Source organism: Triticum urartu, chromosome 7A, assembly GCF_056163025.1.
Source record: "Triticum urartu cultivar PI428250 chromosome 7A, HENAU_Tu73, whole genome shotgun sequence".
Lineage (NCBI taxonomy): Eukaryota > Viridiplantae > Streptophyta > Magnoliopsida > Poales > Poaceae > Triticum > Triticum urartu.
In genome coordinates, this window is record NC_141879.1 from 596,854,901 (window position 1) to 596,926,989 (window position 72,089).

The window sequence follows — 72,089 nt, forward strand, 5'->3', positions numbered from 1 at the left end:
CAAGATAAAGCACATAAGGTGTGAAAATGGCACTGAATTCAAGAACACTGGCCTTGACACATATCTTGATACCTTGGGCATCACACATGAATTCTCAGCTCCGTACACGCCACAGCAGAATGGCGTCGTCGAACGCAAGAACAGAACACTCATTGAGATGGCCAGAACAATGCTAGATGAATACAAGACTCCAAGAAAATTCTGGACTGAAGCCATTGACACTGCATGCCATACAATCAATCGTGTTTATCTTCACAAGCTTCTGAACAAGACATCTTATGAACTCCTAACTGGCAAGAAGCCAAATGTCAGTTACTTCAGAGTATTTGGTGCAAAGTGCTGGATCAAGGACCCACATCACACCTCAAAGTTTGCACCAAAAGCACATGAGGGCTTTATGCTAGGATATGGAAAGGATTCACACTCCTACAGAGTCTTCAATCTCTTCCATTACAAAGTGGTTGAAATAGTGGATGTGCGGTTTGATGAGACAAATGGTTCACAAAGAGAGCAACTGCCAAATGTGCTAGATGAAGTTCCAGCTAGTGAATCAATCAAGCTTATGGGAACTAGAGAGATTATGCCTTCTGAAGCTCATCCTGAAGAAGAACTTATCATCTCAGCACCTGATCAACATGAAGACAATGCTCAGCCTGAAGACATTCCTCCCAACAACAACGCAGATCAGCAAGAGCAAAGTCTTCGCCCTGTACATCCTCGTGTTGCAAATGAAGTGCAAATTGACAGAATAATTGACAGCATCAATGCACCTGGTCCACTCACTCGTTCAAGGGCAACTCAACTGGCAAATTTCTATGGGCACTTCGCATTCGTATCAATATCAGAACCCAAGAAAGTTGAAGAAGCCTTCATGGAACCTGAATGGATTCAAGCTATGCAAGAAGAGCTTCAACAGTTCAAACTAAATAATGTATGGGAACTGGTTAAGCGTCCTGATCCACGGAAGCACAACATTATAGGCACTAAATGGATATACCGCAACAAACAAGATGAGCATGGTCAAGTTGTAAGAAACAAAGCTCGTCTCGTTGCTCAAGGATATACTCAAGTGGAGGGCATTGACTTCGATGAAACATTTGCTCCTGTGGCTAGGCTTGAAGCCATACGCATACTGCTGGCATATGCAAATCATCATAACATACTTCTATATCAAATGGATGTGAAAAGTGCCTTTCTCAATGGCAAGATTGAAGAAGAAGTGTATGTTGCACAACTGCCTGGCTTTGAAAATCCAAAACATCCTGACATGGTATACAAACTCAACAAGGCACTGTATGGCCTCAAACAAGCCCCTATGGCCTGGTATGACACACTCAAATACTTCCTGAAAAGCAAAGGCTTCATACCTGGTTCCCTCGATCCCACTCTCTTCACGAAGACATATGATGGTGAACTGTTTGTATGCCAAATATATGTGGATGACATTATCTTCGGCTGCACCAATCAGAAGTACAGTGAAGAGTTTGGATATATGATGCAAGAGCAATATCAGATGTCCATGATGGGGGAGCTGAAGTTCTTTCTTGGCCTTCAAATACGACAACAGCGCAACGGAATCTTCATATCTCAAGAGAAGTATCTCAAAGATTGCCTGAAGAAGTTTGGTATGCAAGACTGCAAAGGCTTCACAACACCAATGCCAGCCAAACATCATCTGGGTCCTGACGACAATGGTAAAGAGTTCGATCAAAAGGTATACCACTCCATGATTGGTTCTTTGCTTTATTTATGTGCATCTAGGCCAGATATTATGCTTAGTGTTTGCATGTGTGCTCGATTTCAAGCGGCACCAAAGGAGTCGCATCACTTAGCTGTGAAGCGAATTCTTCGATATTTGGCTCACACCCCAACTCTAGGATTGTGGTATCCAAAGGGCTCAGAGTTTGATTTGGTTGGATTTTTGGATGCTGATTATGCTGGTGACAAAGTTGATCGAAAGTCTACATCAGGCACATGTCACTTCCTGGGACGATCACTTGTATGTTGGTCTTCAAAGAAGCAGAACTGTGTATCTCTCTCCACTGCTGAATCTGAATACATTGCTGCTGGATCTTGCTGCGCTTAGCTTCTGTGGATGAAGCAAACACTCAAGGACTATGGCATTCATCTGAAGCAAGTGCCACTATACTGCGACAACGAAAGCGCCATCAAGATTGCTAACAACCCAGTTCAGCACTCGAAGACAAAGCACATTGAAATTCGTCATCACTTTCTCAGAGATCATGTTGTGAAAGAAGACATTGATATCATACACGTCAACACTGAAGAGCAATTGGCGGATATCTTCACAAAGCCCTTGGATGAGAAGAGATTTTGCAAGTTACGGTGTGAGCTAAATATCTTGGAATCCTCAAATGTCCTGTGATCAGGCTCAAATCCTAACACTTATGCATATTGATGACTTAGATGTGCAACACACAAAGTAAAGTATATCTTCAATCAATGAAGACATACCTTCTAAGTGTGAATACATTAATGTGGAATTTGACTTCGGAGCACCACGATAATTGTGCGCCGTGTCTGGGTCTAATACTTCCTATACGGTGGGTAACGCCACCACCAAACGTTCCATTTTGAAGTGTTTCACTCACGGCGTTACCTTGCAATATCTTCACATTTGGTTTGGCTTCAAACTCAACATATCTTCACTACATTGATTATATAGATATATACAAACTAGTGTTCTGTCCTCTACAGCATTCACTTATAGCTATGTCTTCTTGGTTGAATCTTTTGAACTAAGTGAATGTGATTGGACCCTAATCTCTCTATGCTGTCTATCTCAAATTCTATCTCTCCAAGTCATATGCATTCTATTGAAACTGTCGAATGTCTTCACTGTGTCCTTGTCAGCTGAAGATATAGAGACAACCATAAAGTCCGTTTTTAATGCTCATCCCTTCACATAAAATCCAGAGGAGCAGGAACGACCGCCCGACAATTTAGGCGTGCGTGGGTCGTGGAACAAACCCCAAACATCCGCTGACTGGCCACGTGTTTCTCAAATACGAACCGCCAGGGGCACCTGTGTAATAGCACAGCGCCGCCCCTGAGCCTATAAATTCACACTTACCGCGGTCATTGTCTCCTTCTTCCACCTCGAATGAACCCTAGCGCCACCGCTAGCACTCGACGACCCCGGAGACGAAGCGCTTCGCTGTCGCGACCTCTCCAACGCCGTCCTCACGCCGACCGCGGACATCGTCCTCTCCGCCGTCACCGTAGGTGTTTTCCGTCGCCAAGTTAGGGCACGGAGGACCGAACTGCTCGGCATCAACTCACTTCCGTCTAGCAGTTCCAGTGTGGTAAATAAAACCTCTTTTTACAGCCTCTTTTGATCTCATGGTTCTGTTACTTCCTACCATAAGAAGTTTCTCTTCACAATAGTTAGATCTCTAGCTGCATCTCATAACATGCCTAGTATATTCACTTGTGCTTCATCAAGTAGTTAGATTCCTCACTTGTACTAATCTGTGGGTTCGTACAAATCTGGAACCAACTTCTTATCTATGAGTGAATGTCTTCGCTCGATGAGGTCAATGTCTTCTAAACTGATTAATCTTCAAAACCTTCTGAGAATGCATATGACCTCTTCCCCTTCCCTCACACCTTAATGCTGTCACAGGTACATGTCCGTGGGAGAATCCTTCGGTTCTCATAGTCTGCATTCATTTGCAGAATTCCTACAGCATCACATAAACTCTCCTGAAGCCAGTTCCTGTTGGCCGAGAAAAAGAAAGCCTTTGAAGCCTTTGAAAGTTTTGAAGCCTTTCAAGTTAGAGTTTATGGCTTCAGAGGCAGTAGCAAGAAAGGGGGCAGACGGAGACGTGAGGGAACTTCCAAAGATCTGCCTGAAGACTTGGCAGAAATGTACAAAACAGATCCAGAAGAGAGCTATGGGCAGCGCAAGACCCGAATCCAATGGATTCGATGCTATTGGGCAGAACAGTGGTTCAAATACCGCTTCGTCACCCAGGAGTATGCTGAAAAGAATGCTATCAAGAGTCCATGGGGGGGATATCTTATACAAGAACCTTGTACCCAAGACCAAAGATGAAGCCATTGCTCAAGGCTTCTACCCATGCATGGTCCGAGGACCACAGCCTGATGATGCACATTCGTCGTCACTTCTCTGGTGTCGTGACGACAATCTCTTCAAGCGCAACTTTCAGTTTGCCCAACAGTCAGCAAAGCTAAACAAGAAGAAATTTGGCTTGACTTCAACCCTGGTCCCTCCTCACCAAGGGCAGATGGCACACGCGACGCCGAACCCAATATCATCGGTCCGTTTGCCAATCTTGAGGGCCTGATCACTCACATCTTAGTCCAAGGGGCTGCCGTAAATGACCCCCCAGCTGACTCTGAGTCTGACGAAGCTCCTGTTGTGCCGAAGCCAAAGCAGACAAAGAAAACAAAAGCTTCGAAGCCGGCCCCTGCCTCAAAAATCTCAAGGGCGAAGCCATTGAAAACTGCACCTCCTGAAGTCAGTGTGCAGTCTGAAGACGTATCCCGCGTCTCCAAGCCCCAGAAAGAAAAGGAGCCCCAGCAACAAACCGGCAAAGAGCTCACTGCTGCTGCCATTCTGCGCAGTGAAGCCATTGATCTATCAAGCGATGAAGATCTGGGAGATGACGCTCTAGAGCAGCTCATCAAAAGCAAAGAAGAAGCTGAAATCTTCAACAATCTGCCTCTCTTTGATGTCGCCATCATCCACAGCTTCATCGATGAATGGTTTGACTCACCAGACATAAGCTTCAATGATCTGCAGCTGCCTGTTGGACTCAGCGTCGCCTTTCAAGGCGCAATTGCTTCAGAACTGGCCATTGCTCAGCGCATTGGTAAGCTGAAGCAGAAAATTGATCATGAAAAGGCTCTGTTCAAGAAGCACATGGCCAGCCTCAGCGTGCAGGAAGTGAGAAGCTTCAAAATCATGCTGCATGAGCTCAAAGAAAACTTTCTGAAGAAGCGTGCTGAAGCTCAAGGCTCACGTGAAAGGATGAAGTCTTTGGCAGAAAGATGTGTACAAGCCTACAACGAAGCTGAAAAGCGCAAGGCACTTGGGCGTCCAGGCATCGACCCCAAGATGGCCGTAAAGAAGAAGAAGTAGCCTGTTGTGAATGAACCAGAGGTCCCAAGGCAAGAAGCTATTCCGATTGTCTTCCCAACCGCCACGACTGGCTCGAAGCCAAAGAGCCGGTCAACCGCTTCAGAACATAAGAAGACACGGAATGCAGAGGCTGAAGCCCGGAAAAGGAAAAGCTCTGAAGCCTCTCCTACTGCCCCCAGCAAAAAGAAGCGCAAGACCAAGAAATCTAGGGCTGCTCCCACAGAGCCCTTGATGGTTGAACCCCTTTCTGTCATTCACCCCAATGCAGAAAGAAGACTGACAGTTCATGAGCCTGCTCCCACAGAGGCTCCTGACGCTGAAGATATTCCAGCAGCCGACCCCATAGCTGCTGAAGACATTGGTCATCAAGACAATGTACAAAATGATGCAGTCCTTCCTCAGCTTGAAACAAGTGAACTCATCAGTATTGGTCGTCCTCTGACGCCAATGGCACAAGATGAGTCATGGGCGGATCGCCCTCAGGAGGAAGAAGACTTTGAGGATCAGCCCACTCCGACTCCACAAGCGTCGTCTACATTCCGTAGGCTTCGCAAAGGTCCACGGCCTCAAGTCCATACTGCAAAAATTCCGGCTGTGTCAGCCGAAGACAATGAAGAAGCTCCACCAGAACCCACTCCCCCGCTCCAACAAGATGCAGTTCTTCAGGAGAACGTGCCTGAAGTTGTCCCTCCAACTACACAAGCGGAGGAAGAAAATGTTGCGACTGCCACCACAAACACTGAAGCCAATGTGGAGCCCGCCCCACCAAATGCTTCAGCGGACAGCGAAGCCACTGAGCTAGACACTTCAGTTCCTGAGTCTGCTGCAGGTCCACAGTTTGATTATCACATAGAGCACAGGCCTCATGTCCAGAAGCCATTCCCAAGGCTTCCAAGGTTTCCGGGTCCTGCATCAGCACCTGGTTCCTTTGATATAAACAGCTTCAAGGCAGACAATACATTCTTCAATAGCTCCAAGAACCCCTATTCAAGGGAAAGGATTGTATCAGACAGGTTCTGGAGCTATTCTCAGCGCAGTTATTATTCCTGCATCTTATACAACCAAGGCCGCATCTTTCCGCACAAGCGCCTTGAGGTTGAAGCCATTGCTGGTCTGCCCTGCTTAGAGGAAGCACTGGATTGCTTCAGGCAAGTGGGTCTGCTGCCGTTTGTGACGGATGAAGAGCACTGGAATGAAGAGCTTCTGCTTCAGTTCTATGCCACCCTTCATATAAGAGGATACAACAGAGATCCGAAGACTTGGATCCTAGAGTGGATGACCGGCAATGTCCATCATGAAGCCAATGCGTTTGATATCATTGAGCTCACCGGCCTGCCCACTCCAGGCGAATTCTTCGAGGAAGGCTGTCAATCACATTCTGAAGCTATTGAGAGTATCTTCCAGAGGCCTGAACCCAATATGAGTCAGATGCTCTCAATGATGAAGCCATTGCCTCATGATGCACCTTATCCTACTGAGTTCTTCGTTGAAGACCTAGAGTACCTGCCCAGGACCATATATCACATCATCCGGCGGACTCTCTGGCCCATTAAGGGGCACTCTCCACATGCAAAGATTGAAGGTGCAATGAAGACTCTCATATTCTATATCCTGCATGGCAAATGCTTCAACGCACAGGATCTCTTCATACGCCAACTTGCAGCGTCAGGCTCGGAATTATTTGGTTTGAAGTTCTATGCCCCTTGGGTGATGAGGCTGATCAAACTGCACTCTACAATCTCGTATCAGCCCTCTGCCCGAAACCATAGGATCTTTCTGCCAGATGTGGATACCTCTACTGAAGCAATATATCCTGAGCCAGACAAGCAACCAATAAATCTTCAGAATGCAGAACACCAGAGCTTCACGCAGAATGTTGAAGGTGTTGAAGCCATATCCAGGGTATATCCGTTGGCTGGCACTACACGTGCACCAGCATCTACTAAAGCCACAGACAGCACAAATGCTCCAAGACCCAAGAAGCGTGCTCGTGTCCTCACTGATCGAGAGCTTCTTGTGGCCCTTCACCAAAAGCAAGATAGGCATCACGACTGGCTCAAACGTCAGATGAAGAGCCTCTTGGTGGATGTCAATCGACTTCGAAACCTTGCCACCAAGAATGCCTTCGTTACACATGAGACTTGCCGTCGGACATGGAAAGGACTCTCAATGATATGCACTGAAGCTGAACTTGAAGAGGATGGCTTCACAGAGCGTTTCAATTTTGACACCACACCTCCTAGAAGGGCTGTGATGCGCAACACACCGTCACTTGAAGACTGAGTTTTCTTCATCTGCTGCCACAGTCACTGCAAGAATCATTGATGAAGACGATGATGCTACTTCACCACCACCTGCTTCTGCACCTCAAAGCTCTGCACCGCCAAACAACACCACCGACCCTGCTGCGCCTGGGAACGCGTAGAAAACTCTATGTCTTCAAACCTTTTTGGTCATTACTGACAAAAGGGGGAGAAGCATATGATGTTTATAGTCTTCAAGCGGGTCAATATGGGGTAAACACTAAAACTTGATGGTCGTCTGCTACTTGATGGTTGTCTGCTACTTGTTTGCCACTCTATTTGCGAAGATAAATTCCGCATGTGCGACGATAAATTCCGCACTTATCTCATTCTGCAGACGTCCATTTTCCATTATGCATGTCATTATCTTCATATACTTTCACATGCATAGTGGATTGTCATCATAAGCTGAAGTGGATCTCCACAAGTACAACCTGCCATGTGCATTTGCATTACAAAAGCAAATTAACTTATATGCACATCTTCAGGGGGAGCCCTTGCAACTTATGAAGACAATTCCCTGTCCTTTACAAACTTCACACTTTATATTCCCCGTTGAGAACTTCAACTAGTTTGTCATCAATCACCAAAAAGGGGGAGATTGTAAGTGCATCTAGTGCCACCCCTAGTTGGTTTTGGAGTATTGAAGACAAACCTAGTTGAGGGACTAATGTGTTTGTGAGAATTGCAGGAAAACACAAGTAGAAGTCCCTCATTGATTCGGTTTCACTACCAGAGATGACCCCTAAAAATGTATGAAGACATTGAAGACAAAGGTGGTATATGAAGATATTCACATTGAAGACTATGACAAAAGAAGACACGTTATGAAGCCTATGGAGCTCGAAGACTTAGATCTTTCGTAGTTCTTTTTATTTTGTGTTGAGTCATAGGAACCACCGTACTGTTAAGTGGGGTCCAGGAGAACCAGTCAGAATGACTGAAGTGATGCCTAAATCAAAAACCTATGTCTTCGAGTGAAGACAATGAGAGCGAATCTTGTCCAGAGCCGGACAAGTCAGCTTTGCTTGCAGCCCAAGTAAAGTTGCCATGAGAGTTCGAAATCTGACCGTTGAGACACGTGTCAGTTCCTTAGTGACCCAGGGTCATTTTGGACAAATCAGGTCGGGTTGCCAAGTGGCTATAAATAGCCCACCCCCACAACCATAAACGGTTGGCTGCTCAGATTTCAGTGCACGGCTTTTGTCGTTTAAGAGCAACCCACCTCGAAGCCTTTGAGAGAAAATTCCTAGTGAGGAGAAAAGCCCTAACCACCCAGAGCCAGAGCAAATTGGGCATCACTTAGGTCTTCTTGTCTGTGATCTGAAGACTTATTACACTTGAGGACTGTGAATCCTCCAGACGGTTAGGCGTCGCATTCTGAGCATCCAAGAGAAATTGTGGATTGCCAGTGAACGAAGTCTGTGAAGGTTTGGGAGTCTACCTTGAAGACTTACCAGAATGATTGGGAGAGGACTAAGTGACCTTAGCTCAAGGAGAATACGGTGAGGACTTGGTGTCCTGAACTGTGTGTTCAGGACTGGGTGTCCAGGATTGTGTGTCCTAAGGTTTAAATACCTAGCCGCTCCAACCAGACGTACAGTTGTCACAGCAACTGGAACTGGTCCAACAAATCATTGTCTTCAACGAGTCACTGGTTTCATCTTCACTTCCCTTTTTCTTATTGTTATTCGTTGTGAAGCCATTGCATGCTTGCTCTATCTTTTGTCTTCACAACATGAATGTATGATCTGTTTGGCTTCATAACTTCTTCCTACCTGATCCTTATTACATCTCAGCTATTTGTCACTGTACTTTCACTCTATTGAATATTTGACCATGGCTGGCCTAGTGTAATCTAACTTCCGCTGCATAGTGATAGGCATAATTTTCACTGTGTGTCTTCATAACTTCCACGTTTTGAAGACTCTCATAAAAATCGCCTATTCACCCCTCCTCTAGTCGATATAACGCACTTTCAATTGTAGCATGCAATTGCAAAAAAATTCCTACAATCACGCAAGATCTATCTAGGAGATGCATAGCAACGAGACGGGGAGAGTGTGTCCATGTACCCTTTAGACCGAAAATGGAAGTGTTAGGTTAACGCGTTTGATGTAGTTGAACGTCTTCACGATCTGACCGATCCATGTACGGGACGTACGGCACCTCCGTGTTCAGCACACGTTCAGCTTGATGACGTCTGTCGGTGTCAAAACCGGCGGATCTCGGGTAGGGGGTCCCGAACTGTGCGTCTAGGCCGGATGGTAACAGGAGGCAGGGGACACGATGTTTTACCCAGGTTCGGGCCCTCTTGATGGAGGTAAAACCCTACGTCCTGCTTGATTGATATTGATGATATGGGTACTATAAGAGTAGATCTACCACGAGATCAGAGAGGCTAAACCCTAGAAGCTAGCCTACGGACTAAAACTCTCCGGTTTATATAGACATCGGAGAGGGCTAGGGTTACACAAAGTCGGTTACAATGGTAGGAGATCTACATATCCGTATCGCCAAGCTTGCCTTCCACGCTAAGGAAAGTCCCTTTCGGACACGGGACGAAGTCTTCCATCTTGTATCTTCATAGTACAGGAGTCCGGCTGAAGGTATAGTCCGGCTATCCGGACACCCCCTAATCCAGGATTCCCTCAGTAGCCCCCGAACCAGGCTTCAATGACGACGAGTCCGGCGCGCAAATTGTCTTTGGCATTGCAAGGCGGGTTCTTCTCCAAATTCCGTGTACCCATTGAACAGTGTCCGGTTTCTTGTAAATGTAGTGCTCCTGGGCTTCTACGCCCAATAATGGCCATTTTCCATGTGTCAAACGAATACGAAGAGTCAGGGTGTTTTTTATATTTACACCCCTAGCCGCGTGAATGAGCCGCCTATTTAAGGGGACGAGGATTTAGATCCAAACCACACCTTCTCCCTTCCGCGAGTATTCATCAGAGCGTATCCGATGGAGGTCCATTCCATCATGGCCGGCCGCCGCAGCTCCTCCTCTCGCCCTTCCAGCCCTCAGCCTGGAGATTGGAAGAGGTGCTCCATCCTGCACAGCGAGCTAGTGACGCTCCAGACCAAGGGATTTCTCCCCCGGGCCTATATGGTCCCGGTTCAAGCCGGACTTGCCACCTATAATTTCGGAGAGCAAGCGGAGAGCGCCCCCAATCCCTCCAAAGGAGAGCGGGTATGCATTACCCCTTACTTAATAAGAGGGCTCGGATTTCCAATTAATCCGTTTCTCTGGGGGCTTCTGGAGTTCTATGGCCTCCAGCTGCACAACCTCACGCCTGCCTCCATATTGCATATCGCGGGCTTCATAGCCCTTTGCGAGCTGTTCTTGGGCTGCGAGGCTCATTTCGCGCTGTGGAAAAGGCTATTCAGCCTTGTGCCCTGCTCCAAGGAGGGGTCAATATATCAAGTGGGCGGAGCCGAAGTGTGGTGCATCGCCGGGACCGGATATCTACCCGGAACCCAGAAGAAGGCGTCCGAAGACTGGCCTTTGGAATGGTTTTATATAGAGGACGTCCCGCTGCCGGATCCTGTCCGGATCAGCCTCCCTGAGTTCGAAAGTGCTCCCCTAAAGAAGCGCCTAAGCTGGCGTCCACGGAGCCCTTAGAGGGAAAGTGACAGGGACGTTATTTACCTGATGGACCGGATAAGATTGTTAGCTCATTCCGGACTGACCATGATCGGGGTCATGGCTGCATGCATCATGCGAGGGGTGCAGCCGCTTCAGTATAGAGGCCGCCCCATGTGGGACTTCAACGGGGAGGACGACGCCACCCGCTACAGCCGTAAGGGGCCGGATTCGGCTGCTGCTCTAATAAAGACCTTGTCCGCTTTGTACAAGGGAGAAGAGGAGGAATTTCTCCACGTAAACCCACGGGGTGGATTTTCTGTGTACAATCCCCAAAGTTGGGTAAGTGGACACTTTTACCTGCCCATCCGTTTTATATTCCCATTCCTAAATTTTCAGTCTGACGACTTCAATGCAGGAACTGCGCCAGGCTGTTAAAGAAATAAACAGCCCTCCTCCACAACCCGAGGATCCGGGACGGTCCCTCGACCCGGTCTCTCAAGAGGATCCGGACTTATCTGTGGAGCTGATTGATGGAGTGTTTCATCAATTGAGCAAGGAGAATGCCTTGGTGGCCATTACGGCCGATTATCCAGGGCTACTCCCAGCCTCACAGGTAACTGAGACCGGAGTCCCAGCACTTTGAAAAGGGATCTGTCCTTGCGTGTTTTCGATTGCCGTATGACAATCATGTTTTGCAGGGGAGGTCCTTGAGACAGGAGGCCGAGCCTGCGGCGACTAGCCAACGAGGGGCGGCAAGGCCCCGCGAGCTGAAAAGAAGTGTGGTCCAGACTAAGGCACCGGCGCAAAGGTATAGCGCGCCACCTTATTCCCAGGTGTTATTCCTTCGAGGCATATTAACGCTCGTGCTCTCTTCAGGACGAAGAGACCTCACCGGACTATATCCGGAGAGGCTGCCAATCACGCCTCCACCAGCCAGGCTCCAAAGCCTGGTCCGGAAGCGGAGGCGAACACGAGGCGTGCACCGGACGCTCCTCCGACGAAGGATGCGGACAGGCTGTCTGCCACCAATTCCGAGGTGGAGAGTTCCATGAACAACAGGCGTCGCCGGACAGTTCTTCGCGACGCTTGTTTCTCCCAAGAGGCATTGGATGCCTTCAATTCGGGAGACGCGTACCTCCGTGCCGCTCAAAATGGTTTAGCCAGAGCCATGGAGCAGTATGTGAAAGACATACAGGTAAGAAATTTTTGGTAATTATATATATATACCAGTAGCCCCCGAGACTTGAAACAGTTAGAATAACTGTTTTAAGGATCATTTGTTGTGCATGTTCTTACAGAAAAGAATACCCTACTGTCCCAGGAGCTGGAAGAGTGCAAAGCCCAACTTGAGGCCGCACTAGCCGCGACAGGGGAGCCCAAGGAGACCCCCTCTGGTAATATACGCTTCGAAAGATAAGTATTTTGCGAAGTGCGGGTGCAAATCTGACAAATGAAATTGCAGATGGCGCCGGATTAAATCCGGAAGTGCAACAAATTCGACGCCAGCTAAAGGCTGGTGAGAGCGTGCTGACAAAGGTGAGGCGGGAGAAGAAGGATCTCCAAGATGCCAACACCAAGTTGGGCGTTGAACTGAAGGACGTTCGTGCCCAGCTGTTGGACTCCGTGAAGGAGAATCAGCGGCTTCGACGCGGCATATATAGTAAGTGCTTAAAAGAACTTTGAAAAAAGAGTTCGGCGAGGAAGTCGACTAACAAAGTAATGTCTGTAGGTATGCTGGCAGGTCGTCCTGCAGAGGAAATGCCCGGTTCTACGGGTGACCTTCTTCCCGAGCTCTCACAACTGCACGAGCGAGTTCGGCAGGTGATGCAAGGCGTCGCCCAGGCCTTGTGGCCATCCGTCTCCATGCCCGAAGGCCTTGGAGAGCTTGTAGAGAAGCTAAAGGGAGCGCGGCGGCGCTTCCGATTGTGGAAGATGTCAGCCTGCCGTCAAGGCACTAGGGAGGCCTGGGCCATGGTGAAGATGCGGTACACGAAGGCTGACCCAAACCACATGGACGAGGTCGGACCCGTAGGGCCCGATGGGAAGGAGATCCCTGTAAGCTTAATATACGGCCAAGTAGAGTTGGCCGCAAAGTATTCCCAACAAGACTGTAAACTAGACAGCTTGTTAGATGGTATTGAAGAGGAATACAATCAGTCAGATTGACTATGTAATTTTAATTGACATGTGTAATGCCTTCTAGCCGGATTGTAGATCGTTTGTCATGGCCGACCTTTTCGCTTCAACCTCGGGACCTGACAGTCCGGAGTGTGTCCGAATACCCTCGCGGTTATATAAGAACCGGGGTATGCATGGAGACCAGGCGTAGGGGTCATTAGTGCTTGAACAGACAAGTGCCCAACTAGTTATGTTATATTACATGGTTAGTAAGAAACATCTTCCAGGGAGAATAGTTCCGTTAGGGGTTCCTTTCCCTGGGAGGCATGCCCTAAAGTGCATGTCCATTCTGCGAAAAGGGACGCAGGAAAAACATCTGGGGGCGTATAGATAATTAAGTGGAAGAAAAGATCATCTTTAGTTCACCGACCGAATATTCCCTTAAGAACGCTAGCTTTCGGCTTCACCCAGTTTGAGGTACACATCCGGCTGACCCGGCAGTAACAATCGCAGAGGTGCTCCCTTTACCACCTAGCCGAACAATCGGGAACGTAGGGGTAAGCACAGGAGCTAGGCAACCCAGCTTAGCCAAAACTTAAGTCATATCGATGCAAATAATGGCGAATAAAAGGTACATGCGGAAGTATGACACATGTGTTGGGCATGAAGCCCGTATAAATAAGCTTCTGTTTAAAGAAGCCCCCAGGTTTAATGAGCACGGATAGCGCGTCACTTTATGAGCCTTTAAAGGCTATAAGAGAGAGAGAGAGAGAGAGAAAAGGAGAGAAATGTAAGACAGAAAGTATATAAAAAATGGATAGAGGAAGGAGACGAACACAGAGTCCGGCGCTAGGCATAGAATCTTCGTAGATGGGCTGCGTTCCATGGGTTCGGCTCGAGTCGGTTATCTGATGCATCTCGCAGGCGGTACGCTCCACCAGTTAGGACTTGGTCGATTATGAAGGGACCTTCCCACTTGGGCTTGAGTTTGTCCTTTTTCTTGTCTGGCAGGCGTAGAACTAATTCGCCAATGTTGTAATTTTTGGCATGTACTTCTGTGCTTTGGTATCTTCGAGCCTGATGTTGATAGAATGCGGAACGGGCTTTTGCCACGTCATGCTCTTCCTCCAAGGCGTCCAAACTGTCTTGCCGATCGAGCTCGGCTTCTCTTTCTTCGTACATGCGCACTCGAGGTGAGTCATGAATTATGTCGCAGGGCAAAACTGCCTCTGCGCCGTACACCATGAAGAATGGTGTGTATCCGGTGGTGCGATTCGGCGTGGTCCGTAGCCCCCAGAGTACGGAGTCGAGCTCCTCTACCTAGTGCGTATTAGATTCCTTAAGGGACCGCACTAATCTGGGTTTGATGCCGCTCATGATAAGACCATTTGCACGTTCGACCTGGCCGTTGGTTTGTGGGTGATAGACGGAAGCATAATCGAGCTTGATGCCCATGTTTTTGCACCAGAGTTTTACCTCATCGGCCGTGAAGTTCGTGCCGTTATCAGTGATGATGTTGTGGGGGACGCCGTAACGGTGTACAACCCCGGATATAAAGTCTATCACCGGTCCAGATTCAGCCGTCTTAATAGGCTTGGCTTCTATCCATTTTGTGAACTTATCCACCATGACCAGTAAGTATTTTTTCTTGTGGGTTCCACCTTTAAGGGGTCTGGGGGCCAAGTGATGGGGATAGTTTGGAGGGCGATGGGTGGCATATGGCTTTGGTTTGCAAAAAGCTGGCAACCGACGCATCGTTGGACTAAGTCCTGGGCGTCTGCCCGGGCCGTCGGCCAATAAAAGCCTGTACGAAAGGCCTTGCTTACAAGGGACCGAGCTGCAGCGTGATGTCCGCTGAGTCCGGCATGAATTTCTGCCAGGAGGTTCCGCTATTCCTCTTCAGAGATGCACCTTTGAAGGACTCCGGTAGTGCTTTTCTTATAAAGCTCTCCCTCATGGACTTTATAGGCTTTAGATCGCCGCACTATGCAGCGTGCCTCATTTTGGTCCTCAGGGAGTTCCTGCCTGGTAAGGTAGGCAAGGAATGGTTCTGTCCACAAGGCGATGACGACCATTATTACGTGGGCTGAAGGTGTTATTTCATTGGCAGAGCCTCCAATTATGTCAGAGTGTTCGGTGTCGGGCAGTGCGGTTGGGTCCGGGCTGTTATTGCCAGGTTCCCCTTCCCATACTACGGACGGCTTGAACAGCCTTTCCAAGAAGATGTTGGGGGGACTACATCGCGTTTTGCACCGATGCGTGCCAGGACATCTGCCGCCTGATTATTTTCCCGGGCTATATGGTGAAATTCGAGCCCTTCGAACCGAGCTGACATTTTTAGGACGGCGTCGTGATAAGCTACCATTTTTGGATCCTTGGCATCAAAGTCTCCATTTATTTGGGATATTGCGAGGTTCGAGTCCCCGCGCACCTCTAGGCGTTGAATGCCCATGTATACTGCCATCCGGACACCGTGTAAAAGGGCCTCATATTCGGCTGCGTTGTTGGAGTCTGTGTACATTATCTGGAGTACATATTGAACTGTGTCTCCTGTGGGGGACGTCAAAACGACGCCAGCCCCTAGACCGGCCAACATTTTGGAGCCGTCGAAGTGCATGACCCAGTTTGAATATGTGTCGTACTCTTTAGGGAGTTCGGCCTCCGTCCATTCTGCGACGAAGTCGGCCAAAACTTGCGACTTGATAGCTCGCCGTGGCTTGTAAGTTATGTCAAACGGGAGAAGCTCAATGGCCCATTTTGCAATCCGGCCCGTCGCGTCGCGGTTGTTTATAATATCGTTAAGTGGCACTTCCGAGGCTACTGTTATTGAACACTCTTGAAAGTAGTGTCGTAGCTTCCGGGATGCCATAAATACCGCGTACGCAATCTTTTGATAATGCGGGTACCGTGACTTGCACGGAGTAAGGACAGTGGACACGTAATAGACCGGCTTTTGAAGGGGGAATTTGTGTCCGTCCGTTTCTCGTTCGATGACGAGCACTGCACTTACAACCTGATGGGTTGCTGCAATGTATAATAGCATTGGTTCGCCAATGTTTGGCGTGGCCAGGAGTGGGTTTGTTGCCAAGATGGCTTTTATTTCGTCGAGTCCGGCCGTGGCTGCATCCGTCCACTCGAAGTGTTTGGTGCACCGAAGGAGGCGGTAAAGGGGTAGGGCCTTTTCTCCTAGGAGGGAGATAAAGCGGCTTAGAGCCGCCACGCATCCGGTTAATTTTTGTATTTGTTTGAGGTCCTTCGGGATATCCAATTGTGACAGAGCTCGGATCTTGGCTGGATTTTCTTCAATTCCTCTACCGGATACAATGAAGCCCAAGAGCTTTCCGGCTGGAACACCGAAAACGCATTTTTCCGGGTTGAGCTTGATGTCGTATGTTCGGAGGTTATCGAATGTTAGCCTCAAGTCGTCCACTAGAGATTCGACATGTCTTGTTTTAACGACCACATCATCTACGTATGCCTCCACTATTTTGCCGATCTGGTTTGCCAGACATGTCTGAATCATGCGCTGATATGTTGCGCCGGCGTTTTTGAGCCCGAAGGGCATTGTGTTGAAGCAGAATGGGCCGTATGGTGTGATGAATGCCGTTGCGGCTTGGTCTGACTCTGCCATCTTTATTTGATGGTAGCCGGAGTATGCGTCGAGGAAACACAACGAATCGTGTCCTACGGTAGTGTCGATAATTTGATCGATGCGGGGGAGAGGGAAGGGATCCTTTGGGCAAGCCTTGTTAAGGTCTTTGAAATCAATGCACAGGTGCCAGGATTTGTCCTTCTTTGGTACCATCACCAGGTTTGCTAGCCAGTCCGGATGTTTTATATCTTTGATGAATCCGACCTCCAATAGCTTGCCTAGTTCCTCTCCCATGGCTTGTCTCTTAGGTTCAGAAAAACTCCGAAGAGCATGTTTGACTGGCTTGAATCCTTTTAGGATATTTAAGCTGTGTTCGGCCAGCCTGCGTGGGATTCCTAGCATGTCTGAAGGGTGCCAGGCGAAAATGTCCCAGTTCTCTCGTAGGAACTCTCGCAGTGCGGCGTCTACATCAGGGTTTAACTGTGCCCCGATGGAAGCTGTTTTATTGGGGTCCGTTGGATGGACCTAGAATTTGACTATTTCGTCCGCCGGTTTAAAGGAGGTGGACTTGGATCTTTTATCGAGTATCACATCATCCCTATTTACCGTGGAGCGCAGCGCAGTCAGTTCCTCAGCTGCTAGGGCTTCGGATAGCGCCTCGAGGGCCAGTGCGGTTGTCTTGTTTTTGGCGCGAAGTGCTATGTTCGGATCACTAACGAGAGTGATGATTCCGTTAGGCCCGGGCATCTTGAGCTTCATGTACCCGTAATGGGGTATTGCTTGGAAGACTGTAAACGCTTCCCGCCCTAGCAGAGTGTGATATCCACTACTGAACGGGGCCACCTGGAACATGACCTCTTCGGACCTGTAATTATCCGGCGTGCCGAACACCACATCTAGTGTGATTTTTCCTGTACAGCGCGCTTCCCGACGGGGGATTATTCCTCTAAAGGTTGTGCTGCTTCGCTCAATGCGGTTCCAGTCTATTTCCATTTTTGAAGGGTTTCCTCATAAATGAGGTTCAATCCGCTGCCGCCATCCATGAGTACCTTGGTAAGACAAAAGCCGTCCACTATTGGACTGAGGACCAATGCGGCTGGTGCTCGAGCTATTCGGAATTTAGGTTCATCACTGGCGTTAAAAGTAATAGCTGTGTCACTCCATGGGTTTATTGTTGCTACTTGGTAGACTTCGGCAAGGCCACGGACTGTTATTTTTCGCATATTGTTTGATGCGAAAGTATCGAAGACTGTTAATACCATACTGGTTTCTCTGGGGTGGCTTTCTGTGGCTTCTGGAATTAGAAGATCTTCACCAATTTTTGCCACCTGCCGGAGTATCCAACATGCTCTAAGGCTGTGAGTTGGTGTGGCGCCCTCTGCACTGTGGATTTTACAGGGTACATTAAGCCATCCTTCAGTACGGTTCCGTGCCCTGTAGAGGGCTTTTGCTTTTTGGTATTGAACCCGGGTGTCTAGCGATGATGCACCCTTTTGTTTCGGACTGGGTTTGTATTCAGGGCCGGATTGTCCCAAAATTTTATTTCGGTTTTCCAGGCGCTTTCCATCGCACAGTACTTTTGTACTATGGACGCCAAGTCAGCGAAGCGTGTAATATTACGGCGACTTATGGCATTGAGGATTCCCTTGTCCGTGCAATTATTGCAGAATAATAAAATTGCGTCTTCCTCGCGGCAGTCCTTTATCCTGTTCATAACCAGGAGGAATCTGGCCCAGTAATGATGTACTGTTTCTTCGGGCTCTTGCCTAATTTGGGATAGATCGCTTATGTACGGGTGGGTGGGTGGAATCAAATCCGAAACCTCACCCAATCTGAGACCCAGGGGCCAAGGAGTTTCCGAACTCGGAAGTTTGGATTCTTGGATGCTGTCCAATGAATCTAGCCCGTCACCTGACTTTAAGTTCAGGTCTTGAGTGATGTCCTCCCCTCCGTGGGTATCCGACTTGGAGGGATAGGGAATCCGGACATATCTAGTCCTTAAGATAGATGAAGGGTCGTCGCACTGTCCCTCTACCACGGCAACGTGATGGGTGACCTGGGGGGAGTTAATCTCTCTCAGATCGGGTTTAGACCCAATCTGGTCGTAATCCGTAGCGACTCACAGGGCGGCGAAGCGATCCAAGAGCTCGTTTAGGGAAGAGAGCTCCATTGGATCTAGCTGCTCGGCGAATTCCGAGATGACGTGAAGATTGCTTTCGATGACCCGAGAGGTCATCGTCGGTGCAGCAGCCGAACGGCTGGTCATAAGGAAACCACCTAGCCTGAGAGTCTGGCCGACAGCCAAAGCTACCTTAGCAACGGTGCCGTCTTTAAAGACGGGATGAGGCATCCTTCCTGATGGTGACGGCACAGAGGAACTCTCAATGAAAGCACCAATATCAGTGTCAAAACCGGCGGATCTCGGGTAGGGGGTCCCGAACTGTGCGTCTAGGCCGGATGGTAACAGTAGGCAGGGGACACGATGTTTTACCCAGGTTTGGGCCCTCTTGATGGAGGTAAAACCCTACGTCCTGCTTGATTGATATTGATGATATGGGTAGTACAAGAGTAGATCTACCACGAGATCAGAGAGGCTAAACCCTAGAAGCTAGCCTATGGTATGATTGTTGTTCATCCTACGGACTAAAACTCTCCGGTTTATATAGACACCGGAGAGGGCTAGGGTTACACAGGGTCGGTTACAATGGTAGGAGATCTACATATCCGTATCGCCAAGCTTGCCTTCCACGCCAAGGAAAGTCCCTTCCGGACACGGGACGAACTCTTCAATCTTGTATCTTCATAGTCCAGGAGTCCGGCCGAAGGTATAGTCTGGCTATCCGGACACCCCCTAATCCAGGACTCCCTCAACGTCCCTCGAACTCTTGATCTAGTAGAGGGTCTAGGGAGAGTTTCGTCAGCACGACGGTGTGGCAACGATGATGGTGATGTGATCCAAGCAGGGCTTCGCCTAAGCACTACGACGCTATGACCGGAGGAGTAAACTATGGAGGGGGGCATCGCACACGGCTAAGAAACAACTGTTGTGCCTTTGGGGTGCCCCCTGCCCACGTATATAAAGGAGGGGGAGGAGGAGCTAGGCCCAAGGGGGGCGCGCCAAGAGGGGGGAGTCCTACTAGGACTCCGTTCCTAGTAGGATTCCCCCCCTTCCTTCCATTGAAGAGGGAAAAGGGGAAAGGGGGAGAGGGAGAAGGAAAAGGGGGCCGCGCCCCCACCCCTTGTCCAATTCGGATTGGGCTTGGGGGGCACGCGCCACCTCCTGTGGCAGCCTCCCTCTCTCCTCTATGGCCCAATAGGCCCATTAACTTTCCCGGGGGGGGGGGGTCCGGTAACCTCCCGGTACTCCGAAAAAACTCTGCTCTTCTTCGGAACCATTCTGGTGTCTGTATATAACCTTCCAATATATCAATCTTTACCTCTCGACTATTTCGAGACTCCTCTTCATGTACATGATCTCATCCGGGACTCCGAACAAACTTCGGTCACCAAAACACATAACTCATAATACAAATCGTCATCGAACGTTAAGCGTGCGGACCCTACGGAGAACTATGCAGACATGATCGAGACACATCCCTGGTCAATAACCAATAGCGGAACCTGGATGCTCATATTGGCTCCTACATATTCTATGAAGATCTTTATCGGTCAAACCGCATAACAACATACGTCATTCCCTTTGTCATTGGTATGTTACTTGCCCGAGATTCGATCGTCGGTATCATCATACCTAGTTCAGTCTCGTTACCGGCAAGTCTCTTTACTCGTTCCGTAATGCATCATCCCGCAACTAGCGCATTAGTCACATTGCTTGCAAGGCTTATAGCGATGTGCATTACCGAGAGGGCCCAGAGATACCTCACCAATACATGGAGTGAAAAATCCTAATCTCGATCTATGCCAGCTCAACAAACACCTTCGGAAACACCTGTAGAGCATCTATCTATCTATACCTATACTAATTACAGACTCCCAAGAAATTTTCACGTTAATCAGAAATTACGAGCCGTTAATCTCGTGGGACCGAATTATTACGGTCTAGATCTTCCGAAATTTTCCTGCGCTCATTAGATAAAAACCAAAAAAAGGATTCGAACCTTTAAAAAAACAGCTCATGTGTTTTTTCCGGGTGTTATGGTCATACAGGTCGTACCCACCTCTCCATGTTTCCCTCAGGAAAAACGAACAATGGGAATCTTTCAAAAAAAACGGGAAATATCTGAGCGTTGTCTCCCAAAAGGACTTCTAAACTCTCCCAGGTTGTTTTGTTTTTGAGGGAAACTCTCCCACGTTGTTGGATACTCGATCCCTACATGGTCTCTCTTTCCCCACACGTGCCTTCTAGAACAACCATCAGACAAATCCCATGATGCCGCCGCCGCTGAATCCTTCCTCATGCTAAGGGTTGTTCAGTAATACTGCCCTTGGCTGCACCATGCGTTCCTACCTCCGCCGCCTTCAATCGGCTGTTGCAGGCCATGGCCGTGAGGCCCCCCTGTGTGTACGTCGACGCACAGCGCCGAGGACATGCACAGAACCGTGGAAGAAGCTGCTCAACCGGCAAGTGTCGTCATAATCTCTTCCCGACAGCTCTTCTTCATCCACGTCCGCCCTAACACCACCGTTGTCAACTTCATAAGCTGCCGCCACAGTCCAGTGCTGCAACTTTCTTTTCCTCTCTTGCCAGACCCACGTCCTTGATACTACGGTGGAGAATCAGATGGGCAGATGGCACCCAATCCTATTCTATTTTATTTGGGGGATGAAGAAGACAAGAACAACCACGCCTTACTGCTAGAGAAGAAATATTCAGTATGTGGCTGTTGTTAGCACTCATGCATGCCCTCTTGCCGGAAAAACAACAGCAGCATTCAACTCGGGTAATTGCTCTTATTCAGTATATTTTACAGCTGTGTCTCCGAAATCTATTTATGGGTCAAATTCAGGGTAAGGCGAGGCATGCAAACCTCAGAAACATGTATGATTTTCTGTACCAATGTTGTGTTGAAGTCTTATTTATGAATGAATTTGATTGCTATGCAGTACTAATAATTATCCATTTATTATGGTGCCTTCTGCGTGGAAGAAACATGTGGGTAACCCTTTTCTAATTTTAGTCTGCAGGTATGGCGTGCAAGCTAGGTAAGGAGCAACGCCGTAATCACTAATAATGGACCAACACGTGATAACTTTCCAGTTCAACCTCATATTTGATTGATCATTTTTTTTATTTTGCCTACTAAAAGGTACGAACTTAATTTTACGCTCTTCCTATACTATATCAGCTGATAATTATAGCAACCCTACACATGGTGAATTAATTTCGGAAGGTAACTCAGAGCTTTCAGTCCAGTGATTCCTTAAGGCCCAATAAGCATGGGACTATATACATTGCAATTTTTTCCCTCTTTACAGGTGTGCATGATTTTCTTAATTAATATTTCTATAATATGCCTAGGTTCTATGATAATCCATAACTTAGGTTTTTTTGTCTGATAGATGAACATGTCAATGATGGCATTCAGGAGGAGATATAAATTGTTGAACAGATCTGTACCTCCTATACACATGCTATTAGTCAAGTCAAATGTACCATATGCGGCTCAACTCTCATGTCCGTAAATCATTGGTCCATGCTTATTTGCAAGTAAAATAAAATGTGGGATGCACTTTATAGTAAATGTGCTTTTATGTAAATCATGTTTCATGTCATTGCATGCCAGATCTTTCAGAAATTTCTTTGTATGTGATATTACTTTTCTTAACATATGCTATGCTTTGATGAATAGTACATATGTTGCTCTATCGGTCCCTTCTAATTTGATAATCTCTGGAAAAAAATAAATATCTCAGTTTACGTGTTTATGATGTCTCTTCAAAATATTGAGGCACCAACTACTGAGGATGCACTTCTATATGTAGCACGAAATCCAAGGAATGATTTTAGAGATCACCCAATTTTACTTTCCTATTTTATTATAAGGTGCATTATTCTTCTCAAAAGTCAAACTTTCCTATCTTTTACCAAGTTTATAAAAAAAATCTACATCTATGGTATTTTGAGGTGTAATATCACCATGCGTTGAGAAGGATAACACTATTTATTAGTATAAACTATTTATTTCATGAATTGTGATATATTACAATTCTATGTTCCGGTCACAAGCAATAACACATCAATCTTACATCCCCTCCTGCACATCAAACGATACACAGCTAATTAATGCTTTTATTTGCACACGTTCTATACTAGCTAAGAGGCAAGAATCCTCTACTCCTTGCCATGCATGATTGTTATCGTTGATCTAATTTGCTACAGGGATCGAGTCCAGCTCTGGAAGAGTCGAAGCGAATAAAGGGTTTGCAGCATAAATGTTTGAACACGCAAGTGATGCATTGCTATGTCATTTACCTCATATGTCTGCCATGATTAGATTCTTTCTTTCTAGGTTGTAGTTGGATACGTCTTTCTGATATATTGCAACTTTGTCGGTCATATGTTCGTTCATGTTGCCATAAAACTAAAAGGCCTCGATAATGATACAACCTGCTATCTTACTTTTTGTTAATGTGTTTCTCTGTATATGCCCTAAAGAAATATTGGGTTTGGTTTGTTTATAAGTTTAGTCAGATTCATCTACTGTTTTAGAATCCTCGATGCCCATCAACACTGGCGGAAAGATATATGTACTGGCTCAACACTATAGTTGAAAGCACCCTAACTCATCGTGCTTTAGACTAAGTTTTTCAGATTCTTTAAAATTAGTTACTTAATTTTAATTATGCAGTTGGCACCTAAAAAATAATAAACATGCAAAGAAATTGTGTATACTACAAATACCGGTAGTGCTTTTTTTGCATAACTTGCAAGTCCTTTTTGCATTACGAAAACTACTTTTGAGTTCTTTTTACTAAATGAAGCAGCGAATAGCACACTGATAAATAACTTGCTCTTCCTTTACCAAAGTAGAACTAGAAAAGAAGGTAACAACCTGTTTTTTGATTAATCCCAAAGTTGAAGTAAAATTAATCAGATTGTTTTTCTTAAAGAAGGATGTTGTAGCCCTGGCGCCTTGATTGATTGACGAACATGGCCATTTTACCATGATAGGTCAAATAGATGGATGATATATTCTTAATTACATACTTAATAAATTTTCATGATCAATGAAAAAAATATAAAAGATATGTCCATCCATCTCATCCAGTTATTTCTTGCATACTATGCTATGATGGCATTGGGGGAAAGTTAACTATGCTATCACTATTTAATCCGGTTCTGCAATCTATCTTTTGCGGTTCTTTTTTTGTGTTTGCACAACAAAAACATAATTATTGAATAGTTATTTAGGTGAAATGGTTGAACTCTATTTGTGGTAACATGTTCAAAAATGGCAAGAAGGCATTTCACCATGATATATGAATAGTATCAAGAATATTTAAAAAAGAGTAAACCACTAGCCCATGCAACTGCATGGGTTCACGACTAGTCTTTATAATCACCCAGTTATGTTGTGACGTTTGATAGCATACAAGGTGTTCCTCCGGTATTCGGGAGTTGCATAATCTCATAGTCCGAGGAATATGTATAAGTCATGAATTTAAGCAATAGCAATAAAACTAAACGATCATTATGCTAAGCTAACAGATGGGTCTTGTCCATCACATCATTCCCTAATGATGTGATCCCGTTCATCAAATGAGAATACATGTCTATGGTTAGGAAACTTAATCATCTTTGATTAACGAGCTAATCAAGTAGAGGCATACTAGGGACACTCTGTTTGTCTATGTATTCACACATGTACTAAGTTTCTGGTTAATACAATTTTAGCATGAATAATAAACATTTATCATGATATAAGAAAATATAAATAACAACTTTATTATTGCCTCTAGGGCATATTTCCTTCAACTCCTTCTCTAGAAAGGATCCATTCTTAGCAACAAAGGTCTTGCCTTTGGATCTATGGTAGAAGGTGTACCCAATGGTTTCTTTAGGGTATCCTATAAAGACGCACTTCTCTGATTTAGGTTTGAGCTTATCAGGTTGAAGCCTTTAGACATAAGCATAGCATCCCCAAACTTTAAGAAATGACAACTTAGGTTTCTTGCAAAACCATAGTTCATACGGTGTCATCTCAACGGATTTAGACGGTGCCCTATTTAACGTGAATGCGGTTGTCTCTAATGAGTGGTAAATCGGTAAGAGACATCATAGATCGCACCATATCTAATAAAGTACGGTTACAACTTTCAGACACACCATTACGGTATGGTGTTCCAGTTGGCGTGAGTTGTGAAACTATTCCACATTGTTTTAAATGATGGCCAAACTCGCAAGTCAAATATTTGCCTCCACAATCAGATCGTAGGAACTTTATTTTCTTGTTACGATGATTCTCCACTTCACTCTGAAATTCTTTGATCTTTTCAAATGTTTCAGACTTGTGTTTCATCAATTAGATATGCCCATACCTACTCAAATCATCTGTGAAGTTCAGAAAATAACAATACCCACCACGTGCTTCAACACTCATCGGACCGCATACATCGGTATGTATTATTTCCAATAAGTCATTAACTTGCTACATTGTTCCGGAGAACGGAGTTTTAGTCATCTTTCCCATGAGCCATGGTTCGCAAGTATCAAATGATTCATAATCAAGTGATTCCAAAATCCCATCTACATGGAGTTTCCTCATGCGCTTTACACCAATATGACCTAAACGACAGTGCCACAAGTATATATGTTGCACTATCATTATTAATTTTGCATCTTTTGGCATCAATATTATGAATATGTGTATCACTACGATTGAGATTTAATAAACCATTCACATTGGGTGTATGACCATAGAAGGTTTTATTCATGCAAATAGAACAACAGTTATTCTTTGACTTAACTGAATAACTGTATTGCAATAAACATGATCAAATCACATTCATGCTCAAAGCAAACACCAAATAACATTTATTGAGGTTCAACACTAATCCCGAATGTAGAGGGAGTGTGCGATGGTGATCGTATCAACCTTGGAATCACTTCCAACACACATCGTCACCTCGCCCTTAACTAGTCTCTGTTTATTCTGCAGCTCCTGTTTCAAGTTACTAATCTTAGCAACTGAACCAGTATCAAATACCCAGGGGCTAATACGAATACTAGTAAGGTACACATCAATAAAATGTATATCAAATATACCTTTGTTCATTTTGCCATCCTTCTTATCCGACAAGTATTTGGGGCAGTTCCACTTCCAGTGACTATTTTCTTCGCAGTAGAAGCACTCAGTTTCAGGCTTGGGTCCAGCTTTGGGCTTCTTCACGGGAGTGGCAACTTGCTTGCCATTCTTCTTGAAGTTCCCTTTCTTTCCCTCGCCCTTTTTCTTGAAACTAGTGGTCTTGTTAACCATCAACACTTGATGCTCTTTCTTGATTCTACCTTCGCTGATTTCAGCATCGCGAAGAGCTTGGGAATCGTTTTTGTCATCCATTGCATATTATAGTTCATCACGAAGTTCTAATAGCTTGGTGATAGTGACTAGAGAGCTCTGTCAATCACTATCTTATCTGGAAGATTAACTCCCACTTGATTCAAGCTATTGTAGTACCCATACATTCTGAGTACATGCTCACTGGCTGACCTATTCTCCTCCATCTTGTAGGGAAAGTACTTGTTAGAGGTCTCATACCTCTTGACACGAGCATGAATCTGAAATACCAATTTTCAGCTCTTGAAACATCTCATATGCTACGTGGCATTCAAAATGTTTTTGAAGTCCCGGTTCTAAGCCGTAAAGCATGGCACACTAAACTATCAAGTAGTCATCATATCGAGCTTGCAAAACGTTCATAACGTCTACATCTGCTCCTGCAACAGGTTTGTTACCTAGCGGTTCATCAAGGACATAATTCTTCTGTGGAGCAATGAGGATAATCGTCAGATCACGGACCCAGTCCGCATCATTGCTACTATCATCTTTCAACTTATTTTTCTCCAGGAACATATAAAAAATAGGGGTGCTATATCATGAGTTATTGGTCTACAACATAGATCTACAAATACTATCGGGACTAAGTTCATGATAAATTAAGTTCAATCAATCAAATTACTTAAGAACTCCCACTTAAATAGACACCCCTCAAGTCATCTAAGTGATACGTGATCCAAATCAACAAACCCATGTCCGATCATCATGTGAGATGGGGTAGTCATGAATGGTGAACATCTCTATGTTGATCATATCTACTATATGATTCACGTTCGACCTTTCGGTGTCCAGTGTTCCGAGGCCATTTTGTACATGCTAGGCTCTTCAAGTTTAACCCAAGTATTCTACATGTGTAAAACCATCTTAGACCCATTGTATGTGAACGTAGAGTCTATCACACCCGATCATCACGTGGTGTCTCGAAATGACGAACTTTCGCAACGGTGCATACTCAGGGAGAACACTTTTACCTTGAAATTTATTGAAGGGGTCATCTTATAATGCTACCATGGTTCTAAGCAAAATAAGATGCATATAAGATGAACATCACATGCAATCAAAATATGTGCCATGATATGACCATCATCATCTTGTGCTTTTGATCTCCATCTCCAAAGCATCGTCATGATTTCCATCATCACCGGCTCGACACCTTGATATCCATAGTTGTGTCATGGTCGTCTCGCCAACTATTGCTTCTACAACTATTGCTAACTCATAGCGATAAAGTAAAGCAATTACATGGCGTTTGCATTTCATACAATAAATAGACAACCATAATGCTCCTGCCGGTTGCCTGATATCATACAAAACATGATCATCTCATACAATAACGTATATCGCATCATGCCTTGACCATACCACATCACATCATACCCTGCAAAAACAAGTTAGATGTCCTCTACTTTGTTGTTGCAAATTTTACATGGCTGCTATAGGTTTCTAGCAAGAACCGTTCTTACCTACGGCAAAAATTACAATGGTGATTCGTCAAGTTTGCTATTTTAACCCTCTTCAAGGACCAGCAGTAGTCAAATTCGATTCAACTAAAGTAGGAGAAACAGACACCCACCAGCCACCTTTATGCAAAACTAGTTGCATGTCAGTCGTTGGAACCGGTCTCATGTGTGTGGACATGTAAGGTTGGTCCGGGCCGCTTCATCCCACAATACCGCCAAATCAAAAATAAGACATTGGTGGTAAGCAGTATGACTATCACCGCCCACAACTCTTTGTGTTCTACTCGTGCATATCATCTACGCATAGACCTGACTCTGATGTCACTGTTGGGAAACTATGCATGGAAAACGAAAAAATCTACGCACACTCAATAATCTATCCATGAAGATGCATAGCAACGAGGGGGAGAGTGCGTCCACGTACCCTCATAGATCGTAAGCGGAAGCGTTTCACAACGCGGTTGATGTAGTCAAACTTTCTTCGCGATCCGACCGGTCTAGTACCGAACGTATGGCACCTCCGCGTTCAGCTCGGTGATGTCCCTCACCTTCTTGATCCGGGAAGACGTCGAGGTAGTAGATTAGTTCCGTCAGCACGACGGTGTGGTGACGGTGATAGTGAAGTGATCTCCGCAGGGCTTCGCCTAAGCACTAAGAAAATATGACCGGGGTGTAAACGGTGGAGGGGGGAGCCTAGCACACCCAGGTGGGAGGGAGGAGCAGCCATAGGAGGCACCCAAGTAGGAAGAATCCTACTTGGAGTCCCTCCCAAGGCGCCCCCTGCCATATATAACCGAGGGGGGAGGAAAGAGGGGAGAGGGAAGGAAGTGGGAATCCTAATCCACACTTTCCTCTCCCTTCCCCCCTTTCCTTCTCCTCCTAGGCCGGCCCATATGGGGGGTGCACCAGCCCCTTGTGTCTGGTGTGTTTCCCCTCTTGGCCCATAAGGCCCATATCTTTTGCCAAGGGTGCCCGGAACCCCTTCCGGTGACCCGATAAGTACCGGTACCCCCCGAAACACTTTCAGTGTCCGAATACCATCATCCTATATATATATATCAATCTTTACCTCTTGAACTTTTCGATACTCCTCGTCATGTCTGTGAGCTCACCCAGGACACCAAAAAACATTCGGTCACCGAATCACATAACTCATATAATACTATATCATCATCGAACGTTAAGCGTGCGGACCCTACGGGTTCGAGAGCTATGTAGACATGACCGAGACACCTCTTCGGTCAATAACCAATAGAGGAACCTGGATGCCCATATTGGCTCCTACATATTCTACGAAGATCTTTATCGGTCGAACCGTTATGACAACATACATAATTCCCTTTGTCCATAGGTATGTTACTCGCCCGAGATTCGATCGTCGGTATCTTCATACCTAGTTCAATCTTGTTACCGGCAAGTCTCTTTACTCGTTCCGTAATACATCACCTCGTGACTAACTCCTTAGTCGTTTGCTTGCAAGCTTATGATGTGTATTACCGAGAGGGCCTAGAGATACCTCTCCGATACTCGAAGTGACAAATCATAATCTCGATCTATGCCAACTCAACAAACACCTTCGGAGATACCTGTAGACTATCTTTATGATCACCCAATTACGTTGTGACGTTTGATAGCACACAAGGTATTCAACCGGTATCTGGGAGTTGCATAATCTCATAGTCGAAGGAATAAGTATTTGACATGAAGAAAGCAATAGCAATAAACTGAAAGATCATTATGCTAAGCTAACGGATGGGTCTTGTCCATCACATCATTCTCCTAATGATGTGATCCCGTTATCCTATGACAACACATGTCTATGGTTAGGAAACCCTAACCATCTTTGATCAACGAGCCAGTCCAGTAGAGGCATACTAGGGACACAGTGTTTGTTTATGTACTCACACATATATTTAAGTTTCCGATCAATACAATTCTAGCATGAATAATAAACCTTTATCATTAATAAGGAAACATAAAATAAAAACTTTATTATTGCTTCTAGGGCATATTTCCTTCATGTAGAGCATCGGAACATGCCTCTATTGGATCTCCTCAGAACAGAAACTGGCGGTGACGAAAAAATGGATAAAATATCTCGTATGTTTTCTCTATTTAGAAGAATTTATGGCAGTGGGATGGATGAAAGACGATGGAAGTGGGGCCCACATGGCCAGGGGCGCACCCTAGGCCCTAGGCGTGCCAGGTGGTCTTGTGGGGCCCCTTGGCTCCTCTCGTTCTCCCCAGATGCTTCCTGGAACCTTCGTGCTACGAAAAAAGTACTAAATTGGCATGGTATTTTGACCTCGATAGATATAGATTTCTGAAAAACAAAAAACATGCAGAAAACATGAACTGACACTAGACACTAGATTAATAGGTTAGTCCAGCAAAATAATATAAAATGCTACAAAAAGTATTCAAAAGTGATAATATAACAATCAAAAATTATAAATGTGTGTGAGACGTATCAAAGGTAAAGCAGAGTAGATGTGCTTTGGGTCAGAGAACAATTGCTTATTTGGGACATGTTATTAGTCATGAAGGAGTGAGTACAAATCCATGTAAATTTACAGATATAGCTGAATGGCGTGTGCCTACTTTAATGCAAAAGAAATTAGAGGTTTTCAGGGATTTACCGGCTATTACAGGAAAGTTATTAAGCTAAAGCTCTCAGTCAATTACTTACAAAAAGAGTTCAATTCTTGTGGACCTCTCACACTAAAGTAGTTTTCCACACATTAAAGCAAGCTCTTATGTCAACTCCAGTTTTGGCTCTCCCAGATTTCAGTAAACATTTTGTCATTGAAACTGATGCCCATGACATAATATTGGAGTTGTGTTAATGCAATCTGGGAACCTTCTTGCTTATGACCTAAAGCTTTAGTCCATAAGAATCAATATCTCGTGGTGTATGAAAAAGAATATTTGGCCATTCTGCTAGCAGTTGAACACTGGAGACCATGTCTTCATGTTCATGAGTTTACAATTAGAGGTGATCGAAAGATTTTAGCTCACATAAAAACTCAAAGATTGCAAACAACATGGCTAACACAAGGATTTAGCAAAATGATGGGGCTACAATATAAGACTATCTACAATATAAGAATATCTTCATGCATTATTTTGTCGGATTGGCCTGAGAAAATTTATCAGAGACACATTCAAGTCATGTATCATTTGTCAGCATGCAAAACCTGAAAGAGTAGCATATCATGGGTTACTCTGTCCCTTACCCATTTTAGGACAATATTGGGAGATGGTTACAAAGCATTTTATTAGTGGATTACTAGTTTCAGGCTAATACAATTGTATTTTAGTGGTGATTGACAAATTTACTAAATATGTCCATTTTGTTCTCTCCAACCTCCTTTTAATGCTCTGAAAGTAGCAGATGTGCTCGTTGACAATGTTTACAAGCTACACAACATGCCCAAATTCATTGTATTAGATAGAGATCCTATTTTCAATAGTACATTCTAGAAACTTGTGATGAAAGCTACTAGTAGTGAGTTGAAAATGAGCACTCCCAATCACCTTGAAACTGATGCACAAAGAGAAAGAGTTAATCAACTGGTGGAATGCTCTTTGAGATGCTTTATCAGTGCTCATGCTCACAAATAGTCTAAATGGTTATGTGAGTTCTGGCATAGTACAAATTGGCATTCTTCCTTAGCAAAACCCCATTTGAAATCTTATATGGCCATGCTCCCGGATATTTGGTATTTCTGCCATGATGTTGTTGCTTACATTGACATTACTCACTGGTTGGAAGTTGGCATAAAGGACTCTTGTTATTGATTTAATTAGACAAAGTTGCTCATACCTCAAGAGAGAATGAAATCTCAGGTTGATAAAGAAGAGAACTGAAAGTCATTTTCAAGTGGGTAGTCAAGTGTTCCTGAAGTTATAGCCAGATGTGCAATTCTCTGTGGTTACGAGAGCCAATCATAAAATTCTCTTTTAAATACTGTGGGGCCTATGTCATCACTGAAAAGATTGAAGAGCTAGCTTGTTGTTTGAATCTTCCACCTTCGAGTGGAATTCACCCAATTATCCATGTATCTCAACTAAAGCATGTGTACTTTCCCACCATCAGGTACAATCAGCTCTTCCTCCTCCTGACACTCTTCTTGAGGTTCATGTCAAAATTCTGCAGCACCGTGTTCCTCAACGAGGACATCGTACCATTCTGCAAGTGATTGCTCAATGGAGAGGCACGAATGCTTCCGTTGCTACCTGGGAAGATTTAAATTATCTTCGCCAGCAGCTCCCTCGTCAGTGGCTTGGGGACAAGATGGTTCTGAAGGAGGGGGGGTTGTCAAGGGCGCCAGGGTTAGCGGGAATCCAAATTCAAGCAATGGGCCAGCGGCCCGACCCAGAAAAGAGACGCGACTTCCAGCCGGCTTGCAGGTCGTCAATTGGTCTTTGACCTAGTAACGTTTTTCCACATATATGGTTACCTAGCCGTAGCGTTTGAATGACGTAAAAAAAAGCTGCAGCAATTGAAACTTGGCGAGGAAGAAGTGGCCATTTGGCCGGCTTGTAATTTTGAATTGTAACGAGGTGAGGAAGGTTTGGTGGAATTCCTGTGCAATAAACCCTACTTCGGCCATGGAATTCGAACTTCGTGGTCTAGTTCGTGCTCCAAATGAGGATTTTGCCCTCCTCCTCTTCCTTTTTTCCATCCGACAGTGAGCTTGAAAATACTTGAAAGCTTTGTCTGGTGCCAGACCAGTAACAGTGCCCCACGAGGCACCCATGCAGTGCACGGCTTAAGTTTCACTATCTGCCGACTGCCGTGTTAAAAAAATAGTTTCACCATCTGCTTAGCCACGCACTGACGCACCCATCTCGCCCTCAGCTCTCATGGCACCCCAGCAACAGCTCCTCCTCCTGCTCCTCCTCCTGACCACGCCGTTGCCGCGGCCGGCCGCCGCCGCCGACGGGGCCGCTGGGCAACCGCCAATGGTGCATCCATTCTTCTACTACTCTCCTCCGCCGCCGTCGGCGCTTCCTCTCACCGTCCCGCCGCCGACGCCGACACCGTGCAGCTGCGGGCAGATGCAGCCGCCCACCGCTGCTTGCAACTGCGGGAGGATGCCGCCGCCTGGGATCGACCGCCGCAGCCCGCCGGCCGGGCGCCACGGGCTCCATTCTGGGTCCCACTCGCAGACCGGAGTGCAGCTCCATTCCCGGATGCTCTGCGCTGTCGTCGCCGCACTTCTCCTATGGTGGTGCTAGTCAGCCGCTGCTGTGCCACTCAGATCTGTATGTGCGTACTACTGTGCTATGCCATTACTACTTGCATGCTTGTTTAGGACAGGGGAATTTCATAGATTTCTGTGAGGATTATATTGTAAGTTGTTGCAGTACACACTCAGTAATTCCGCAGGGTTCGATTAATCTGGCCATATGTATGGATTCGGTTGTTGCAATCCGCATTTGATGGAAGTTGATGACTGAAGAGGGTGTTGATGGCATGTATGCTCTGTGTCAACTTTGTGTTTGTAAAAGGTGGCCTGCATTTTCGCATGCAAATGCATGGTTACAACTTGTTTGCCTACTTTTCCTTTGTATGAAGAACACCACTAGACCACCCGGCCACGCCGGCATCCGCACGGATCTTAGAGACAGAGAGATTGTTTGGCGGAAGCTTGGGGCTTCAATGGTGTTAAAAGCTTGGGGTCTTGTTCTGGTTGTAATTTTACTGCTGTATTTCCGTCTCGATGTGTTCTTGCTGTGCCTGTAAAATGCACTGTTAAGAGTATCTTTTAAGATTGTAATTCATGTTAAGTCTTCCCCGAAGGTGGTGGGAGTACCTTGCTAAACCGTGACACTGTGTGCCTTGCGGAGTGAATGAATGAAATATCTGATCTGATGTGCCATATGCAGGCCAGGCACTGCTTGAACGTGCGGCTGCCATCGGTCGATCTCGTACCGATAAGGTGTCTACAAGGAAGCGGCTAGAAGCTGGTCCTCTCCTCCTCCTCCTCCTCCCTTCCCCACCTCACCGACTCCCACCCATCCATCCATGGCTCAGCGCCTCCCTCTCTCCTCCGCTGCTCCCAGCTTCCGTCTCGCCGCGACGCCAGGTAGCCATGCTCAGTCGCCTCTCTCTTTCTCTGCTCTCGCTTGCCAGGGCAGATTCCCGGCAAAAAAAAATCCTTTTATCCGCGTGCAGGAAATTGAAGTAGCGTCGTAAAACCTCGTGCCCTCTTGAGCTAGCTCCCTCTCCCTGACTAGCTTCGCGTCCTCTCCGTGCAGGCAATGGCGTCCCCCGCTTGTCCGTGACGTCGGCCCGCTCTGCTGCTCGTGGTAGTAATTTAAGCTAGATCTTCCATTATTCTCTTCGGCAATTTTCTGTTCCCTTCAGTTTATTCTTACACGGCCGTCTCAAAGTGTAGCAATTTTCACCAGTTCGTATTGCCCAGAGCTGGCGTTTTGTCAAATTTCCGCTTACTACTCACCTTTGTACTTGGTAGTGAGCAGGAGGAGCGTGAGGCTCAAATCCCTGAGCGTGAGGTGCGAGCAGGGGTCCAAGGGCGGCCCCGGGCTGGACGTGTGGCTCAGCCGCGGCGCCATGCTCGCCTTCTTCGGGGCGGTCGGCGTGGAGCTCACCACCGGCAAAGGGGTGCTTCAGGTTCAGCAGCTCGCGTGCCACCTCTCTTTCCCTGTTTGATGGTAAAAAAAATGGAAGCGTGAGTGCGTGACTAGCGTTGCTTTGCTTCTCTACAGAACGTAGGGCTGATGGCGCCGCTGCCGGCGTTGGCGCTGGGGCTCACCGGAGTGGTCGGGGTCGTCACCGCATTTATCATCTTCCAGTCCGGATCGTCGGACTGATCAATCACTCGATGTTAATTTACACTGTTGTGAGAAAGGAAAAAAATATCTCGAGTTGTCTCTCTTGCTTCCCAAAGGCGTCTATGACCGAATTACTCTCGTTCAGTGGCGGGCATGGCATATTTTGTATTAGCATCTACCGTATTAAGTGTTACTATAACTTAATAATGACCGATCTAAATTGTTGATTTTTGTTTTATGTATAAAAAAAGTTCTTTTAGAAAAGGAGGTAAACCTCCTACCTCTGCATCAATCGATGCATGCAACCATCTTTATTAATTATTCCACAAAGGTTTGACAAGAACATGCATCAATCCATCCGAGGCCACCACTCACATCTATAAATTCGATAATGTGGAGTGCTCTCACTCCCCATATCTAAAACCGATGTCGTCGGTGATCCACCCACGTAACGTATCGGAACCAACAGTCGGTGTAGCAGAAAGCGCACACCACATGCACACGTTTTAGAAGCCGCCGCCATCATCATCAGACCACAAACTCATCTTCAGAAGAGAGATCCGCATCATTCTTGCAAGTCCAGACATCCGTCGACACCACCACGGCGCCCAACAGCGCCACCGCCCTGCGCTCATCCGTGCAGACGCGAAAACTCTGGAAGATCTGTCGTGTGTAACCTGCCAACTAGGCATGACTCAGTGTAGCACCCGTCGCCCAGGCATGGCTTGACAAATCCACTGAAGCTCCGTGCAAGACAAAGCCACTCCACCTCCTCCTCTGGCTTTCAGCGCTGCTCCACGAACGATGCTCCCAAGTGAGAAACGGCACCGCGGTACCGCCATCGTTCGATCTGAAAGATCAGATCCTAGGGTTTTCCCTGAAGCAGCACGAGTGAGTCAACAACAGTTACACGACGATGTCTTCATAAAGGTAACGGTGCAAAACGCCGCCATCGTCCGCGAACGGCTCGGTTTTCACCGGCAACTATGTCTCCCCAACTCACAGCTGGGACTACATGACGGATCTTGAGATCCGACCACCCAGCCTCAGGCCGACCACGTCCGGCGAAGGAGGTGGCCACCACCGCCACGCCCAGGGCCAGAGCCCCCAACGTCCTCGTGTTGCAGGTCGAGCCCAGTGGCAGCATGCCAATGAAGGAATAGGGATGGTACATGACAACAGCTTGTGCGGCCCGCCGAAGCCCATCTGGGATCAGATTAGGCACCCAAGCCGAGGCCGCAGGACCCATCGCCGTATGGCACACGGGCTTTGCCTGCGAGCCCCCGGCGGCGGCGGTGGCAGCGGTAGGTGAGATGGTGTTGGGGAGGACCGGAGGAAGGGGCGGGGGCTCTCCGGTGCGGCATGGCGCCGCCGCACAGGAGCGGGAGCAGGGGTAGGGTTAGGGAGAGAGGTGGGGAAGTTTTGACATGACACTGCTGCTAATCTGCGTCAATATGAAAAATTATAATGCAGGGAATTTTAACTGGGATTATTAAAGCTCATATTTAATTCAATCATACGATTTCTTTGATTTACCTATCACCCTGAACTTATTAAATATCATTTCCTACATTTCCTTGGCTTGCAAGAATCTATGAAAAATGATTATTCCCTTACCTTTTCCAAAAACTTTGACACTCCGTTTGGATGTAGATATTCACGTCTAGGAATTGATATTGGCATTTACCTTCCCGAATGTGGCTGTTTGGATGGTCTTGGCATTGACGCATCGAATCGCACCTCGATATCGAACCGTCCTCCGCAACACTAGCGCCACCACGTCCCGAATTCGGACCTCCGCCCCTCTTATTTGGTTGATATTGCCTCGCTCCCGCGTACCCCTTCGACTTGGCCTGAAGAAAGAAAGGTCGCTCAGCCACCGGTCGATGCAACTCGCGCGGAACAGGTGCTCGCATGCCGGCAGGCGGCAGCCGTCGGCCCTTCTCCCCGACCTGCAGCACGACCGAGCATATGGCGCACTGCTCCCACCCCTCATCTGCATCGGCCCTCTTGAACCCGAACGTAACTGGAGCCCTGCCGAGATCTGATTCTTAGCAATCCCGCCGCCACCTGTCGCAGTGGTGGGCGTGGTCGCCGTTGCAAGATGCCGACGGCAAGGGAGGTGAGGATGAGGAGTGGAACAGCTACGGCCAAGGCCGAGATCCCAGGAACGAGTAGAGGAGAAAGACGGAGACGCACAACCATATTCATGGCGGAGCGGCACACCCTGTCAGGCTACTTAAGCTACTGTTCTCGATGGCGGCTGGCTAGAGGACGGCGGCGTGATTGCTTGGGCTCACGCAAGGACGCATGGATGGCTTCTTGTGCCCATGCGACCCCCACGCCTTTCTCTCATTGCTGCTGTATGTCGCCGCTGCTGTCTTCATGGCCGGAGCTGCTTGTCTGACTGTGCTTGTCTCGTACAAATGAGGCAATTCAATGTTTGACCATCCAAACAAGAATCAACATCGATCTTTCCTTGAATTCCAAATGCCTAATGCATACACATCCAAACACCTGAATTCGGGTTGAATATCAATACCAATGTCCCGGTGATTTGATATGGACGCCGATAAATGCCACACGTGTGGGCGTTAGGAAGTCCGCCCACACATTTTGTGTGGTGTATAAGAGGAACAGCCCACACACCTACGTGTGGGCAAAACAATTAGCGTTCACACGCCTCTTTTTTCCCTTCCGATCCCTCTCACACGCGTGCGTGTGGGCGAAATTGATAATGCCCACACACTCGTATGTCAGGCCTCGTACCTCCTGATCCCGCACGCCACGCGTGACGGTCACCGCGCGCCCGTAGTTGCCATGGTCCAGACCCTCGTCCATGTTTGTTTAATTGCAGTTGCCATGTCGCTGAACTACGGTTGCCATGTTGGACAACTGCAGTTGTCATGGTTGCTTAACTGCAGTTGCCATGTATGGTCTGATCTAATGTAGTTGCCATGATTTCATAACTTTAGGAGTTGCCACATACTAACATTAGGCAGTTGAGAGAGTTGCCATGTGCTCACAAGCATGCTAGGGCAGTTGCCATGTAAAAAGGAAGAGTTTCCATCTGCTTACGTGCACGTTAGGGCAGTTGCCATGTACATGCACGTTAGGGCAGTTGCCATGTACCATGCAAAAACATATGGCAACTCGGTAAAAGAGAGTTGCCATCTGCTTACGTGCACACTAGGCAGTTGCCGTGTACCCTGCCAAACACATGGCAAACTCGGGTAAAAAAAGAGAGTTGCCACCTGCTTATAAAAGCACACTATAGGCAGTTGCCATGTGCAGTGCAAAAACACATGGCAACTAGCAGTTTGGATGTGGGAGAGAAGAAGAGCGTGTGGGCAAGATGCCAAATGCCCACACGCTAGCCCTTTTGTGTGCGTGCAAAGTGGCGTGTGGGCGAACTGCTGAACGCCCACACACCAGCCCCTCCTGTATGGTGAAACGGCCGTGTGGGCGACCGGCTGAACGCCCACACACCAGGCCAGTCCTACGTGGCACTAGAAACATGCCAAGATTCGTGCGCTCACAAACGGACGCGGATCCATGCGTGTGGACGAGATGCAAACGCCCACACGTGTGGGTGTTAACATTTCCGTTTGATATTGAAGCCAATTCAATTCCATGGTTGTGAATATCTACATCCAAACGGAGCATGATCCTGATGATTTGTCCTTTTGGAAATAGATTCCTTATATTAGCAAGTTACTCCCTCCTTTCATTTATATAGGGCCTAATGCGTTTTTCGAGGCTAACTTTGACCAAATATTAGAGCAATAATGTATGACATGCAACTTACACAAAGCACACCGTTAAATTCGTGTGTGAAATAAGCTTTCAATGATATAATTTTCACATTGTGCATGTCATGTACTAGTATTAATCTTGTCAATAGTCAAAAACAGTCTTAAAAAACACATTAGGCCCTATATAAATGGAAGGAGGGAGTAGGTGGTATCCTTATGTTCTGTAGTAGGTATGTTGGAAATATGAGTAATTTATCAAATAATTTTGCTAACGGAAATACTAGATAAAGCATGACTAATATAGCAGAGATAAAGCAAGTCTTGCAATCTGACAGAGAGAAGGTAAATAGCAACTTGCATATATGAACTTGAACTAAACAAATGTAGAACACACTAGATGAAGTTGCATATATGAAGTAGAACCTAACATATGTAAGGCAAAAACTAGAGCAAAGAACTGTGGCAGGACTTCTAACAGAAAGAGTAAAAACACGTACGGGACAGCAGCAGCAGAAGCACTGGACTTGGAGTCGACATCCTCTCCAGCCATGTCGTCGATGAGGTTGTCGACGTTGGGGAAGTAGTCATCGGAGTCCGTGATGAAGAAGTCAGTAGTCGCGCGGAGCACTCCCCAAAAACCTTATCACCCTTCTCACGTACATGACTCAAAGAGGTGCGGTTTGGGAGGCCTACTGTCCCGACCTGCGGTGCACGCCGCAAGCCGGGATGAGGAAGATCGTAGCAGTAGCTCAGTGGTCAGGAACCTGGAGGCGAGAGGGTTGTGTTGTTCTGGTGCGTCTCTTTGGGAGGAGCGACCTCCCTTTTATAGGCACAACTGAAGGAGGCGAGAGGCTGCGCCGGGAGCTGAAGGGAACGAGGGACACGAAACGAACAGACTTCAGCAGAAGAGGCGAGCCGTTCGGATTAAGTGTCCACTACAGAAAAACTTTTCAGCTCCCGCGTGACTTTTCGTATAACCGTCGTCCGTGGCAAAAATTTAGACATCAGCTCGGCTCATTCCCGCAACCCGTGGCGCGGCGCGGTGTGACGAGGCGTGGCGTGGCGGGCGGCAGAGGAGGAGCGCGCGTGGATGTCCCTCTTGTTCCCATGCTCATACATGTGGGGAAAGAACCTTATAAAGAGGTCCAACTCCCTCTAAACTAGCAATGTGTGACTAAACTTTAGAAATGCCCCTTGCCTTGCACGAATGCGCTAGGTGGGCCTCTAGGATTTATTAGGAATTTCTGAAATTGTTATTGGGCTAGCCCATAAATAAATAAAATTCCAGCAATCCCCCACCAGATCCTAGAGGCACATAGAATTTGCCTTTAGTTCCAAAACACTGTTTTATATACCGGTACTGCAGTGGAGGCTGTTAAGTTGAACTTCCACCTAGAACTCTATGCTACACTAGTAAGCAACTTGAACAGTGGACTAGGCCTTGAACTGCAAGTTTTCTGTGAATCTACCTTCACACAAAGCCTTGACCGATACTAGGCTACCGTGGGTCTTCCCCGTGGATGGAGCTTATGCGTCCTACTCCGAGACCTTTCATGAGTTTATTAGAGAGAACCCTACTCTCATAGATTGCAACATTTGACAATCAGACTCATATAGGTGCGTTCTTCAAAAGATGTTCTGCAGGACAACATTTCTGTTTAAATGAGCCACTTAGAACACATTAATATATACATCAACCTGCCATGCAGATTTAGGAGAGTATTGCATCTTCATGTAGTGGTATTGTTAACTCCTCTCAGTTGATCAACAGCTTGTCTTCCACATCTAATTCACGGGATCTCCGATCACAAAGAATAGGTTACCACTGTGAAAGAACTCATATTGTGGGTCTCATACCCATCTCCCTCGATGCATTATCTATCACATTACGTGATAGACCCTTAGTAAAAGGATCTGGCAGATTTTTAGATGTTTGGATATAATCCAATGCAATAACTCTGGAGTTTCTCATTTTCCTGACAGACTTTAACCTTCTCTGAACGTGTCTTGGTGACTTCATATTATCCTTTGAGTTGCTCACTTTCGTGATCACAGTTTGATTGTCGTAGTTCATAAGGATACCCGGTATAGATTTCTCAACAATCGGCAAGTCATTCAAGAGCCGACGAAGCCAATCTACTTCGACCGTAGCTGTATCTAGTGTTGTGAGTTCTGCTTCCATTGTTGACCTTGTTAAGATGGTCTGCTTGCAGGACTTCCAAGAAACAGCGCCACCTCCATGAGTGAATACATATCCGCTCATGGTCTTTATCTTATCAGCATCTGAGATCCAGTTTGAGTCACTATACCCTTCAAGCACCTTTGGGTGCCCAGTGTAGTGAAATCCATAATTAGCAGTGCCTTTCAAATAACGCAAAACTCTCTCTAGAGCTTTCCAATGCACATCTCCTGGTTTTGAGACAAACCGACTCAGTTTGCTAATAGTAAAAGAGATGTCAGGTCTTGTAGCACTGGCTAAGTACATAAGCGAGCCAATAATCTGAGAATATTTCAATTGATCTCTAGCAATTCTTCGATTCTTTCAAAGCAGCATGCTAGCATCATATGGTGTTGCAGAAGGCTTGCAGTCACTATAGCCAAAGCGACTCAAGATCTTTTCCACATAGTGAGATTGAAGCAATGTAATCCCACCATCATCGTCTCTCAACAACTTGATGTTTAGAGTGACATCAGCCACTCCTAAATCCTTCATCTCAAAACAACGAGATAGAAAATCCTTGACCTCCTTAATAACATTCAGATTTGTTCCGAAAATCAGTATGTCATCAACATACAAGCAAAGGATAACCCCCTCGCCCTCACCATGGAGATAGTACACACATTGTTAGCTTCATTTACAACAAAGCCTGCAGCTGTTAAAGTTCTTTCAAACTTCTCATGTCACTGTTTGGGTGCTTGCTTGAGTCCATACAAAGACTTCATGCCACTTTGTTCCATATAAATTTTCTCGTTCAACTCTCCATTTAGGAAGGCAGTCTTAACATTCATTTGATGAACGAGAAGACCATGTGAGGCAGCTAGTGAAAGTAGAACTCGAATAGTGGTCAGTCGAGCCACAGGTGAGTAAGCATCAAAGAAGTCTTCACCTTCCTTTTGGGTATAACCCTTAGCCACGAGCCGATCCTTGTACTTTTCAATAGTACCATCAGGCCTAAGCTTCTTCTTGAATACCCATTTACATCCTATAGGTTTGCGCCCATAAGGACGATCAGTTATTTCCCAAGTTTCATTCGCCAAGATGGAATCCATCTCACTACGAACCGCTTCCTTCCAGTAGTCAGCATCTTCAGATGCATAGGCCTCTGAAATAGAACTGGGAGTGTCATCTATGAGATACACAAGAAAATCATCACCAAAGGACTTTGCAGTCCTCTGTCTCTTGCTCCTAATAGGAACTTCATTGTTCTCCTCCATAGGATTTTCAAAGTGTTCCATCGAAATGGCAGGTTCAGTAATTGTAACTGGTTCCTGATTCGATGAACTAGGCATCTCCTGATTAGATGAGGTTGCCATATCCTTCATGGGAAAGATATCTTCAAAGAAAGTCGCATCATTCGACTCCATGATCGTACCAACATGCATGTCAGGTACCTCAGATTTTACAACCAAGAATCTATAACCAATGCTATGAAAAGCATATCCCAGGAAAACACAATCCACGGTCTTTGGTCCAAGCTTATGCTTCTTTGGAATTGGCACATTGACTTTCGCCAAACAACCCCAGGTTCGTAGATAAGAGAGTTTTAATCTTTTCTTCTCCCATCCCTCGAATGGAGTTATCTCTTTATTCTTTGTGGGAACTCGGTTTAGGACATGACATGCAGTCAATATCGCTTCCCCCCACCATGCCTTGGAGAGACCCAATGTGTCTAACATGGCATTAACCAAATCAGTTAGAGTATGGTTCTTTCTTTCGGCTACCCCATTTGACTGAGGTGAATAGGGAGGTGTCCTCTTATGGATTATACCATGTTCCACACAAAAAAAATCAAATTCATTGGAAAAATACTCTCCACCACAGTCGGACCTAAGCCTCTTGATTTTCCGATCAAGTTGGTTTTCCACTTCAGCTTTATAGATCTTGAAAAAGTTCAAAGCCTCATCCTTACATTTCAGAAGATACACACAGCAGTATCTAGTGGAGTCGTCAATTAACGTCATGAAATATTTCTTTCCACCTTTTGTCAAAACACCATTCATTTCACATAGATATGAATGTATGAGTTCTAGTGGTGCAAGATTTCTCGTTTCCGCAGTCGTGTGAGACTTACGAGGTTGATTAGCTTACACACAAACTTGACACTTAGATCCCTTGACAATGGTGAAACTAGGGATTAAGTTCAATTTGGCTAGTCGCGACATGCAACCAAAGTTAACATGACAAAGATGTGAATGCCACACATTTGATTCACTATTGTTGTAAATATGATTAACAACTTTATTGCAAACGTCTGATAAGGATAAACGAAACAGGCCTCCTGACTCATAGACTTTACCAACAAAGGTTCCATACTTGGATATTACAAATTTATTCGACTCAAAGACAAGCTTGTAGCCATCTCTACACAGAAGAGATCCGCTAACAAGATTTTTATTGACGGAGGGGACATAATGCACGTTCTTCAGCCGCACGATCTTCCCCGAAGTAAACTTCAGATCGACCATGCCAACACCATGAACAGAAGCACTTGAACCGTTGCCCATCAGCACGGTTGAAGTCCCTGCGGTATGATAAGACGAAAACATGGAAATATCACCGCATACGTGCACATTAGCACCCGTGTCAATCAACCAATCAGGAGAATGACATACTGAAAGAATATTGGGAAATATACCATACCCAACATCCTTCATGTCAGTGTCTCCAATGTCAGCATTAGCGGTCTTGACGCCTTTCCCAGGATGACGCTTGTCATACCGATTAGGGCAACTAGGAGCCCAATGATCAGGATCCCCACACACATGAAAAACACCTTTCTTTTTGTCATTCTTCTTCTTGAAGTTCTTGTGCTGCACAGCCTTGTTCTTCCCATCAAACTTTGCTTTACCATCAAACTTTCCCTTGTTCTTGAATTTGTGGGGGCTGGAAGTTCTGCTTCTGTACCAGATTGGCACTAGATCCTCCCTCAATACCTCGAGCACGTGTGTCCTTTTCTCTCGCCTTTTCTTCCACATCAAGAGTACCAATGAGATCCAGAACAGAAAAATCCTGCCTCTTATGCTTCAGTAAGGTAGCAAAGTTCCTCCATGAAGGAGGAAGCTTAGTGATGATACCTCTGACAACAAACTTGTCCGGTAGCATAGAATTGAAGTGCTCAAGTTCTCTAGCAAATGACTATATCTCATGAGCTTGCTCAACCACGGAGCGCTCTTCAGTCATCCTGTAATCATAGAATTGCTCCATGATGTACAACTCAGTGCCAGCATCCGAGACCCCAAACTTGGCCTCGAGTGCGTCCCACATATCTTTTCCACTGTCAATTGACGCATATGCATCAACTATGTTCTCACCAAGAACACTCAAGAGAGCGGCCTTAAATAGAGTATCCATTTTCTAAAAAGCTTGTTCCTGTTGGGCATCATGCTCCCCTTCAGGTTTGCCAAGAGTGGCATCATAGCAACTCATGGTTTGAAACCATAAGACTGCTCTCATGTGCCACCTCTTATAGTGGATACCCTCAAACATATGAGGTCTCATGGAAGCAGCAAAACCACTTGGTGTAAATTGCCTATATTAAGGTTTTTGGATTGTTGGAAATATGAGCAATTTACCAAATAATTTTGCTAACGGAAATACTAGACAAAGCATGACTAATATAGCAGAGATAAAGCAAGTCATGCAATCTAACAGAGAGAAGGTAAATAGCATATGCATATGTGAACTTGAACTAAACACATCTAGAACAGACACTAGATGAAGTTGCATATACGAATTAGAACCTAACATATGTAGGGTAGAAACTAGAGCAAAGAATTGTGGCAGGACTTCTAACAGAAAGAGCAAGAACACGTATGGGACAACAGCAGCAGAAGCACTGGACTTGGGGTCGACATCCTCTCCAGCCATATCGTCGATGAGGTTGTCGACGTTGGGGAAGTACTCGTCGGAGTCCGTGATGAAGAAGTCAGTAGTCGCGCGGAGCGCTCCCCAAAAACCTTATCACCCTTCTCCCGTACAGGACTCAAAGAGGTGTGGTTTGGGAGGCCTACTGTCCCGACCTGCGGTGCACGCCGCAAGACGGAATGGGGAAGATCGTAGCAGTAGCTCAGTGGTCAGGAACCTAGAGGCGAGAGGGTTGTGTTGTTCTAGTGCATCTCTCTGGGAGGAGCGACCTCCCTTTTATAGGCGCAATTGAAGGAGGCGAGAGGCTACGCCGGGAGCTGAAGGGAACGAGGGAGACGAAATGAATAGACTTCAGCCGAAGAGGCGAGCCGTTCGGATTCAGTGTCCACTACAGAAAAACATTCCAGCTCCCGCGTGACCTTTCGTATACCCGTCGTGCGTGGCAAAAATTTAGGCATCGGCTCATTCCCGCACCCCGCCCCGCGCCGCACCGCACCGTGGCGAGGCGGGCGGCGGAGGAGGAGCGCGCGTGGATGTCTCTCTTATTCTCATGCTCATATATGTGGGGAAAGAACCTCCCTTATAAAGAGGTCCAACTCCCTCTAAACTAGCAATGTGGGACTAAACTTTAGAAGTGCCCCTTGCCTTGCACAAATGGGCTAAGGGCCTCTAGGATTTATTAAAAATTTATGAAATTGTTATTGGGCTGGCCCATAAATAGGTAAAATTCCAGCAAGGTATTTAAGCCCAAAAGTTGTATCTCAACTCAAGCATGTTGAAAGTCTAGAGGCTCGCAATTCTGGGTAGGATTGATGGCGTCAAAGAAATATTTTTTTCTACTTTGGTTCCTCCGCGATGAAAACGGCTCAAAAAAATACGCATCTAGCAGGATAAGTGGCTGCGAAACGCCACTCCTCGTGAACAGATCCAGCTTTATACTGGGTAGTTTGCGATAAGAATTATACTCTTGTGCAAGTACTGAGCTCCTGCCCTTCGGATATATAATTTAGGCAGGATTTGCGTTGGCCCCCGTCTCATGTCATGGCATCATCTTCTATCCCATTTGAATTTGATAAACCCGACAGGCTGGGACGTGTTTCACAGGAATTTAAGTACAAATGGGTTCTTCATAGTTGACTCAATGTATTGTGCGCTTTTGCACTCGGAGATCCTAGTGGACAAAAATAAATATATTTGGAAGTCGAAGATACCACTTAAAAATAAGATTTTATTTTCATGTGGTACCTCCGTCGGGGTTTGTATTGTCAAAAACAACCTTGCTCATGGCAACTAGCAAGAAACCAAGAAGTGTAGTTTTTTCCTCACGATGAGACAATTAAACATATCTTCCTTCAATGCAAGTTTGTGCATTTTACATGATCAGTCATCCAAACAACGATCAATTTGTTTCCGCCAACAAGTGTTGTTAATACATATGGTCACCGCTTGAAGGCAATACCTACAAAGTTCTATATGCTAACTAGAGTAGGAGTGTCTGTCTTACTTTGGTCGCTTTGGATATGTACAAATGATATGGTTTTAAATGACATTTTTTTCTCACATGCAGGTTATCTAGTAATGTACACATTGGCTTCATACATGTATGCTACACCGAATCGAGTACCGACCAATGTTCATGGCAGTGTGTATGCAGTTGATGCGTGTGGCAAGACAGGCCTTTACCCAACTTGAGTGCCGGCATAGTCTTCCAATTGGACATCCATCCTCATCAACATAGGCATAGTTTTACTATCATATGACTTTACTTTTGCCATTGTCTTTTTGTTTTCGGAGACACTTTTGTGTTGACTATGTGCATCTTTGTGATGCAAATGCCAATTGTTACTCATTATGCTTTGTGTCTGTTTGATGTTACATCTTGAGTTAATAAAAGCATTTCTTATCAAAAAACTTGGTATTCTCTGTGGAGTTAGACAAGATGCACTTGAAGTTTTTTCCTTCAAATCTGGTGAATATGCGGTTCAGTTTCTGAAATTAAATAGGGCCTCCTAGTAGTTTATGAAGCTACTCACAAGGAGCATAAATAATAAGTCATAAAATTATCTTTCTCTGGCAATGCTACAAAGACTCTTTATATTGTGAAAGGAGATATAATTGTGCTTAGACATGGCACTACGAACAAAAAACTAGGCATAACCAGTCTTTTGAACTTTTTGATTCAATCATTAACACGTTGAATTTGAGAGATCGCATATAAACAGTGGTTGCTTCACCTGGACCAATCTATAATACCTAAATAGTTGATTCCCACTAGCTCTAGTTAACTCAACATGCAGCCCTCCACATCATCAAATGCGCCACGTCTTCATCCACTAAAATTATTTTGTAGCACATGCATACACCAATTTGATCGTTTCATCTCCAATGGTCCACCATGTTGGGGATCGTTGCAGAAATTAAAATTTTCTACGCATCACCAAGATTAACCTATGGAGAAACTAGCAATGAGAAAGAGGGGAGTGCATCTTCATACCCTTGAATATCGCGATGCAGAAGTGTTGCAAGAATGCGGTTGGAGGAGTCGTACACGCATCGATTCAGATCACGGTCGATTCCGATCTAAGCGCCGAACAACGGCGCCTCCGCGTTCAACACACGTGCAGCCCGGTGACCTCTCCCGCGCCTTGATCCAGCAAGGAGGAGGGAGAGGTTGGGGAAGACAACTCCAGCAGCAGCACGACGGCGTGGTGATGGTGGAGCAGCATGGTTTCCAGCAGGGCTTCGCCAAGCACTATGGAGAACGAGGGTGTGGAGAGGTAGGGCTGCGCCGAGAGAGAAAGAGAGAGAGAGAGAGAGAGAGAGAGAGAGAGAGAGAGAGAGAGAGAGAGAGAGAGAGAGAGAGAGAGACTCGTGTCCTTGGCAACCCCAAAAACCCCACTATTTATAGGAGGAGGGGAGGAGGCTGCGCCCCCTCTAGGGTTCCCACCCCTAGGGGGAAGCCCTAGATGGGATGGAGGGGGCGGCCAAGAGGGGAGGGGGCGTGCCCCAGGGTGGGCCTTAGGCCCATCTACGCCTAGGGTTTCCCCCCTTCTCCTCCTAGCTGCGCCTTGGGCCCTGGTGGGAGGCGCACCAGCCCACTCAGGGGCTGGTCCCTTCCCACTCTTGGCCCATGCAAGCCTCCGGGGCTGGTGGCCTCTCCCGGTGGACCCCCGGAACCCTCCGGTGGTCCCGGTACATTACCGGTGATGCCCGAAACACTTCCGGTGGTCAAAACCTCACTTCCTATATATTATTCTTTACCTCCGGACCATTACGGAACTCCTAGTGACGTCCGGGATCTCATCCGGGACTCCGAACAACATTCGGTAACCATGTACAAACTTTCCCTATAACCCTAGCGTCATCGAACCTTAAGTGTGTAGACCCTACGGGTTCGGGAGGCATGCAGACATGACCGAGACATCTCTATGGTCAATAACCAACAACGGGATCTGGATACCCATGTTGGCTCCTACATGTTCCACGATGATCTTATCGGATGAACCATGATGTCGAGGATTCAATCAATCTCGTATACAATTCCCTTTGTCTACCGGTATGATACTTGCCCGAGATTCGATCGTCGGTATCCCTATACCTTGTTCAATCTCGTTACCGTCAAGTCTCTTTTACTCGATCCGTAACACATCATCCCGTGATCAACTCCCTGATCACATTGAGCTCATTATGATGATGTCCTACCGAGTGGGCCCAGAGATACCTCTCCGTCACACGGAGCGACAAATCCCAGTCTCGATTCGTGCCAACCCAACAGACACTTTCGGAGATACCCGTAGTGCACCTTTATAGCCACCCAGTTACGTTGTGACATTTGGCACACCCAAAGCATTCCTACGGTATCCGGGATTTGCACAATCTCATGGTCTAAGGAAATGATACTTGACATTAGAAAAGCTTTAGCAGACAAACTACACGATCTTGTGCTATGCTTAGGATTGGGTCTTGTCCATCACTTCATTCTCCTAATGATGTGATCCCGTTATCAATGACATCCAATGTCCATGGTCAGGAAACCGTAACCATCTATTGATCAACGAGCTAGTCAACTAGAGGCTCATTAGGTACATGTTGTGGTCTATGTATTCACACATGTATTACGATTTCCGGATAACACAATTCTAGCATGAACAATAGACAATTATCATGAACAAGGAATATAATAATAACCATTTTATTATTGCCTCTAGGGCATATTTCCAACAGTCTCCTACTTGCACTAGAGTCAATAATCTAGTTACATTGTGATGAATCGAACACCCATAGAGTTCTGGTGTTGATCATGTTTTGCTCGTGGAAGAGGTTTAGTCAACGGATCTGCGACATTCAGGTCCGTATGCACTTTACAAATATCTGTGTCTCCATCTTGAACATTTTCACGAATGGAGTTGAAGCGGCGCTTGATATGCCTGGTCTTCTTGTGAAACCTGGGCTCCTTGGCAAGGGCAATGGCTCCAGTGTTATCACAGAAGAGAGTCATCGGGCCCGACGCATTGGGAATAACTCCTAGGTCGGTAATGAACTCCTTCATCCAAATTGCTTCATGTGCTGCCTCCGAGGCTGCCATGTACTCCACTTCACATGTAGATCCCGCCACGACGCTTTTCTTGCAACTGCACCAGCTGACTGCCCCACCATTCAAAATATACACGTATCCGGTTTGTGACTTGGAGTCATCCAGATCTGTGTCGAAGCTAGCATCGACGTAACCCTTTACGATGAGCTCTTCGTCACCTCCATAAACGAGAACCATATCCTTAGTCCTTTTTAGGTACTTTAGGATGTTCTTGACCGTTGTCTAGTGTTCCATGCCGGGATTACTTTGGTACCTTCCTACCAAACTTACGGCAAGGTTCACATCAGGTATGGTACACAGCATGGCATACATAATACACCCTATGGCCGAGGCATAGGGGATGACACTATCTTTTCTCTATCTTCTGCCGTGGTCGGGCATTGAGCCGTGCTCAGTCTCACACCTTGCAATACAGGCAAGAACCCCTTCTTGGACTAATCCATATTGAACTTCTTCAATATCTTGTCAAGGTATGTGCTTTGTGAAAGACCAATGAGGCGTCTCGATCTATCTCTATAGATCTTGATGCCTAATATGTAAGCAACTTCTCCAAGGTCCTTCATTGAAAAACACTTATTCAAGTAGGCCTTTATGCTTTCCAAGAATTCTATATCATTTTCCGTCAATAGTATGTCATCCACATATAATATGAGAAATGCCACAGAGCTCCCACTCACTTTCTTGTAAACACATGCTTCTCCATAAGTCTGTGTAAACCCAAACGCTTTGATCATCTCATCAAAGCGAATGTTCCAACTCCGAGATGCTTGCACCAGCCCATAGATTGAGCGCTGGAGCTTGCACACCTTGTCAGCATTCTTAGGATCGACAAAACCTTTCGGCTGCATCATATACAATTCTTCCTTAAGGAAACCATTAAGGAATGTCGTTTTGACGTCCATCTGCCATATCTCATAATCATAGAATGCGGCAATTGCTAACATGATTCGGACGGACTTCAGCTTCGCTATGGGTGAGAAGGTCTCATCGTAGTCAACCACTTGAACTTGTCACTAACCCTTAGCAACAAGCCGAGCCTTATAGATGGTCACATTACCATCCGCGTCTGTCTTCTTCTTAAAGATCCATTTATTTTCTATGGCTTGCCGATCATCGGGCAAGTCGGTCAAAGTCCACACTTCGTTTTCATACATGGATCCTATCTCAGACTTCATGGCTTCAAGCCATTTGTTGGAATCCGGGCCCGCCATCGCTTCTTCATAGTCCGAAGGTTCACCGTTGTCTAACAACATGATTTCCAGGACAGGGTTGTCGTACCACTCTGGTGCGGAACGTGTCCTCGTGGACCTACGAAGTTCAGTAGTACCTTGATCTGAAGTTTCATGATCATTATCATTAACTCCCTCTCTAATCGGTGCAGGCACCACAGAAACATTTTCTTGAGCTGCGCTACTTTCCGGTTCAAGAGGCAATACCTCATCAAGTTCTACTTTCCTCCCACTTACTTCTTTCGAGAGAAACTCTTTCTCTAGAAAGGATCCATTCTTGGCAACAAAGATCTTGCCTTCGGATCTGAGGTAGAAGGTATACCCAATAGTTTCCTTAGGGTATCCTATGAAGACGCATGTTTCCGACTTGGGTTTGAGCTTTTCAGGTTGAAGTTTCTTGACATAAGCATCGCATCCCCAAACATTCAGAAACGACAGCTAAGGTTTCTTTCCAAACCATAATTCATACGGTGTCGTCTCAACGGATTTCGACGGAGCCCTATTTAGAGTTAATGTGGCAGTCTCTAAAGCATAACCCCAAAATGATAGCGGTAGATCGGTAAGAGACATCATAGATCACACCATATCTAATAGAGTGCGATTACGACGTTCGGACACACCATTACACTGAGGTGTTCCAGGCGGCGTGAGTTGTGAAACAATTCCATATTTCCTTAAGTGCATGCCAAATTCATGACTCAAATATTCTCCCCCATGACCTGATCGTAAGAACTTTATTTTCCTGTCACGTTGGTTTTCTACCTCATTCTGAAATTCCTTGAACTTTTCAAAGGTCTCAGACTTGTGTTTCATTAAGTAGACATACCCATATCTACTCAAGTCATCAGTGAGGGTGAGAACATAACGATAGCCACCGCGAGCCTCAACGCTCATTGGACCGCACACATCAGTATGTATGATTTCCAATAAGTTGGTTGCTCGCTCCATTGTTCCTGAGAACGGAGTCTTGGTCATTTTTCCCATGAGGCACGGTTCGCATGTGTCAAATGATTCATAATCAAGAGACTCCAAAAGTCCATCTGCATGGAGTTTCTTCATGCGTTTGATACCAATGTGACCAAGGCGGCAGTGCCACAAGTATGTGGGACTATCATTATCAACCTTACACTTCTTGGCATTCACACTGTGAATATGTGTAACATCACATTCGAGATTCAATAAGAATAAACCATTGACCAGCGGGGCATGACCATAAAACATATCTCTCATATAAATAGAACAACCATTATTCTCAGATTTAAATGAGTAGCCATCTCGCATTAAACGAGATCCAGATACAATGTTCATGCTCAAAGCTGGCACTAAATAACAATTATTGAGGTTTAAAACTAATCCTGCAGGTAAATGTAGAGGTAGCGTGCCGACGGCGATCACATTGACCTTGGAACCATTCCCGGCGCGCATCGTCACCTCGTCCTTCGCCAGTCTCCACTTATTCCGCAGCTCCTGTTTTGAGTTACAAATAGGAGCAACCGCACCGGTATCAAATACCCAGGAGCTACTACGAGCGCTGGTTAGGTACACATCAATAACATGTATATCACATATACCTTTGGTATTGTCGGCCTTCTTATCCGCTAAATACTTGAGGCAGTTCCGCTTCCAGTGACCATTTTCCTTGCAATAAAAGCACTCAGTCTCAGGCTTGGGTCCATTCTTTGGCTTCTTCCCGACAGCTTGCTTACCGGGCGCGGCAACTCCCTTGCCTTCCTTCTTGAAGTTCTTTTTACCCTTGCCTTTCTTGAACTTAGTGGTTTTATTCACCATCAACACTTGACGTTCCTTTTTGATCTCCACCTCCGCTGATTTCAGCATTGAATATACCTCAGGAATGGTATTTTCCATCACCTGCATATTGAAGTTCATCACAAAGCTCTTGTAGCTGGGTGGAAGCGACTGAAGGATTCTGTCAACGACCACGTCATCCGGGAGATTGACTCCCAGCTGAGACAGGCGGTTGTGCAACCCAGACATTTTGAGTATGTGCTCGCTGACAGAACTGTTCTCCTCCATCTTACAACTGTAGAACTTGTCGGAGACTTCATATCTCTCGACTCGGGCATGAGCTTGGAAAACCATTTTCAGCTCTTGGAAGATCTCATATGCTCCGTGCTGCTCAAAACGCTTTTGGAGCCCCGGTTCTAAGCTGTAAAGCATGCCGCACTCAACCAGGGAGTAATCATCACTACGCGACTGCCAGGCATTCATAACGTCTTGAGTTGCTGGGAAAATGGGTGTGTCACCTAGTGGTGCTTCAAGGACATATGCTTTCTTGGCAGCTATGAGGATGATCCTCAAGTTACGGACCCAATCCGTATAGTTGCTACCATCGTCTTTCATCTTGGTTTTATCTAGGAACGCGTTGAAGTTGAGGGCAACATTAGCGTGGGCCATTTGATCTACAAGACATATTATAAAGACTTTTTAGACTAAGTTCATGATAATTAAGTTCATCTAATCAAATTATTTAATGAACTCCCACTCAGACGGACATCCCTCTAGTCATCCAAGTGATACATGATCCGAATCGACTAGGCCGTGTCCGATCATCACATGAGCGGACTAGTCATCAACGATGAACACCTCCATGTTGATCGTATCTACTATACGATTCATGTTCAACCTTTCGGTCTCTCGTGTTCCGAGGCCATGTCTATACATGATAGGCTTGTCAAGTCAACCTAAGTGTTTTGCATGTGTAAATCTGGCTTACACCCGTTGTATGCGAACGTTAGAATCTATCACACCTGATCATCATGTGGTGCTTCGAAACAACGAACCTTCGCAACGGTGCACAGTTAGGGGGAACACTTTTCTTGAAATTTTAGTGAGGGATCATCTTATTTATGCTACCATTGTTCTAAGCAAATAAGATGTAAAGATGACAAACATCACATGCAAATCATAAAGTGACATGATATGGCCAATATCATCTTGCGCCTTTGATCTCCATCTTCGAAGCGCGACATGAACACCATCGTCACCGGCATGACACCATGATCTCCATCATCATGATCTCCATCATCATGATCTCCATCATCATGTCTTCATGAAGTTATCTCGCCAACTATTACTTCTACTACTATGGCTAACGGTTAGCAATAAAGTAAAGTAATTACTTGGCGTTTTCATTGACACGCAGGTCATAAATAAATTAAGACAGCTCCTATGGCTCCTGCCGGTTGTCATACTCATCGACATGAAAGTCATGATTCCTATTACAAGAACATGATCAATCTCATACATCACATATATCATTCATCACATCCTTTTGGCCATATCACATCACACGGCATATGCTGCAAGAACAAGTTAGACGTCCTCTAATTATTGTTGCAAATTTCTTACGTGGCTGCTATAGGTTTCTAGCAAGAACGTTTCTTACCTACGCCAAAACCACAACATGATATGTCAATTTCTATTTACCCTTCATAAGGACCCTTTTCATTGAATCCGATCCGACTAAAGTGGGAGAGATAGACACCCGCTAGCCACCTTATGCAACTAGTGCATGTCAGTCGGTGGAACCTGTCTCATGTAAGCGTACGTGTAAGGTCGGTCTGGGCCGCTTCATCCCACGATGCCGCCGAATCAAGATAAGACTAGTAACGACAAGTAAATTGACAAAATCGACGCCCACAACAACTTGTGTTCTACTCGTGCATAGGAACTACACATAGACCTAGCTCATGATGCCACTGTTGGGGATCGTTGCAGAAATTAAAATTTTCTACGCATCACCAAGATCAATCTATGGAGAAACTAGCAACGAGAGAGAGGGGAGTGCATCTTCATACCCTTGAAGATCGTGATGCGAAAGCATTGCAAGAACACGGCTGGAGGAATCGTACACGCAGCGATTCAGATCGCAGTCGATTCCGATCTAAGCGCCGAACAGCGGCGCCTCCGCGTTCAACACACGTGCAGCCCTATGACGTCTCCCGTGCCTTGATCCAGCAAGGAGGAGGGAGAGGTTGGGGAAGACAACTCCAGCAGCAGCAACACGACGGCGTGGTGGTGGTGGAGCAGCGTGGTTTCGAGCAGGGCTTCGCCAAGCACTATGGTGAACGAGGATGTGGAGAGGTAGGGCTGCGCCGAGAGAGAGAGAGAGAGAGAGAGAGATAGAGAGAGAGAGAGAGAGACTCGTGTCCTTGGAAGCCCCAAAACCCCCACTATTTATAGGAGGAGGGAGGAGGGTGCTCCCCCTCTAGGGTTCCCACCCCTAGGGGGCGGCAGCCCTAGATGGGATGGAGGGGGCGGCCAAGAGGGGAGAGGGGGCGCACCCTAGGGTGGGCCTTAGGCCCATCTATGCCTAGGGTTTCCCCCTTCTCCTCCTAGCTGCGCCTTGGGCCCTGGTGGGAGGCGCACCAGCCCACTCAGGGGCTGGTCCCTTCCCACTCTTGGCCCATGCAAGCCTCCGGGGATGGTGGCCCCTCCCGGTGGACCCCCGGAACCCTCCGGTGGTCCCGGTACATTACCGGTGACGCACGAAACACTTCCAGTGGTCAAAACCTCACTTCCTATATATTATTCTTTACCTCCTGACCATTCTGGGACTCCTCGTGACGTCCGGGATCTCATTCGGGACTCCGAACAACATTCGGTAACCACGTACAAACTTTCCCTATAACCCTAGCGTCATCGAACCTTAAGTATGTAGACCCTACGGGTTCGGGAGGCATGCAGACATGACCGAGACATCTCTCTGGTCAATAACCAACAACGGGATCTAGATACCCATGTTGGCTCCTACATGTTCCACGATGATCTTATCAGATGAACCACGATGTCGAGGATTCAATCAATCCCGTATACAATTCCCTTTGTCTACCGGTATGATACTTGCCCGAGATTCGATCGTCGGTATCCCTATACCTTGTTCGATCTCGTTACCGGCAAGTCTCTTTTACTTGATCCGTAACACATCATCCCGTGATCAACTCCTTGATCACATTGAGATCATTATGATGATGTCCTACCGAGTGGGCCCAGAGATACCTCTCTGTCACACGAAGCTACAAATCCCAGTCTCGATTCGTGCCAACCCAACAGACACTTTCGGAGATACCCGTAGTGCACCTTTATAGCCACCTAGTTACGTTGTGACGTTTGGCACACCCAAAGCATTCCTACGGTATCCGGGAGTTGCACAATCTCATGGTCTAAGGACATGATACTTGACATTAGAAAAGCTTTAGCAGACGAACTACACGATCTTGTGCTATGCTTAGGATTGGGTCTTGTCCATCACTTCATTCTCCTAATGATGTGATCCCGTTATCAATGACATCCAATGTCCATCGTCAGGAAACCGTAACCATCTATTGATCAACGAGCTAGTCAACTAGAGACTCACTAGGGACATGTTGTGGTCTATGTATTCACACATGTATTACGATTTCCGGATAACAGAATTATAGCATGAACAATAGACAATTATCATGAACAAGGAAATATAATAATAACCATTTTATTGTTGTCTCTAGGGCATATTTCTAACACACCATACATGCATACTCTTTGTTCTCACACAATCACTTTTGAGAATAATAGCTTTTGATTTAGGTCATTTCATTCATACAAAATTTATCCAAAATTTATCTTTAAAAACCCACAGCAACGCGCGGCGAAATCACCTAGTAAACATAGGATCGCTATTCTAGAGAAATTAGGCAAAATTCTTATGTTCTATAACTGGGAAGGGTTGTCTCTTTAGCTTCTTTAGGAAGGTAGTCAGAGATATATCTAGTCACTATCGTATTTTTATTTCCACTAGTGATGATCATACCATTGTTCCTAAGTTCTCGGGTTATTTTTTATTTTACTCTTTTTGCGAGATTTTTTTAATTGGCTTAAGGATACTGCCTTCATACCTATTTTCCTGAACATTGGAGTCAACATGTTTTCTCTAATGAGTCCACTGATATTATCAATATTAATTTGAAGAGGTTTAGAGAAAAAAGGTTGGCGCTCAAATTCTTTTGGCCACCAGAGGAAACAATACACTAAAAGAGGAACCATCATGTGGTTGGATGATTAGAGGGACAGTGGTATCCCCGGCCCACCAGGGTTCAAGTCCTGGTGTTCGTATTATTACTGAATTTATTTCAGAATTTTCGGTGATGTGCTTTTAGTGGGAGGAGACGTTCTTGTCGATGATGAGGCGCCTACGGTGACTTCGTGAATATCAAGATGACATGCCGGCTCAGTTTCTTGAAGGCGCTCATAGGGTTAGGATGTGCGTATGTGCGTTCAAAGGGATGAGTGTATGCGCGTATGTATGAGCGCTTGCGTTTGTACTTTGTTCAAGAAAAAGCGAAGTTATCTGCTCTGTAAGACCTTAAGGATTGTGACCTTTATGACAGGAAGGTTGTTACTGAACTTGAGATTTACAATATTTTAGCTGAGAAAATGATATCTTGGCTTCCGAGATCACATGCAAAATGACTATTAAAAGATGATAAAAATACTTGCTATTTTCATATAATAGATAATGGCTGAAAAAGTGAAAATGTCATTTTCTCCTTGATTCAAGGAGACAGTGTTGCTAAGGGAATCGAAAATCTATAATCTTTTTTTGAGGGAAAAGCCTTGTGGCATTTTATTCAATTTGGGAAAGTGTTACATCAAAGATTACATGAGGTAATAAGAAATAAGGCATCTCATCTAACCACTCTTCACATATTTTTGAATCATAGCATCGCCTAGCTAGAAAGTGTGCAACTCTGTTTGCTTCTCTCGGACAATGAGCAAAAGAAATATTCGGGATGTCATGGGCCAGATGAAAACAATCAGCAAGGGTAGCTGAGTAGGGGCTCCAAATTTCTGTCTCTCCATTACATGCATGTACCAGTTCTTCATAGTCTGATTCTACTTCAACATTCCTGCACCCCACTGCATAAACCAGCTGTAGCCCCAAGCGAAGAGCAATTGCTTCAGCTGATTGTGCACTAAGAGTGTTATCTATAAGCTCTGAGACCCTGGCAATCGCTTCTCCATGGCAATTACGAAGAACAGCAGCTACAGCCCCACTCCCGTCCTCGAAGAAGGACGCGTCCACATTCAGTTTGTACGACCCAGGAGCTGGACGTTGCCATCGAGCTTCAGAAGTTACCGCAGCTGGACGTGTCGCGTGATTTGAAGTTATAGCTTGGATAGCAAACGAGGAACTTGGTGCAGGTTTGACATTCACCCCCTTTACAGCTTCACATGCGCCAACGGCAACCGTTTCCTGGAGCCCCAGTTGTCCCAAGACAGGAGATTTTTTTCACCGGATTTCTGAGTAACTCCTCCATTACCACTGAGCTCGAGCGATCAGTGCGAATAGTTGCATCTATTATCTCATCCAAACCCAAGGACTTCCAAACCTGACGTGCACGAACACAAGTGAAAGCCAAATGACGAATATCCTCTGGTCCTTGGTGACATATAGGACATGAAGGTGAGACTTTGATATGTCTACTTCGCAATACTCCCACCCCAGGTATGATTCCATGTAGTGCTCGCCAGACAAAAATCTTTATCTTGCTTGGAACTTGTAGTTTCCAAAGAGTCTCCCAAACAGGGTTGTTTGTTGATGTCTCAGCTGGGTCCTTTCTCATTCTTGGTCCGAATTGGTGCTCCCACTCGACATAGTATGCTGATCGAACCGAGAAACAGAATTTTTTTGTGACATTCCACGCTACAAAATCATCCAATAAATGAGTAGATAATGGGATCTTCAAAATCCATTGAGCATCAACACCAAAGAATATAGAGCGAACCAAGGTTTCATCCCACCATCCTGTTCCTGGATCAATGAGTTCATCAATAATGGTCAACAAGATATTACCCCTTGGCGTGATAACCTTCCTTGTAGGACTTTGTGGGATCCAGTGATCCGTCCAAATATTTATTTTGGCACCCGTCCCCACTCGCCAGATATGTCCTCTCTTGAAGGTTTGAAGACCCGCCACAATGCTCTGCCATGTAAAAGATGAGCCCTTCTTTGGGCCTGCCATAAGAAAATTTCCATCTGGATAATACTTTGCTCTAAGAACATGTGCACACAAAGTATCAGGGTGTGTTAGTAGCCGCCAACTTTGCTTAGCAAGCATAGCAAGATTGAAAGTATGTAAATCTCTGAATCCCATGCCTCCTTTATATTTTGGGAGACACATCCTCCACCATGCAAACCAGTGCATCCTTTTGTGCTCTTCTTTATCTCCCCACCAAAAAGCAGACATTGCATCAGTAATCTCCTTGCACACTTGCTTTGGGATTTTGAACACAGCCATAGCAAAAACTGGAATGGATTGTATAATTGCTTTGAGTAGGATCTCCTTCTCCCCCATAGATAAATTTTTCTCTTTCCATCCTTTTAGCCTGTCAATGATTCTTTCTACCAAATACTCAAAACTATCACTCTTATCTAGTCCTACCATGGAGGGTAGTCCCAAATATCTATCTGAGATGGCCTCAGTCATAATATTTAGCTCTGTACATATTTGTGCTCTCACATCCACTTCCACATTAGGGCTAAAGAAAATACTACTCTTCCCTGCACTCACCAATTGGCCTGAGCTTGCACAATATTCATCCAACACCTGTCTCAATGAGGTTGCATTAATCATATCTGCTTTCATAAGGATAAGGGAATCATCAGCAAATAATAAATGAGAAACTGATGGTGCATTTCTGCACACCCGAACACCTTCAATGCCACGAACCTCCTCCTTTTGAGCCAAAGCACTAGACAAACCTTCTGCACAAATCAGAAACAAATAAGGTGACAAGGGATCCCCTTGCCTGAGCCCTTTGCTAGGGGTAAAGCCTTCGGTCTCTTGATCATTAAATCTATAATCTGTTGTACTGTGTAGCTGAGTAGTACTACGTATAAAAACTCGTTGCCTATTGACTTGGCATTGTATCATGGTGTCGTCCATCTCTTGAGAAAGTTTCTCAGCTCGAGCTCAAATGAGCTGACGTGAAAAGTAAAAATAAAGAAAAAACTGAATTTTTTTATGACAAACATTGATAAAAGTTTTAAGAGTGTGCATAATTTCATCGTGAAATTATTTTCGCGGAAGTCATGGCAAAAAAAAACAAAATCAGTGCTTGAAAATGCTTTTGAAAATAGCACTTTTAGAATATCAATTTTGTTTTTGTTTTTGCCATGACTTCCACAAACGTGATTTTAGGACGAATCTTTGCAAGGTCTTAGAACTTTTGTCAATGTTTGTCAACAAAAATTCAGATTTTTTTACCGTTCACTTGAAACTCCGCGTCCTCCATCTCTGGCGTTGTTCTCTTTTTCCTTATTCACAGTGATGCAGGCTTGTGTGTGGCGAGCGTGGCTGCGGGCTGCCTCCCAGCCGTGTAGGCAGCAGTGCAGCCGGGTGTATGGCGTATGTGTAGCAGTGCAGTGCAGCCGGGTGTATGGCGTGGCCCCTGTTCCTGCTACAAGAAGGGACGAGACTTGTCTGCTCCCTTAGCGTGTGCCTATCCGTGCTTCCGCATATATGGCATGATTTGATTGGAACAAAATAAGGCCCGGCCCCACCCCCTTAAAATCAGGGGGAGATGATTAGATTAGAAAGAAAAAAAAAGAAAAAGACAGCCGTAGGATGGGATAGAGGCACGGATGGGAGTATGGAAAGGGAGCACGGATTTGGTGGACATGTGGTTATGGGCCCGCACTGCCAGTGTCAGAAGACAGTTAGTGGCCGTGGCCGGCTATGCGTCACAACAGAGGACACGTACGCGTCAATGGAATCAGAGATCTGTTCGTGTGGCCGACATAGCTTTCTTTTCCCGGCTGACAAGGAGCTTGAGAAAAATGCAAAGCTAACGGTCGGGTGCCAGACTGCCGAGTATGGTTTTTGAACCACTTGGCACTTCTGAACGGCAACGGCGGGTCGAACACCACTCGGTCGGAGTAGTCGTGGCTCGTTGGAGACAAAGACTTATATTTTTTTCCTGCAAAAAGATAGTTTTTCTTTTAGAAGACAAACAGATAGCATTTTCTTTTTCTTGGAAAAACGACGGAGATATTGTTGGGCGGAAGCCCCATGCTGGACTGCAGCCTACAAGGAATCATGCCTCCAGGGATCCATGGGCCACGGTGCGTCTATGTATCGCTCGCTCATAGACGCTGGGCTGGCTCGTAGATTGAAACCTAGATGCTGGTAGCAATCCAGCCCAGTAACCATATGGCCTCGTCATGCTGACATCCTGCATGTCTTTTTAGGTAAAACTTTTCTTTTGCCACTCTACGGCTCTACCACTCTAGAATTTGACATCTCATTTTTCACACACTTAGCTTTTGACAATACATCACAAATGCCATTCCATGGAAAAAGCAATATATTTTTTTCACTTTTGCCACACTTAACTTTTGACAATGTATCACAATTGTCACTATAAAAGTTTGCTTTTGCCACGGAATGATAATTGTGATATATTGTAAAATTCTAACAGTGGCAACAGTGAAATGTTAAATTATAGAGTGGCACAAGTGAAGTGGGTAAAAAAAAGGTTTTCCCTTTTATATTTCAAAAAAATACCAGATACTTATATTATGAAAAAATAGTCAATCTTTTTAAAAGTGTTCGTCACACATGTTAAACATGTAAATATGGTGTATAAAATGTTCGCTGAACTTTTAAAAATTATTTGCATAGTCAACATAAAGATATGTGACTTCAAAAAAATGTTCACAAGCTTCAATAAAATGTAAGTTGCATTCTTAAAAGTGTTTCGACCATTCAAAAACAAATTTATGTTACATTTTTTTAAAAAAATCATCTGTTAAAATATTTGTGACATTTAATCAAAATATTATCAAAGGTATAAAATGCCCACATAGTTAAAAAACGTATTAAATCATGCAAAATATATTACAGTGTGTATTTGTAAAATATATTCAAAATATATGAAAAACATATAATGCCTATAAAAAAGTGACATGGAAACATATATTTTAAAAATATTAATCACTTATTCAAAAATATCAAATGTTGTAAAACAATATTCATGATGCATACGAAAAATATACAATGTAAATAAAAATATTAAATATTTGCTGGAAAGAAGGAAAAATAAAAAACCAAAAAAAAGGTAAAACAAAAGAAAGAAACAAAGAAAAGCGAAGACAAAAAAAGGGGAAGATGAAACCGATGAAATCCCGAGGAAAACCGATGCTACAATCCTACAACAGTGGTAAAACCAAAAAATAAAACACAGAAGAAAACTCAAGCTCAGCTAAAGCCCAATAGCCCAGTGTTGAAGGCGATTCCACATAGCTCTCACCTGCAAAAAAAAGACAAAAAAAAAAGATTCCACATAGCTCTCGCGTCCAGGCCAGGCACCCCTATTTCTGGGAGCTCCTACTGGACGCTCTTTGCAATTTGTGTCGCGACGCACAGGGAGGCAGCCTGACTGGGCCGTCCATCGAGTTGTACTGCGTGACAAAAAAGGTAAAGCAAAAAATGAGCTAGCCGCGTTGCTAGGAACCGAACTAGCGACCAAACGATTGCGACCGCGTGCTCCTGGCCACTCCAGCTGACTAGCGTTTTCTATAGTAAAACATCGCGTATCTAAAAGAACTTAGGACGCCCGTACAACCATACAAAACTAACGGGCCAGGATTAGTTACTGTAGCAACAATCTTAAAAACAAAGTGTACATTTTTCAGGAAAGGGGATAGTTTGAAAAGGTGCGGATAATTTTCAAGTTCTGGGCAAATTTTTGTACACCGGAAACATTTTTCCATATCCCAAATTCTTTGAAATTGCAGAAAGTGTTTTTGAAAAACGTAAATCATTTTATGTAAGTTCTGAACAAATTATGGAATTCCGAAAAAAATTATAAAGCACAAACATTTTTCAAATTTTGAACAAATATTAAAAAATGGAACATTTCATCATATTCCAAGCAAAAATTTGGGACCACGAACATTTTTTGAATTTCTGAACAAAAAATAAAACATATGAATAAATATCTAGGAGACATTTCTTGAAATGCTTGAACATTTTTTGAAACTTGAACATTTTTTGCATTTTAGACCAAATTTTGCAACTATGAAATTTTTTTAATTTGTGAACAAAAATTTGAAAAATTGAACATTTCATGAAATATCTAACAAAAATTTGACACCTCAATAGTTTTTAAAAATTATTGAACTTTTTTTGCATTTCAGACCAAAATTTACAACTGCGAACATTTTTTTTCAATTTCAGAAGTTTCTTTAAAATGTGAACACTCTTCAAAATTGTGAACAAATTTCGAAGTATAGGAAAAAAAATAAATATCCTATATATTTTTTGAAACCCAAACATTTTTGAATATTTAATCATATTTTAAAAACAAGAATTTTTTAAATCTGTAAAAACAAATTGAAACTCCAAAAAATTCAAAGTTCACAAAAAACCCGAACAAATTTGAAACACCAAACAAAATTTTTGAATATGTGAACAATTATTCAAACAGGAACATATTTTGAAATTTTTTGAAAAAAAGTTGAAAACATGAACATTTTTTGAATCTGTCAACATTTTTTGAAAACGCGAACAATCTTTGGGAAGACACGAACAATTTTGGAAAAATGGGAACAAAAATGTGAAATTCCTTTTTTTTAAAAAAATTGAACAATTGTTTAACCGTGAACATTTTTAAAAAATCACGACCAATGTTGAAACTCCAAACAAATTTTGTACATTTTTTGGAAAGAACAAAAGTTTTTTTGAAACCAGAAAAAAATCCAAACAGGTTTTTTAGAAAGCCGAACAAAGTATTGTTGAACTTTGTTTTTTGAAATTGCGAATTTTCTATAACAAAATAAAAGGAAGAAAAATGAAAACGAAAAAACACGAAAACAAAGGAACAGATAATAGCCGCCCTCTTGTACCTGTAGATCACTAGCGTTGTTAAGCTCCAGTGGCTAGCAACGTTACTCCACGATTGGGAGGTTTGAGGTTCGTTTCCTAGCTCTTTTTGATTATTATTTTTGGCGTATTTTCTCGGTGGGAAGCACCCGTCATGGGCCGGCCTATGAACGATCGACAGGTCGACAGTTTGCCGCAGAATGCGGTGAATAGGATTTTCCACTATTTCTTACTTTACACGCGCGAGCGAGGCCACAGGCTGTTTTTTTTTTAAGTTTTCTGGGTTCGTTTTTTTCTTTCATTATGTACTTTTGATTTTTTTATTTAAAATATTTGAAATATATATATTACAAAAAATATTTGTAAAATGTTGAATAAGTATTTTAAAAAATGTAGATGAAGTATTTAAAAAATGGTAATGAAGCATTCAGAGAAATGTTGAACAAGTATTTGAAAATAAAAATCAAGCATTCAAAAAGAGTTTAACAAGGATTTAAAAAATGTTAATCAAGTGTGTTGAAAAATTGTGAAGAAATTTTGAACAAGTATTCGAAATTTTTAATCAAATACTTGAAAAAGGTTGAACAAGCCTTCGAAAAATGTTGAACATATATTTGAAAAATGTTGAATAAGTATTTCAAAAAAACTAATCAAGTGTTTTGAAAAATGTTGAACTAGTATTTCAAGGAATGTTGAAAAACTATTTGAAAAATGGTAATCAAGCGTTCGAAAAATGCTGGACACGTATTTGAAAAATGTTGAACAAGTATTTAAAAAATATTAGTGAAGTGTTTTGAAAAATGTTGAAAAAGTATTTGAAAAAATTTAATAAAGCTTTTGAAAAATGTTGAACTTGTATTTTAAAAATGTTGAACAAGGATTTTAAAAAAACAATGAAGCTTCTGAAAAATGTTGAACAAGTATTTGAAAAATGTCGAACAAGTATTTGAAAAAAAATGTTGATTATGTATATAAAAATCTTGAGTAAGTTTTTGAAATATATTGAATAATATTTTGAAAAGTGTTGAAAATATATTTTTAAAATGTTGATCATGTATATAAGAATGTAGAATAAAAAAAAGAAGCAAACAGAAACCAAGAAAGAAAACAAAAAAGAGAAGAAAAAAGAAACCCAAACAAAAAATGGAGAAGAGAAAATGAAATAAAAAAAAGGAAGAAACAAAAGAAAACAAAAAAAACGTAGAAAACCAAGAAACTAAAAATATCGATATAAAAAGAATGGAAATGTGTAAAAGACGACTCCTTCCCTTCTAATAGGTAATGCCTAACCTACTGTACATGAAAACTGAAGAAACAAATGAAAAAACCCGGAGAAGAAAGAAAGACAACAAAACAAAAAACGGAGATGTACTCCCTTCAAATACATCTCGCCCCGCCTAATTGTCACGTACTAGACCTCACCGTAGAGGCTAGCAGCGCGAGCTACATTCGTGGAGACGTGGTTCGAACGCCGCAGCTCCCCTTGTCCCTTTTGCCCTTCTCTATTTGTTTTAACAGTACATGAATGGGCCGGCCCGATAACAGAAAATGGTTCACCGAGACATCACCTTCATCTCGCTTTGATTTTGAAAAAACTTCAAAAGGTTAACAAATTTTGAAAAGAGGCTCATAGAAAAAGTTCATCATTTTTTTAAAAAGTTTAATAAATTTTAAAAATGTTCATCAATTTTCAAAAAAAATATCAAAATGAAAAAGTCCATGAAATTTCAAAAAAAGTGCATCGATTTCAAAGAAGTTCATCAAAAAATGAAAACGTTCTTCGAATTCCCTTCTCTATTTGTTTTAACAGAGCGTGAATGGGCCGGCCCGATAACAGAAAATGGTTCACTGAGACATCCCCTTCGTCTCGTTGTGGATTTAAAAAAAAAACTTCACAAACTTCAAAAGGCTGAAAAATTTGAAAAAAAAATCTCATCGAAAAAGTTCATCAATTTTTTTAAAAGTTCAACGAATTTGAAAAATGTTCATCAATTACAAAAAATTCATCAAAAAAATGAAAAAGTCCATCAAATTTCAGAAAAAGTGCACCGATTTAAAAAAGTTCATCGATTTTTACAAAAAGTTCTTCAAATAATCAAAAAAAGTTCATCGATTTGAAAAAATGCACAACTTTGATTTTTTTTATCGAATAAGGAAGAAAAGAGAAAACAAAAAGGAAAGAAGAAAGAAGAAAACACGAAAAAAAAAGTTATAATTTGTTAGATCGTGTTAAGGAGCTCACTAGTTCGATTCTCTATACAAGCACACCTTTTTGCATTTTAGAAAACTAGACTACGGACGGGGAGTCGGCCGGCCCAGCGCGGAGGACGCGTCGTTTGCTTGAAGCGCCAAATAGGAATCACCCCAGACCAACTCATGCCAGCAAGTAGACCGCCACTTAGATGGTTCGGGGAAGAAGGAATGGGCTAGACGTGAAAGAAAGCCCTCCACACGCACAATGATGGCGGGCCCGTAAAAAAATCGATTAGCACTACGGTGCGTTGCTGAAGGAGAACATGAAGAACTTCACCACCGTGTCTTTTGGTCACAAGCGATGAGGGCACTACTTTGGGCCTCACGAGTCGCGAACCTTGCCAACATCGTATGACGCACCATGAGTGGTTCAGTAAAGTTCGGGGATAACCTAAAATTTAAAAGACACACAATTTTGGATCGTCGAGGCTCGCAGGGATCGCATTCGGTTCGTCGCCTATTTTTTTTAAAGAGATGAAGTTGGTTTCCTCGTTGGCATCTGCTTTTATATACCTGGGATATTTTATAAGTGTGCACACTTTTTTACACAAAGATGCTATAAAGCATGATCCTCATTTCAGCATTGCCTGCAAGTGCAGGTTGCAGACAGATATATAGGTCCCTTGCTCATCTGGTCTGATTGTTAGACCTCTTCCAATGCACCGATGCTGAGATGCTATTAAGATGAGATGCTAAGCACATTAAAGAGTTAAGCAACTATAGCCCTCAATGCAAAGCTGCCTAATTTGTTATAGCTAAGCATCCTTCATTTAATAATTTAGCAGCTAAAGTTCTGAATGTATTGGTGGGCTTATTTCATTTATTAAGTATTTTGCCTGGGTTCACGCGTTTGTCATTGTTTCTTTCTATGATTACCACACTCATCTCTCTCCTTTTAATTAACTTGTCAAATCATATTTTTCGTCTACATGAGAGTCTTAGCATTTGTACAAGATGAAGCATTGGGAGGGCCTTAAAGTTGGGGCCACGACCATGTCTTACCTTCACCGGTAATGGATCTAGTAATAATAAACGACACTCCTGGCCGACTAGTGTTGATGGTTTACTCTAATACTACTCCACCGTTGCGTTATGTCAACTAAAGTACACATGACGGCCACACATCTCTATTATCCAAATGAGCTGGCTGCGGCATAGCCTTTGCGCGTTCGACACACACACACGACAGCAACAGAGGGAAAAGTTCACTCTTGTCCACTCTACACTCCGTGCGCAGCGTGCAGCCATGCATCGGTCACGCCGTGCATAGTTTATCCGGTGGCCGACTAGAACGTACGCATATACTACTGCTTATAATAGCCAGGCCGGCGGCAGCTGGTGGATCGACCGAGTTTAGAAGTGGCCATAGGATATCTCTTCTCTTGAAATGGATCCCTTTGTTTTTTAATGATATTGCTGGAGTACAGAGAGAGGAGAGATCGACAACTCATGCACACCTACGTTTTTGCTAGCTGCATATTCGTATAATTCGCAAAAAAAAAGTAGTATGGCATACGAGTTGCCGATCGATGGCAACTTGTTTTCAGATCCTAGAGTATAGTAACCCCTGTAATTGTTTATTTTGGCTTACCAGTATAGCATACGTAATTTACAAGATAGGCGTATTTTATAGAGTATAGTACTACGGCATCTTGTTTCGTTGACATGAGCCGGGCGGTCGAAAAGGCTATATTTGGCATGTTGTGCACAGCTGCTACACATGGCCTGGTCCCCAAGATCTGGATGGATCCTTCTGTTGTTTTCCCGCTCCTATTTTATCCTTTGCTTAGAAAATGCAGCAGTCTTTGTTGCCTGTAGCATCTGTATATAATACTACCCCTAAAAAAATCTGTATATACTATTCCAAGAAGAATGATACTCTATTGGTGTTGAAAATTGACGTTTGAAGCTGGGAGCTGGTCCTCTAGAGCAAATATCGGCAAGAAATTAGAGAGCGGGAAATGTTTAGGAAAAACAAACAGAAAAAGAAGGTCATTGGTCGCATCGCACAACCCAACACCAGAATCACAGTCGAGAGAAAGAGGTGTGATTCTTTCTCCGCGAAATAGTTGAGTCCTCCAGCTCAGATTGTTTTGTTGAAAACCATTAGGCTGGTCATAGTGAGGAGTAACTTAGACTAGTGTTATGCATATGACACTAGCCTAAGTTACTATCTTCATAATGTAAAGTAACATAATAGTAGTATCTTAGATGGCTTCATTTATTAACTTGTAGACTCATCTTGTTTTGGGAAACGCTATGTCACAGTAATATATTATGTTACCACCTCTCATTAATTACTTGCCACATAAGCACAATTTTTTTGAAATGCGCTAAGTTACTAGCTAAGTTACTTCCACTATGACCAGTCTTAGCGAGCAGTTACCCGTTCAACCTTTTGTTTTCTTCGCGATGTGCATGTAGTCAGAGGACTTGTTCGAAGTCTACGGTTTTAGTCCACACAAAAGACCAGCTGTAGTACTAAGATAACCGGATCATAGCCAAGGACAAACGGATGCTGCGGCTGCTGCTGACCAACAGAACATGCGGCGAGCAGTTCATAATTATCTATGCTCCATGGAACCAGCCCCAGCTCAACCTCCATTGAACCCAAGAGTATTATTCCGTCCACCTCGCCGACCATTTCTTCTCCCGGATACAGTGTCGAGACCCCGTGCCCATGTGCTAATCAATCAGAGCGAAAAGGCGATCGGTGGACTATGCCAAGAGTACTTACTCCTAATTAAGCCTGCAGGCAGGTGTGCTACTAATTAATCATCATTACTCCAACTAATCATCGAGTCGGGGAGGGTTGGGCACGTGAGGAGTCATCGTCCTGGCTCATCTCATGGCCCCTGGGCGTGCGTGAAGGCCAACAAAAGCCACCTTTTGGATAGATAGCAACCGCTCGCTGGCGTGGCCACTTGCCAAGCATGTCGCCTCGGCTCGTTTGCGTTCGCAGCCACATCTCGGAAAGGAATAATACGCGCGCAGTACGTTGATGTGTGTGGTGCTTGCTTGCCCTACAGCCAGCCAAGATAGATCGACGCAGCATGAGTATCATTGGGAGATTATCATGAGGGATCTCGATCGACCGCCTACCGCATACTAAATCACAAAAGCGTGATCATGCGTCCATCCGCAAAAAAAAAAGAAAAAAAAAGTGACCATGCGCCCATCGATCACTCATCCACCCAGCTGCTGCCAGTAGTACTCACTCATTTTCTCCTCCGCAAGAGCATCTCGAGCGGGATGTAGCAAATATGACTTCTTAAACGCCCGTGAACGCGCTCGATTAATGACCAGGTGTGGTCGTTTTAAGTTTATATTTATCCGTTTGCGTAGCCATACTTTTCATTTTCTTCTCGTATGTCTGGTCACTTGCACGTGATTGATAAAGATGAAGAGAGAGAAATAAAAGAAGGAATAAACACAAAGAAAAGGTGGTCTAGGGTGAGGCCGCGTCCTACGTGGTGGAATGCCCGAACACGTCCACAAGCCTTCATACCTCCCTATATTTGAGATGGATATGAGGGCCGCGAACAATCCAGGTGTATATAGGGATGATATGAGAGGTCCGCTTGGGTTACGTTTTTCCTTCTCTCTCTTGTTCGGTCACTGATCGAGCGCGTCCGCGAATGTATGAGAATGGTTTGAGGCGTCCGGCTATAGATGCTCTAACGCTCTTATATTTCAGGAAGTATGTGAGAGCATCTACAACCGGAATTTGCAAATCCGACCCCTCGAACGCCCGCGGACGCGACCGAGCGCATCCGCGGACAGTGACCAGTCACGCGTTAAATTAACCACTTTGCATCCGCCTCTCTCATATTTCATCCTCTAAATTCATACGAAGCATGCAAAAGCAATTCTACGTACTACCCTAGCTACTCTTCATCGTCGGAGACGTCCACGACGACGGTGCCAGGACCGGCTGGACGGGCGGGTAGGAGGGCTCTGGCTCATCCTCCTCCTGCTCGACCTCATCCATGTAGGCGAGCATCTCCGCCTCCTCCGCGGCCTGCTACACCTTCATCTCCTACCGGCCACAGCGTCTTGCCTACACAGCCAACTCCGACCGAAGGGAATCGAGAATGGCTTGCAGATCACCGTCGCCAGCGTCCCCCACATCATCCTCCTCCGGTCATCCCCCTCCTCCTCAAAATCCTCCTCCTCAATCTCCTCCTCCTCGGACCCACTGCATCTGGATGTAGCCCCGCAGCGATCCGGGCTTCGCACCTAGCCCGGATTCGCTCAAGGAGCTCGAGCTGGCGCTCCGGCGTCAGAAATGACTCGCTCCTCACCCGGCTACGTGGGGGCATGGCTACTAGGCAGGTGGGTGGAGGTGGAAAGTGGAGGCGGCGGACATGAGGAGAAAAATATGGATGGATGGTAGGGTTTCGGTGTGGCCGGTCGACTTAAATATTCGGGCAAGGCACTACGCACCGCGCCGAAGCTAGGCCACGCGGTGTCACCAGTCCGACAGAGGAGACGAGCTTCAGACCGCCGGGTTTGAGGGCGTTTCCGGCTGGACCCCTTTGTCAGTCCGACGTGGCGGGCGTGCCCGGGCGCCCCCATCCGCCCCATATTTGGGCTGAATATGCGGGGTGCCGATCAGCCCGGGCGTTTGAGGCCCGTTCGTGGCGTCCGTCTAGGTCGAAAAAACGTGACCGATCAGTGACCGAGCGGCCCGCCCGGGCAAATGAAGCGGGTTTGAGGCACCCGTCTATAAATGCTCTAAGAGCATCTCTAGCAGACCCCATAAAAGGGCCGAACCCGTATAATTCCGGCAAGTATACGGGTTCGACCCGTTTTTCTTGCCAAAACAAACTCTGTTTCCCGGGCCCGGCCCATAAAAAGTTTACCGTGGCCCTAAAAAGACTCTCTCCACCGCCATTTATGCGGTTTTACCGCTCAGATATGGGTCAAACCCTATCCGCCTTCGCCGCCGCTACGCCGTGATTCCCCTCCCCCTCCGCCCCAATTTCTCGCTGCCGGCGAGTCTAAAAAAAGCCCTAGCGACCCTTCCCGACCCATGGATGGCTACGGAAGTGGTGGGGATGACGCGGAGCGCCGCTGTCGCCGCACGCAAGCGCGGGGGGGGGGGGGGGTAGGGGGGAGCGGCTCAACTATGGGAGCCCCGCCGCCGACGTTCGAACACCGCGAGCTCGACGAGTACGACCACGAGCTTGCGGTTCCGCCGCCGCGCCTCCCCCGGCTCCTCTGCCGCGGGGAGCTCGTCCTGATGGGGAACGTAGTAATTTCAAAAAAATTCCTACGCACACGCAAAATCATGGTGATGCATAGCAACGAGAGGGGAGAGTGTTGACTACGTACCCTCGTAGACCGGAAGCGGAAGCGTTAGCACAACGCGGTTGATGTAGTCGTACGTCTTCACGGCCCGACCGATCAAGCACCGAAACTACGGCACCTCCGAGTTCTAGCACACGTTCAGCTCGATGACGATCCCCGGACTCTGATCCAGCAAAGTGTCGGGGAAGAGTTCTGTCACCACGACGGCGTGGTGACGATCTTGATGTTCTACCGTCACAGGGCTTCGCCTAAGCACCGCTACAATATTATTGAGGATTATGGTGGAGGGGGGCACCGCACACGGCTAAGAGAACGATCACGAAGATCAACTTGTGTGTCTAGAGGTGCCCCCCTGCCCCTGTATATAAAGGAGCAAGGGGGGAGGCCGGCCGGCCCTTGAGGCGCGCCAAGGAGGGGGGAGTCCTCCTCCTAGTAGGAGTAGGACTCCCCTTTCCTAGTCCAACTAGGAAGAGGGAAGGGGGAAGGAAAGAGAGGGAGAGGGAGAGGGAGAGGGAAAGAGGGGCCGAGCCCCCTCCCCTAGTCCAATTCGGACTCCCCATGGGAGGGGGCGCGCCACCTCCTGGGCTGCTGCCCTCTCTCTCCCCTCAGGCCCACTAAGGCCCAATACTTCCCTGGGGGGTTCCGGTAACCCTTCCGGCACTCCGGTTTTCTTCGAAATCACCCGAAACACTTCCGGTGTCCGAATATAGCCGTCCAATATATCGATCTTTATGTCTCGACCATTTCGAGACTCCTCGTCATGTCCGTGATCATATCCGGGACTCCGAACAACCTTTGGTACATCAAAATATATAAACTCATAATGAAACTGTCATCGTAACGTTAAGCGTGCGGACCCTACGGGTTCGAGAACAATGTAGACATGACCGAGACACGTCTCCGGTCAATAACCAATAGCGGAACCTGGATGCTCATATTGGCTCCCACATATTCTATGAAGATCTTTTATCGGCCAGACAGCATAACAACATACGTTGTTCCCTTTGTCATCGGTATGTTACTTGCCCGAGATTTGATCGTCGGTATCTCAATACCTAGTTCAATCTCGTTACTGGCAAATCTCTTTACTCGTTCCGTAATACATCATCCCGCAACTAACTTATTAGTTGCAGTGCTTGCAAGGCTTATGTGATGTGCATTACCGAGAGGGCCCAGAGATACCTCTCCGACAATCGGAGTGACAAATCCTAATCTCGAAATACGCCAACCCAACAAGTACCTTCAGAGACACCTGTAGAGCACCTTTATAATCACCCAGTTACGTTGTGACGTTTGGTGGCACACAAAGTGTTCCTCCGGTAAACGGGAGTTGCATAATCTCATAGTCATAGGAACATGTATAAGTCATGAAGAAAGCAATAGCAACAAACTAAACGATCAAGTGCTATACTAACGGAATGGGTCAAGTCAATCACATCATTCTCCTAATGATGTGATCCCGTTAATCAA

General features: G+C 45.2%; 2 protein-coding genes across 3 annotated transcripts; both read left to right on the forward strand.

Moving 5' to 3' along the window:
• The first annotated feature begins 32,452 nt into the window (after nt 1-32,452).
• On the forward strand, nt 32,453-33,187 carry LOC147960598 (uncharacterized). Its single transcript, XM_087536701.1, has one exon. The coding sequence runs from the start codon at nt 32,572-32,574 to the stop codon at nt 32,944-32,946; it is 375 nt and encodes a 124-aa protein (XP_087392827.1). The 5' UTR covers nt 32,453-32,571; the 3' UTR covers nt 32,947-33,187.
• Nucleotides 33,188-33,602: 415 nt separating this feature from the next.
• Nucleotides 33,603-34,737, forward strand: LOC125523241 (stress enhanced protein 1, chloroplastic). 2 transcript variants are annotated; one of them, XM_048688293.2, is made up of 4 exons: nt 33,603-33,797; nt 33,970-34,020; nt 34,188-34,345; nt 34,441-34,737. In XM_048688293.2, the coding sequence occupies exons 1-4, from the start codon at nt 33,737-33,739 to the stop codon at nt 34,543-34,545; spliced, it is 375 nt and encodes a 124-aa protein (XP_048544250.1). In that variant the 5' UTR covers nt 33,603-33,736; the 3' UTR covers nt 34,546-34,737. The 2 variants fall into 2 exon arrangements, with proteins under 2 accessions (XP_048544250.1, XP_048544251.1); XM_048688294.2 differs by having other exon boundaries at nt 33,608-33,797; nt 33,970-34,017.
• The last annotated feature ends 37,352 nt before the right edge of the window (nt 34,738-72,089 follow it).

Coding starts and splice junctions, on each gene's coding strand:
- LOC147960598 (XM_087536701.1), top strand. CDS start 32,572: ATGGCACCCCAGCAACAGCTCCTCCTCCTGCTCCTCCTCCTGACCACG.
- LOC125523241 (XM_048688293.2), top strand. CDS start 33,737: ATGGCTCAGCGCCTCCCTCTCTCCTCCGCTGCTCCCAGCTTCCGTCTC. Junction 34,021..34,187: donor GGCCCGCTCTGCTGCTCGTG/GTAGTAATTTAA, acceptor TGTACTTGGTAG/TGAGCAGGAGGAGCGTGAGG. Junction 34,346..34,440: donor CCGGCAAAGGGGTGCTTCAG/GTTCAGCAGCTC, acceptor GCTTCTCTACAG/AACGTAGGGCTGATGGCGCC.